Source organism: Lytechinus pictus, chromosome 18, assembly GCF_037042905.1.
Source record: "Lytechinus pictus isolate F3 Inbred chromosome 18, Lp3.0, whole genome shotgun sequence".
Taxonomy (NCBI): Eukaryota; Metazoa; Echinodermata; class Echinoidea; order Temnopleuroida; family Toxopneustidae; genus Lytechinus; species Lytechinus pictus.
The window spans coordinates 24,394,231-24,455,766 of record NC_087262.1 but is presented as its reverse complement, the minus strand read 5'-3'; the positions used below and the strand labels follow the sequence as shown (position 1 = coordinate 24,455,766).

Below are 61,536 nucleotides of genomic sequence, written 5' to 3'. Positions count from 1 at the left end.
CTTATTCAACCGTGAAATTCAGCAAAAATAGTTGTATCGTATTTTAGAAAGAACCTTTTACAAGCTTTCTGACTATTTTTCATGATGAGAATGTGGAATTCGTTCCAATAAAGTGGAATCAAAGTCATGATATCTGGCTTGTGACTTTTAAAAAGTGACAATTTTGCCTTCTGATGGTGCTCACTGAAGCATGAAGTGAAATACGTCCATAACATTCACTCAGAGGGTAGCTTATAAAATTACCTACACGCTCGTGTAAAAAATATATTCAAAACTCCCAGTGGTTCGGAAATTATGGATGTTTGTTTAAGGGGGACTTACTTTTTTTTGTTGTGTATATAGAGAGATACATGTGAATGGACCATAGGAGATCATATCGGACTGAAATATAGTGTCATACGTAAAGCTGAAGCATTAATTAACTCTCGTGTTTAGAGAGTTGTGGCCCTCTGAAAAATAAAAATATCGACTATAGAGGCAAATCACCCCCGCCCCCCCCCCCCCACACAGAGGCAAATATTAGTATGATGGGCAAACCCTTCACTCGAGTTAAGGGTCTGAATGTGCAGCCTACTCATGCCTTGTGTACTTGTATGTGCTATAGTCTTTGCGTGGAGGCACACTTGTTGATCAAAGTTCCAATCAGGGTCTGTGCCTGCAGACTAGGCAAATATACCCCCGGCGAGTCGAGGTTTTCTTAAACGAGAAATACACACGCAGTATAGCGACTAGTCTGCTGTGCAAACCCTTCACTCGAGTTAAGGGTCTGAATGTGCAGCCTACTCATGCCTTGTGTACTGAAGGCCATGCAAGTTTTTGATGTGCAAGTCCTTGCGTGAAGACACTTGTTGATCAAAGTTTCAATCAGGGTCTGTGCCTGGAGACTTATCGCGACGGCCTTCTGTGAGAAACGAATGGTAATGACATGAAAATTTTCCTTATTTTTCTATATTTTACATCGTTACCATAAAATCGCAGTGAGGCCGACACACTTGAATTTTTTTCTTGATTGCATTGTCTTTAACCCAATCCCCAAATTATAATTCTTTACTCCATACTGCTACTCATGGGTGGAAATCCAAGGGGGGACGCATCCCCTACTCAAAATAGTAGGGGGGGGGGGGACACAATATAAAATGTCCCCCTACTATTTTTGGTCGTATGATTGAAAGAAATACATCGTTCAAAATCGCAGTTAAACGTGTATTTTGGACGAGATGACCTTACTTTTGGGGTGATAACCTTTTTTTGCTTGTCAAATTTTCCAGCCCCTGGCCCCCTACCTTTGGGGAGATATTTCCGCCCTTGCTGCTACTATACAGTATTGCTACAACTGCTACTTCTACCACTTCTACACTAACACTACCACTACCGGGCCATGTTAACGATTTTTAACAGGGGGTACTGAATTAAGGGTATCAAAAACACCGATTTAAAAAAAAGGGGTAGTTTTGAAAGACTGGTCAATGGTCAAGCGCAGGGTCAAACGTATTTAGGGTATGCTTTTTTCAAAAGTTTTTTTTTAAAGACTACCCAAACATGTTTATGGTATTTTTTCCCCCAAGCTTTTTCCACGGGGTCATATTCTGGCAACAACTTGTTTAGAGGCCAAAATGTGTAAATAAAGCCCGCGAAAAACTTGTTTAGGGGGTGTTTGGAAATAATTTGGCCACGCGTGTGTACAGCCATATGACTGCCCCCCCCCCCCGGATTTCCGGGGGTGCTGCCTGTGGTGAATAACACACATAGCACTCCACTTCTCAGGCCCATGCTACAATTATTACTACTACTTCTATCAGCATCAATACTACTTATAATATTATTACTACTACTACTACTGCTGCTGCGGCTACTTCTACCAGCATCAATACTATTTATATTATTATTACTTCTACTTCTATCAGCATCAATACTACTTATAATATCATTATTATTACTACTACTACTACTTCTTCTACTACTTCTAATATAACTATTACTACTACTTCTAATATAACTATTACTACTACTACTTCTAATATAACTACTTCTTCTACTACTACTACTACTTCTAATATAACTATTACTTCTAATATAACTATTACTATACTACTACTACTTCTTCTAATACTACTAGTACTACTACTTCTAATATAACTATTACTACTACTACTACTTCTAATATAACTATTACTACTACTACTACTACTACTTCTAATATAACTATTACTACTACTACCACCACCGCCACCAACATCACTACTACTACTACTACTTCTTCTACTACTACTACTACTACTACCACCACCACCACCAACATCACTACTACTAATATTACTACCACCATCACTATATCATCATCATCACTATCATCATTATCATCATCATCATCACCACCACCATCCTTCTCATCTTCATCATCCTAGAACTTATCATTTGATGACAATGGAGGACATTGTGAATGGATAATCAACCGTCTGAGTGAACCTGCAGATAGATGGCGCTATATAAAATGCTTGTCATCCTCAACAGAGATTCTGTTATTGTATTTTGCATATTGTCAGTGTTATCAAATATGGTAGTCACCATTGTCAATGAAGTGATCATGGCCATGTGTACTCCTGGGGAACAATGCAATACAATACAGAAATAATCATACCCATGATGTACATCTTTATTTCATTGTATTAGTATACAATACTTAACACTTATAAGGAATGCTTCTGAGTTTGCAAAAACATCCATAAATTCTTTGAAATATTTGTACTACTTTATGTACATGTGCTTACATATATTGAACATACATACATATTATTTTACATTCCTTTTTCTAATAAGATTCTCTTATTTTTCTGACCTTGTAAATATTTCACCAATTATAACAAACGATTCCCTGTACACAAAATTCCACACATTTAAGCACATTACATTATCATAAGTGAGTTGTGTATACTCCTGCTAAGCTGGAAAGCATCTTATCCTGTCTGCTGGTTCCATGATGGACTAAACAAAACAAATCCATTAACTCTCTTGGTTGGTGTCGTGAGCAATCTAAGGCTGTGTTGCAAGAAAATATTTGCAATCAAATGCAAATTTCTGTTGCTAAATTACAATTGAAATATCAATTGCAAGTACATAGCAGAATTTATTTTTACTTCTTGCTTCAAGAAGCAGACAAGTAGGCAAGTATGAACATGCAATTCATTGCCAGTTATGATAGTATTGGGATATAAAATTCCAGTTGATTGCAAGTTTCTTGCAATGCCGATAAGATTAATTGTATGATCTAACACTACAATAAGCACTATCATGTTATTTGAGACAGTATATTCTGGTAAGAGATAAGAAAGCAGTAATGACACTGTTGTCTCTTACATAACATTCATAGAAATTGCTGGTAGTCAAAGTAATTCTTACAGATCTATAGCATCAATGTACCACAATTATAAAGTATGTTTTCATATTAGCATAGATCTTTTCTTTGATTGATTTATTCAATCAGTTATTAATCTTCATTATTAATTCTTCACTTGGAAGAAGCCTGTTTCATGACAATATTACATAGAACACACACAGGAGGAATTATATGAGGGAAAAAGCAGACCTTTTGTCGAGAGCATACACATGACCAGGCATTCATTTGTCTATCAAGCAGTATTGACTTTTTTTAATAGAAAAAGTAATAAATATTTATTTCAAGCATTATTAGGTTCTATGCAGTTATAATCACCCAAATCTATAACAGTTCCAGGGCACCTTCCCTGAAGAACTACTTCCACAATAACTCATGGGGTGTTGCAAGAAACTTACGATCAATTGCAAGTCAATTTTTCGGTCCCTAAATCATTCATGTCTTGCAATTAAAGCAACTCTGCGACTGATTGTTATCTGCTTCCTGTAACAAAGAGTGTAATCTGATTTGCTACAGTTGAAAATGAGCTATCAATTGTAAAATTGCAACAGAATATTTGCGATTGATTGCAAGTATTTTCTTACCATACCACCTTAGGCTCTGACTTCAAAGGACAGTCTTCTTTTTGGTAAGGCCATCCTGCAAAACAACTACTCAAGACACTGGCGGATTCAGGGCACGCCCCCCCCCCCCTTTTGAGAGGCAGAATTAATATTTGTAAAGTAAGAATGCTGTTAAAACAGAAGAGTGCCCCCCCCCCCCATTTGAAAGTGAAGACTTTTTTTTTTGCTTGTCAAATTTTTCCTCGGGAAAATATGCCCCCCCCCCCATTTGGAAAATTCTAGATCTGCCCCTGACTCAAGGGATATGTCCACCAGGTGAAATGCATTCTTTGAAAATTATTGCATGAAAAAACATTTTATTACTTGAACCAAGACTGTGCCATGAAACGGTCATGGCCTGGTGGTAGAGTCCCCATCCAGTAAGCAGTAAATGACAGGTTAAAATCCTACTGGTTCTACATATTTTTCTTAATTTTTCAGATCAATCAGGCTGTCCTATTCGCTGTCCAAACCAGAACCCTGTCTTATAAAGAGTTACAGATTGATCCAATCGACCACAACTATGGAAAGCCAGCAACGTCAACATCTAAAATACATATTTGTTCAAAATAATTTCTAGATATAATGTATATTCATACATTCACTGTTATCTTGACAATTCAGTGTGCTTCTCTCTGTTATTAAAGGACAATGTGCAAATTTCCTAAATAAAAAAATTATGATGTTCATGGATTTCGATATACTTGAGCTTGACCGGATCAATAGTTATTGCATGTAAGACAGGGCCTAGACATCTATGCTTATTACATTCATGCTCACTAGAACATTTGTCTTTACACTGTTTACATTATTCATACTACAAATATGTCTAAAATGCCCGGGGGGGGGGGGCCACTTACATTGACGAGTGGATACCATGCGCGACCAAAAAAACACGTAAAAAGGATGTCTTTTTCAAGATAGGGCACGTTACGTACGTAACGTGATAAGGGTGTCAAAAACACCAAAATATTGAAAAAAGGATATCTATTTCGCTCGGAAAAATATACGTTTTTAGGGTCAAATATGCGGGGATGATAAAACAAAATCAAAATGTTTTATAAAGGATGTCCTTTTTGCCCCAACACTATGTGTTTAGAGTCCGATTTGCGCGAGGTGTGGAAGGTGGGGCCGTACTAAACAAAAATAATGGTGTCTATTTAAAGGTAAAACCGACGACCGACGGACGCGTGACATAACAATAAAATATCTCTGTACTTGTTAAAGGGTTCATTTCAGGGAATACTTGCTAAGAGTATCGTTTTGTTTCCAATACTTGTTAAGGGTAGGGTTTCACATGCCAATACTTGTTAAGGGGTGCATTTTCAGAATATGGAAAATACGTGTTTAGGGTGCTTTTCAAGACCCCGTGGTCGCGCATGGTATCCACTCGTCAATGGAAGTGGCCCCCCCCCCCCCCGGGCTAAAATGATTAAAAAGATTACAGTATGTTGACAGACGGTTGTTTCTGAAGATCAAATTCGATGTCTTCATCATGATCCATTTCACTCTCCCAGAAAGATCAGCTTCCATGTGTCAAGGCTATCTCCTTGTCATTGTCTTTGATTCATTTCGGATCCATTCCAACTGGATACAGAAGTCAAATGTTCCATCTCTTGCCTATGGTTCAGCTCTAAATAGATTCAATGTTTATTGTAGAGAGCACATAACACGTTGATTGGTGGATTCTGTTGATCCCATAGACTTTTAGCTGGGACAATCTGGTTCTGATAATCAATGACTTAAAACATTGATCACTTTATAAAAGTGTCCATATATCTCTTTGAAGCAGATTTTCATCTCTTCTCAAGCTGCTTAAACTTGGCTTCTGAAAAAGAGACAGAGAAATGGGAGAAAGGCTAATAAATCATAACATTTTAGTTACATGACAATAAATTTGACTTTGATTTTATTTCACTCTTTCAATGGATGTAATGTCTTTTCATCAGGTGAAGGAGGCTTACAATCACATTTCCTAAATTTCTTGTCAAAAACCCATCGAAGTCTCCGATCTCTCCCCAAAGTGGAGGTCATATTTTAATGCCACCATAGCGGCCACATGAGACTTGCACATAGGAGACTGCAAAGTGCCCTCTGTGTTGACAAATAGTTCAGTCAATATTGTTCATTATTTATAGGTATTGAATTTTAGTTGTTGGGATTATGAAAATCCATGATTTTTTTTTAAAACGTCAAATTCCAACATCCATGTTTAGGCATATCAAATTCCAACTGATTAATACACTATCGGAATCAGGAGGGGGAGGGGGGAGGAGGGGATTTTTCTAACATGACTCAGCCCTACTTCCATTGCTCTATGATTATACTTTCCTGTGAAACAATTTGAAAACCTCATTCTTTTAAATTGGCAGTAAAGCACAATCTCCTATCAAAATTACAGAATCTGTAAAGTGCTAGTAACGTATACATGTAAGTAATTTTGTTTTCTTTCTTTCTTTTCTTCGTAACTGAAGATTAAGAATCTAACTTTGTTGAGTTACTATTACCATATATTCATAACAACTTGAAACTTAATTGTTATATCTTGGCAGTCTATCACTTTTATATTCTTCTCTTTCTATCCACTCTACCTTATTCTTACATTTTCATTTTGTTTTCTTGGATGCAAAACCGGTTGAAAGGTGCTTCAACCAATCAAGCTTTTAGCTTATTTTGCAACAACTTTGTATGTTCATTATTTACTTGTGATTTCTTTTATATATTTATATATCATCGTGTATTCTTTTACATTGTACATTGTGAAAATGCATGATTAAATAAATAATTGTCATGAAGTATGTTTTTACAGATATCTGTAGCAATACATTTTCTACTAGCAAAATAAACCTTACCTAGTCTCTTTGAATATGCATCCAATCTGAGAGCAGCTTGTTCTAGACTGGTAACACTTTCTTCCACTTGATCTATCTGGTCAAGATATGGTTGAAGACTCTGATCTACAGCAACGAAACATCATTTCATGTACAATTTAAGAATCAGATTTTTTTTTCTGCTAAGTAATTCACAAGCACATAAGAGAGAGAGAAAGAAGAAAACACAACTACCCCTAAACAAACAGAAACATTCAAAATAAGCAATTCTGACAGAATACAAGTTGAGTCTTTAATACTTTTTGTAATTCCAATATAGGATGCCTTAATGTGTTATCGTAATCAGTCTTAAACAATATTTTTTTCAGTTTCTTTCGCAATTCAACTAAAGCCAAACATTATTTGTGGCAGTTTTTGAAAGAAAGCCTTTAAACTTTAGGTTAATTCGTATATCACCATTCATAAATAATGTATACATGTAGCTAAGTGAGCCAAACTACCAACACAAGTAATCAGTATATATACACAGGTTCATGAACAACAGCACACTAGTGTTTTTACTAACATTTGCTCTGTAGCCCAGTCATTGAGTCACCTATCTGTAAGGCAATGTTCTTCATGTCCCCGTATTTCTTAGCAGTAACCAGATTCATCTGCTCTAGAAGTTTGTAATCCTCAGCAGTTGCTGCAGACAAAGGTGTGAAGAAAGACAAAAGAGAAGTGGAAAGAGACAAACAATTAGATGTTTTTACTGCTTGGAAGAATATTACAGAGCTGCCAACATTGGTATGATGGAATCCAGTAGATTTCGCGGAGGTATGATTTTGTGAGGGAGCGGCGGAACGTTGTCCCACGGATGGGAGTTTTGGGTAGCAAAACAAATTAAGAAACAACATTTGATAGTAACCGACAGCTGTCTAAACCATCAAAAAAATTCGGATAGATTAAATGCACATTAGAGAGAAGTCATGAATTGTCATTGACTAAATATACACTTCAGGCAATACAGTAGATTTTTTAAATAATTCATAAAAGAATGCATTCAACATGAAAATACCTTGCCAGAGGGGGAAGGGGCTGCAGTAGTGGAAAACATGGTAAATGATAACCCAGAGAGCTCCCGCCCGCGCAGCGGGCGGGAGCCCAGAAGCTTACCGTGTATTTTACCATTGTCACCGGACTAGGGTGATTTATGGTCTAAATATTTCTCCAAATGAATTGTGAAAACAGAAAGTATACAAATACCACGATTATATGGATGAAGGTCTAACGAGTGGCAGATTCCTGACATCTGGGCACAGTCTGGAACCTCAAAAAAACGAAAAGTTCTCTCCTTCTACCCCGTCTCGATCGGCCATTTTTGTTAAAAATCGTAACAAAATGGCCGATCGAGACTGGGTAGAAGGAGAGAACTTTTCGTTTTTTAGAGGTTCCAGACTGTGCCCAGATGTCAGGAATCTGCCACTCGTTAGACCTTCATCCATATAATCGTGGTAATTGTATACTTTCCGTTTTCACAATTCATTTGGAGAAATATTTAGACCATAAATCACCCTAGTCCGGTGACAATGGTAAAATACACGGTAAGCTTCTGGGCTCCCGCCCGCTGCGCGGGCGGGAGCTCTCTGGGTTAGGTAAATGAGTGAGCTTTATATGTGGACTGTTTAAAGTCTCTGAGGGATTCCTGTGAAAATTGTCACACAGTCCCATTCTGCTTGAAAAGTATCTTTATTATACTTCGACAAGTATTTTGTCGTCTTGGTCTTGGATGACTCCATCTCCATGATCTCCATGGTCACTGGCGATGCGATTGTAGTGTGGATGAATCGGGACGGGGCGTGCTTCGCACAGCTCAGCCAGTCAGCGCGCCAGGCTAGCTCACTCATGAAAATTGAAAGAGAAAATGTTCGAATCCGATCAACCCAAGTGAAAGTAGGCGAAAAAATCTCCACTTGGATTGTCAATAAAATTATTCCTGAAACTGAAAGTCGAGGTGTAAAAGTAATCCACTTGTTAATCCCATCGTTGATGCACAGTTTCAGCTCGAATAAGGCGCAAGCAAGCTTACGAAAAATGCCTCGCAGTGCTCGTGAACTTTCCTTCTCGGGGCTTCCTGGCGCAGCGCGGCCGGCTGGAGCTAGCCGCCGCGCTCCGGGGCGCATCGGGGGCCATGTGCATGGAGTACCGCTGAAGAGTTTTCATCACACACATTGCACAACCCGGAAATAAAATGGCTTGTTAGACTACTTCACCAGTCGTTCAGTTAAATTATCTTAATTTACATGGGAAATCAATGTACGATTATACAAGAACTGGTAGAAGTTACTGGGTAAAATGAAAATGTGATAAGGAGGTTCCACGTGGGTATAAAGGGAGTTGAACATGCTAGACTCGTTAAACAGTCGTTTGTATGAATTTTACAATTTAACAGCTAAAAATCCTGATTATCCGGGAGATTTTGGCATGGGGTCGGGAGAACGGGAGATTGGATCGCAATCCAGTATTCTCCCGCAGGATCCGGGAGACTTGGAAGCTCTGATATTATATACATAAATGTTCAATGGTGGGATTAGACAACAGAGACTAGGTAGGGCCTTTTACTAATGCCCCCTCCCCTCAAAAAAAAAAAAAAAAAAAAAAACGACAAAATAAAATAATGAAAAATCAAACAAATGGAAACTAGCTTTATTGTATTTTCAAAGCTTCAGCAGTAATATTTTACTCTTCACTTACTTTTCATTTCTTTAACTTTGTTGTTTCATGTGCTTAGCTATAATGTATGTTTATGCATTACAATAGAACTGAATATTATTATCATTATTTAAATGCAATGTTTTTAAGTATTTTGGTTGTGGATTATCAAATTAGAAGAAAAAAATAAATAAAAGATGAGACGGCCCCAATGACAACCAAAGTTTTTCTTGGCTTAATCGAGACCGTCTGGTAAAGGGGTGAGATTATTTCTACCTAAACTGACACCATCATCTACAATGCACTTACTATTCCAAATCAGACAAATACTTGTTTTTTGTCTTTCTGGGGGGGGGGGGGGTGATTGCTTTGTTATTATGTCTGTTTAAAAAGAACACAAATTCTGACTAGATCTCTGGCAAAAGAAATTGTCTACCTTCAATCTTTAGTGGCTTATACTTATAGGCAAATTCTATATAAATCAAACAAACTGATTCTGTGCCCCCCCCCCCTCCATACAAGTTGGAAATTCTAGATTCTCCCTGAATTGGCTTGAAGCAGTACCTGATAGATCACCCTGAAGATATGCAATCATCTTCTGAAACATATCTCGTGTCAGCTCTGCAATATCTGCATTCGCTTCTACTGTTGCCTCTTGAGCCGTCTCCACAGCAGCATCTGTACTCTCTGAAGATAAAAGAAGCTTATCATAATGAAAAAAAAAGGTTTTACAATTTCAAGTTGTTGACATTGCAGTGAGACAATGGTCTACTCTACTGACAATGAAATTGCCAGAACAAAATACAAAGGCCTAAACAAGCAAGGCTCCACAGACCACAGTAATTTTTTTTCTTGGAGGCCCGATTAGTCCATCAAAATTATTGATTTTATGCTTTTGGTGGCCCAGAAACAAATTTTGAGGCCCTTAAAGGGATGGTCCAGGCTGGAAATATTTATATCTTAATAAATTGAGTAAAATTCACAAAGCAAAATGCTGAAAATTTGATCAAAATCGGAAAACAAATAACAAGGTTATTGAATTTTAAAGATTTGCATTATTCCGGTGAAACAGTTCTAGGCATGTCTTTATGAATATTCATTAGGTGGGCTGATGATGTCACATCCCCACTTGTTCTTTTGTATTTTATTATAGGAAATTAGGTTTGATCAAAAATTTTCTACCAAGAACTTTAACAATTGGATTGACAACTTATTAAGTGCATTAGTTATTCATTGCCGCAACTTATTTCATCACAAGGGGACACATCATTTACACATGTATGAAAAAATGAAACATTTATGATTTCATGTAATAACATAAGAAAAAAGAAAGTGGAGATGTGACATCATCAGCCCACCTAATAAATATTCATGACGATGTGCATATAACCTTTTTCACAAAATAATGATAAACTTTAAAATTCAATAACTTCGTTATTTGTTATCCTATTTTGATGAAATTTTCAGCATTTTGCTCTGTGAATTTTACTCTATTTATTTAGATATTAATATTTTCAGCCTGAACCATCCCTTTAAGGCTTAAGAACTGTTAGACCAAAAGCTTTGGTCTCTGTTATGTTGGTTGTTCCGCTGAACTCCGTTAGCTTCACTCACCAAATACAGAGACCGAAGTTCTAGCTCGATCTGTACAGGGACTCAATGGTCATGTGTTTATGTATGAAGTTCAGATAAAACTGGAAAGTGAAGTTGCACGGCAGCCGAAGTAAGTCACTGTTTTTTTGCGTTTTAAGTTTATTTTTCCCCGTTTTGATGGATTTCAGGCCAAAACGGAATAATAATCTTCATTTTGGTAGTTCTTTTTACATATTTTCATGAAATAAAGACAAAAATCGATGAGCCCCGTCGCGGGGATTTTGCATTGTTAACCCCCTAATGGTGGCTGCACGATAGTGAGCCGTCTGTGTACGGTGTACGTACGAGGAGAATTACAAAAAAAAGTTTAAAAACTCCTCGAAACAGATGGCCGGCTGCCAGCTGTCTAACATAAAAGTAACAATGTCTAATGCACGCCTGCCTAAAGACTTAAAGTAAAGATTGCATAGATCTATCTTAAGTAAAATTATCTTGCGCTCAGACACTGAGAGACAGCTCGACAGTCTACACGTACGTGCAGTCGCCGCTGGCTAACGTCAGCTTAATGGACGCCGCCATATTGCCAGATTCAGGCAGATTTGGCCCGCGCCCTCTCCGGCTAACGCTCGGCTAAAGCTCGAACGCCATTCACCCATACACTAATTCCCCTTGATTACCGTTGTTAAAAACCTCTGTCAAATCTTTTCCAGCATTTTTATGAATTAGCGATTGATGTTTTTCCGTTTATCAGATATCCTTCATTATACACATATTTTTTTCATATTTATAACATTTTTATTTTAATCACAATTTTAGTCCAAACGCGGGTCAGTTTTTGTTAACCCACGTTGTTTGTGCATGCCCACGTATAGCCTTACGCGTATTGAAAGGAATGATGTTGGGTCGAAAAACAGAATTGTTATTGTTTGTTCCTTGTTTGTTGGGGATGAAACTATGATGGCGACCAGTCACGTTTGACTGTACCGCCAAATAGTTAAGATTAATTAATTAAGGTCAAGGTGAGATAAGAGAAATGAGCAAGGGGCATTGTGGTGGGGGAGAGGGAGAGAGGGGGGGGGGGGTTACGAGGGCCGAGTGGGGATACAGTTTCATCATGCAGTACAGGGCGTCGATGAACACTTTTATTTTTTTCTCCAAAATATGGAAAGTGACAGAATAATCAGAAAAAGGTTGATTGGTTCTGATTTTGAAGAAAAAAAACAGAATTTATCAAGATTGCTGTTATTCTTCATGGTTGTAGAATTTAATTTAGTTTCTCTGATAAGTATAATTCTTTCAAACAACTCAAATTTTGATTAATCGTATTTCATTTATTTCACTCTTTTCTTTCGCCTCGTTTTTTTTTCTTCCAAAAAACCAGGGAGCTGAAAAATATGAGAGCTAGAACCTAAAGATATGGGGTAGCTATGACGTTGGAGGGGGCGCAGCCTCATCCATGCACTTGCAGATCCAAATCAATTTTCACAGGGGACAATTAGAGTAGCCCCTATTTCTTTAATATTATTTTTACAAGCAAAAAGAAGTCAATGAAGACATCAGGCCACCGACAGCTGCCTCGTCAAAGGGGGGGGGGGGGGGGCGGTCGATTATTTTGAGTATTTTTTTTTCATTTTGTCCTCAATAAGGGGGGGGGTTCAATTAATTCTATATACACTTCTATTGTCTTTATATATGGGGGGGTCTGCTACTGAGCATGTTTTTAAAAGGGCTTAATAAGGGGCTTAGTACAACAGAAATTGTACGATTTAATACAATAAAATGTATCATCGAGGTTAATACTAAATTAATACATAATTAATAATTGTTTTAATTGAAAATGAAAATAATAAAGGCACCCATAGATCTTAACATCTCATAAATACAGGCCTAAACCTGTATTGGAAGTTGAACAGGCATAAAGTATAAATGTTTAGCTATATAGCTGATGCTTTGATCCCGCAACCAAATAATGTTATCATAAACTAGTAGATGTTATATCAGTCATGTCAGTGGCGTAACAAGTGAAAATAATTGAGGGTAAAAATACTACGATATGGCGTATCAGGCAAAATTTATAAAATATATAGTTGCAAGCAAGCGACATAAGCATAATTTTGACTTTTGGTTACAAAAATCCAATTGAACAATTTCGCAAGATTCTCTTACCTTTTCCTTTTTTTTCTTGTTCGTGAATTGGGGGCATGCAAGACCCCACCCCCCCCCCCATACAGCACCACTCTTTGTTGTCACTGTCTAAAATTTGATTTAAACTTTGAGAATTTGAATTTCTTATCTAAGTAATCCAAAGGGATAAGACAAAAATATTTGCAGATTACTTATTTCAAAGTATTTTTATACCTATAACTCCCCAACTCTGCTCTAGCTGCACTGCACGTTGCCTGACGGCCTTCCACCAAAGGGCCAGGCCGACTCGCCCCGTGAGCAAGTGACCGCGTTCGCGTAAGTTCACCCGAAGCCATGACTGAATTCTGACCATAAACATCACCTAACTAATCACTCTCTGACAATATTTCAAAGTATCTTTTATTACAGTCGATCCTTTGGGCCATTAAACGATAATATTTCCAATGTTATCATGACAAACAATTTTAATGAGATAGTGGCATTGTAGAAAAAACAAATTTATAAGCACGAAATGGCACCAGATAAATCATCAAACATACAGCGCAGCGTTCGGGACTGGTGAGTGGTACGGCTCTCTTGGAGTTTTCGCCCCGACGAATTCGGCGAAAACGCTACCATTGCGCCGTGCGAATGTTCAATCTGCGGCTCTCAATCAGAGACTTGAATGTCTCTTTTTGCATTATCGAAAATGTATCATAGACTTTGTTTGATTTGTTTACAAGTAAGTTGCATATTCGTCGTGATAATTAGGAAAATCCATGATGTCTTCTTCTAATTCTGTAAAAATTACCTCTTCAAAGTGCCTGTGTCAGAAAATTGCCGGAAATCGTAAAAACTTGCCTAAAATGTCTCTTTTTGAAAGTTCATCCATGGTCTGGAAAAAAATGTTATAATTTATGTAGACGTATACCGTAAACAAATACATCCTCGATCACTGAAATGAAGTGTTTGCTAAGCTTTTATATCTCAGACCGCGTTACCATGGCAACTTGGGAAAACCTTTATTTTTTACTAATAAAATTCTGGTTTTAAGGGTCATTTTAGAGACATAAAACTAACCATATTTTGAAGTATTGGGTTTAAATTTCACATAAAACTGAATTATCTATGTTTATACTTTCGTATATGAATATTCATATTTCTTGTAGAATCTTAGTTTTTGATTGGTCAATGTTTCAGTCATGGATAATAACTGAGCGTTAAAAAATCTGAAAATGCGCATTTTATCGGCAACCAACAAGCAAGATGGCGGAACACATTAAGTTGGCGCTATGCACGTACGTGTCTACGATGAAGAAGCTCCATTCTCTAGTCTACCAAAAGTACCATGTCTACTGCAGCATGCAGCGCGGCCGGAGCTAGGTGGGGACCCGGCGCGCTGACTGGCCGGCTGAGCTGAGCTCTCTCGTCGCCTCGCCTCGACTCTCGAGTTCTTGCTGCATGCTGCACATACCTCTTCGTTTTTTATCCTCTGCTTCTAATTCTAGTGTAGATCTATTGATGGATTCATTGTCAGTCTTAGGTACAGCTTCAGACGAAGAGCTACTTTCTCCCGTTCCTCTTACAGCCCCACCTTCAGGCTCAGAAGACCTTTGATCGTCCGACATTTTAGCCCAGTCAGTCAGTGTTTTATTTATGTAGTAAACTTGTATGTACTGTCAATAGCTGTGTAACTGAATTAAACGATAAATGTTCAAGGTGCACGGTGGTGTTGAAGTTATGGTAGCCCATAAAATATGGATGACGGGTTCTGAAATTCAGGGTAACTGGGCATGGTGCACGTATGTTTGGGAGTTAGGCATTAAAGGGATGGTCCAAGCTGGAGATATTTATATCTCAATGATTAGAGTAAAATTCACAGAGCAAATTGCTGAAGATGTGATCAAAATTGAATAAGAAATAAACGAAGTTATTGAATTTCAAAGATTTGCATTATTCCGGTGAAACAGTTCTATAGGCATGTCTTCATGAATATTCATTAGGTGGGCTGCTGATGTCATATCCCCACTTGTTCTTTTGTATTTTATTACATGAAATGAGATTTATTCAAAAATAAGTCTACCAAAAACTAAAACAATTGGATTGACAACTGATTTAGTGCTTTAGATATTCATTGCTGCAACGTATTTCACAATAGGCCTCATGGTGGCACATCATTTATAAATGTATGAAACAATTATAATTTCATGTAATAACATATAAGAAAAAAGAAAGTGGGGATATGACATCATCAGTTCACCTATATGAATATTCATGACGATGTGCATACGGTTTTCACAAAATATTGATAAACTTTAAAATTCAATAACTTTGTTATTTAACCGATTTTGATGAAATTTTCAGTATTTTGCTTTGTGAATTTTACTCTATTTATCTATAGATATAAATATTTTCAACCCGAACCATCCCTTTAATCATTTAATGCCAAGAATGCAGAGATTCGAAGTTCGAACCCCAGTCACGTCTTTTGGATGGTGACGTTTAAGTTTGGTCCAACGTATAAAAATACGAGGCCGCCGTCATTTTCAATATTTTAAGCTTACTGAATCGCTCACGATCATGATGGCGGTCTCCATTCTTTTATGATATTTTCTTTCAAGTGCACGCATCTTCTTAATTTTTTTATTGCTTATATTATGACTACTAGTATTGTATTATTGTTTTGTAAAATATGTATTACCTTTGTATACGGTTGCATATTCATCATGATCGCAGAAATAATGAAATGAAAATGAAATGAAAAAATAAAATAAAATCACTAATCGGTACATGTCAGTAATAATCTCAATTCTCTATTACACACAAACTGTGGACTGTCAAACATTTAAGTGAAAAAAAAGGACAAAATCTAATTCCTTGTTCTCTACTCATGAGGATCGCAATGGCCGAGATGACTCCAAATTTTTAGGGCAGGACCATGCCATGATTTCACTCACAGAAGATGATGCCCTTGAGATATGGCATCTGTTGCCCGGGGGGGGGGGGCACTTACATTGACGAGTGGATACCATGCGCGACCAAAAAACACATAAAAAGGATGTCTTTTTCAAGAAGATAGGGCACGTTACGTACGTAACGTAATAAGGGTGTCAAAAACACTAAAATAATGAAAAAAGGGTATCTATTTTTGCTAGGAAAGCTACGTGTTTAGGGTCGAATTTGCGAGGGTGTGAAAAATTAAGACTAAAATGTTCTATAAAGGATGTACTTTTTGCCCCAAGAGTCAACACTACGTGTTTAGAGTACGATTTTGCGCGAGATGTGGGAGGTGGGGCTGTACTAAACCCGATCAGGTAAAGGTAAAACCGACGACAGTGACATAACAATAAAAATATCGTTGTACTTGTTTAGGGGGTCAATTCAGGGAATACTTGCCAAGAGTAAAGTTTTGCTTCCAATACTTGTTAAGGGCAGGGTTTCACACGCCCATACTTGTTAAGAGGTGCATTTTCTGAATATGGAAAATACGTGTTTAGGGTGCTTTTTCGAGACCCCATAGTCGCGCATGGTATCCACTCGTCAATGGAAGTGGCCCCCCGGGATCTGTTGTCACCATTTTTCAGTTATTTTATTCGAGTTCAATTTGCTGCTAAGTTTTAAAACACAATTCATGAAGCAAGTTTGATTAATTATGTTTCAGAGAACTTGCGATCTAGGTCGTAAATTTGTAGTCTATTTTATCTCTCATTATTGTTTTAAAAAGTTTCAGTGAAAGTACAGAGGCCTATCGTCTGAGAACCCGCGTTAATTGCATTTTAGTCATCGATCATGCTACCGAATGATCGACTATAATGCTTATAATATTTCACTCATACAGAAGAAAATATGGTGAATAAATCCGGGTGAATAAAGTAAGGTTTCTCAATGTGTCCATTCAGTTATGAAAATATATAGGCCCGTCCAGAATTGTTATACTTTGTTATCTCATAACTGTTAACCCCCCCGGGGGGGGGGGGGGGGGACTTCCATTGACAAGTGGATACCATGCGCGACCATGGGGTCTCGAAAAGCACCCTAAACAAGTATTTTCCATATTCTGAAAATGCACCCCTTAACAAGTATTAGCGTGTAAAAACCATTCCCTTAACAAGTTTTGGAAACAAAATGATACCCTTGGCAAGTATTCCCTGAATTGAACCCCTAAACACGTACAGCGATATCTTAATTATTATGTCACAGACCTCGTTCGTCGGTTTTATCTTTACCTATATACATCAATAGGTTTAGTATGGCCCCACCGCCCACACACCTCAAGCAAATCGGACTCTGAACACGTAGTGTTGATTGTTGGGACAAAGTACAAAGTACATCAGGCCTTTAAAAAAACATTTAAGTTTTTTATACCCTCGCAAATTTGACCCTAAACACGTATCTTTCCTAGCGAAATAAATACTTTTTTAAAATTATTTTAGTGTTTTTGACACCCTTATTGCGTTACGTACGTAACGTGTCCTATCTTGAAAAAGACATCCCTTTTTCGCGCATGGTATCCACTCGTCACTGAAAGTGCCCCCCCCCCCCGGGCTGTTAACGTTTTCATGGCACCCAATTCCAATATACTTGCATTGCTCTTCATTCGTTTATTATGTTTTTCTTACATTTTGGTTGCATTATCAGTAAAATTGCATAGGCAGATCCAGGGGGTCCCGAGGGGAATCGGCCCCCCTATTGCCGGAGCAAAAGAAAAAAGGGGAATGAAAAAAAAGAAAAAGAAGGGAAAAGAGAGGAGAAAAAAGGAAGAGGAAAAATAGGAAGAGGAAGACGAGTGAAAACATGCAATAAGGGGAAGACTTTGAAAAAACAAATTCATGTCACTATAATTATTAAATTATTAGGTGATTTACGTATTTTGCTCAATATGGAGCTTAAAATATCAAGTTTTGAAGTCAATATACAAACATATATTTCAGCTCGGAAATCGAACTTTCATTATTTTGTTTGATTTACAAATTGATTTCTAAAAAGTGCTTTGTAAAAATGTCAGTTTTATGGTCTGAATATTAATATTTTCTACTCTTGCTGCGCGCTCGGAAAATTTGATTTGTCAGGTACCTATTATTTTCGTGTATTCCATTAAGTTCTCAAAATATCCATAAAAATATATGGTCTGATTGTCAAAAAGTGTCAGCTAGCGCTGCATGATCGCATTTTGAATGGTGAGTTATGTATATCCCAATATTGATTCTTTAACAAACTTAAAATCCCCATTTCATGACAGTTTATCTAAATTTCGGCACGAGATTTGCGCTCATGCATCTTATCATAATTACAAAAGTGCTTAAAATGTCCAATTTTCAGGCCATAATATTAACAGATTTCGCGCTCTCATAGGCTTGTTAAATATTAATAAGATATTAAGTAAATAATAATTTAATTGTCCTTTTTTCAGAATGGAATATCGACAAGTTTCATCTCACACTTAGGAGAATAGGAAGATAGTCCGCATTATTTTCATATGATGACAAAATATCCTTTAAATGTCTTAGTCCTATGTCAAAAACTCAGAACGCAATAATAATGAAAAATATAAGTTCTTTGTTATTAAAAAGTAAAGTGTGATTCATAATCATACAAAGTGCTTGAAATGTAAAGCTTAAATTTACCCTTTTTTCAGATCTGAATATCAAATATTTTAAGCTCGCGCTTCGCGCTCGCTTTATTCATAATTTTCATGATAAAAATGCATAATTCAGAATGCCCAGATTCTAGGTCTTAATCTTAAACACACGCAAGCATGTATATTCAGATAAGTAGCTTGTTCTCTAAATAAATCATTATCCAGTTTCAGATCAGAATATCAAAAAATTTCTGCTCGCACTTTGCGCTCGCATTATTTCAATGTAGGAAGATCCCCAATCACTTATCCTTTTCATGATTTACAAAACATGTATAGAGTGTCCCGTTTTTAGGTCTAAATCTAGAATTATTCTGCTCGTGCTTCGCGCTCGCATCCATCGTTTGGTTATGTAAAACCTATCTATCCTGTTCGCGATTACAAAAAGTGCTTGAAAGTTCCATTCTTTTGGTATAATGTCAAAAATTTTCAGCTCGCGCTTTGCGCTCGCATTATTTGATTGTTAAAATATGTAACGTTACTTTTCGATAAGAGAAAAACGGATATATTACTTATTTGCATACACATATCTGTTCAGAATCACAAATATTTCCCAGAATTTTAGGACAAAATACATGACATTTAAAAAAAAATAGCTCGCGCTTCGCACTATTTAAAACAAGACTTATGAGATTATGCAAGGCATGCAGGGCCAGCGCCAGGGGTGGGTAAGAAATTAAGCTCTTACTTCAGTTTCAGAAGCGTCTTGCTCAAAGGCAAAGCAATCTAGGCTACAAGTACAACGGATTACGAGTGAGTATTTTTAAAGTGATAATTGATTGATTTCTTGATAATTTAAGCCATTATAACGCATGGAACACATTTTTTTAGATGATGCAATAATCAGACATATCTAAACATGATTTTCATGGTTTATTTTCAGGGTACAAGCTGAATACAGAGGGAGCCGGAACACTATTTATCAATATCAGTCCCATCTACTGAAATCTGTGTTGCCTTGGAATTGAAATTTGGAAACCATGGATACAGAGGCCGGTGAAGCGAGCGGATCGGGATACGTCGGGAGAGATACGGAAAAGGATTGTGATGATGGTTTTGTTGATGAAGATGTTAGTATGTGGAATAAGTTCATCAATTTTGTGGGTTATGTGTTTTTAGAATATGATGTGCTTGGAAAGTTTAATTAGATTAGAATTAGAAAAGTCTTAATGAAAAATCAGCTGAATGGCCAGTGACCCCCACAAAACACACAAAAAAAGATAAAACGTGAAGCAGAAAGCATTGAAATTTGTACTAGAGTGGGCCAACTTTGCTGAAGTTTGAATTGTGAAAAAAATGTGGGTTCAAGTGACAGTCTTTGGGCTTTTAGTTTTAATACCTGAAGTAAATGCTCAAGAGAATATAGATCTAGGACTAGGGCCTAGGCTTAAATGAAATAAAACGAAATTTCAATTTTTTTAAAAGCTAATTTTCAATTTAAGTAATTGACTCAGTTGAGTTTGTAGTTTTCTGCCATGGCAAGAAGTGACTTAAGTTCAACATATGAGGCAATGTGTGGCTTAAAGGGGAGGTTCACCCTGACAAAAAGTTTACTGTAAAAATAGAAAAAATATTGGAGAAGGTTTGAGAAAAATCCATCAAAGAATAAAAATGTAATTAGAAATTTAATTATTTTATTTGTGACATCATATGCGAGCAGCTTTCCTACATATCATATGGTAAAAAAAATCAATGAAATATCATTTTCTCAGAAAATTATAAATGATTTTTATTGTACCTTCAGTATATCAATACACAAATAATTTAGAACCTGCTTCTAAAAAATGAAAATTTAAGTCATCACGAATCACTATAAAAAATTAAATTTATGCATTTTATATTACAAACGTATAGGGCAGCTGCTTGTTTATGATGTCACAAATAAAAAACTTGACATTCTTAAAACTTTCTTAATCTTTATTGGATTTTTCTCAAACCTTCACCAATATGTTTTTATTGTTTCTGCTATTTTACAACAAACTTTTTGTCAAGAAATATATATTTTTTTTACTTTGGTTCCCTACAAAGTATGCATACCAAAGTTATAAGAAGAGCATTTGTGTGAAGATTTTTTTTTTTGGGGGGGTTGACAAGTTTACATGATCATGTTGTTAATAGAATGAGTGGAATACACAGTGCATTATGATTATGTAATGTTCGTTTGGTACAACCTGCTTTTCACCCTAGGAGATAATGTTTCTGCATTACAAGCATGAAGCATCCCAATGATACATGTTAAATCCCCAAGCCTAACTTGTTTACTTGACAGCCAATCACAGCTCGCCATTTAGCGTCCATTGTCTAGTTTCGGTTCTATTATTGTTTTGCTCTAGCGTTTTAGTCATTCATGCGATTTTACTCTGATGAATGCATGTCGAAAAGCTTCAGTATGTCCGTTTTTAAGGCTATTTTAAGATTTTGTGGTACTAATCACTTATTTATTTACTTAAAATAATGAAAGCAGACTATGATTGCTCTTACATAAGTTCTTTTCTCATGTCTGATGGATATCAGAGGAGCATGTAAACTTGATAATATGGACAATGTCACATAGATATCCTGAGTATCATAATTACATGTGTGTCATATACTTGTACAGGAACTCTTTGACGAACTAGAAAACGAGGACATTCCAGCGAGCATCCGAGAAGCTAGGATGGATCAGATGAAGAGAGAAGCTGAAGCGGCCAGAGCCATGGAAGACAAGGGACTTGGTCTTTATACGTAAGTTAATGAACATGTATTGAAATCAGTTCTACTGCACTCCAAAAAGCCCTAAAAGTAAAACCGGAGCCTTAACCCTAACATGGCCGGGGGTTGAATCAACCCCCCCCCTCAACATTTTCTGTGATCATTCCACCTTGCAAAATTTTTTGACCGCGCCACTAGCAGAGTTTATACTTTTAAGTCTCACGCATCTTTTGAGACCAAATTTACGACGCCCGGGTACGCAGTTCCGAAATTACGCAACATTTTGTAAGTGCATGTCAGACCAAAAATTGTTCCAAACGTGATTTTGTGTACAAAGTCAATGTAAATTGAGTTTTCTCATCTTATTCATAAAGATATGATTATTTTTACTTTAAACAGCTGAAAGCAATTGATTTTAGCATAATTATGCTTCAAAAAGGTTGTGCAATAAATCTGGTGAAAAAAACAAAGAAAAACAAAAGGTTGAAAAACAACGAAATACATAAGAAATTCATAAAACAATAAAATACATAAGAAATTAATTTCCAAACCGAAGTTTTTTTCAATTGCCATTGTTGAGAATGCTACAAAGGATATTTTTATTAAAAATTAGCATTCTAGGAGCTTTATTTAGTGAATTAGAGCAAAAAGTATGATTTAAGCATACATTAGCATAATTAATTCATATAAAATAAAATCTCATTATTTTGGAAAATTTTACCTTACAGCCTTGTAGACTACATCGCACACTACCAGCGTGCAAATTTTTGCGGCGCTCGTGCAATCGGCGGCCGAGATCTCGGGGGGGGGGGGGGTTTAATCAACCCCCCCCCCCCCCCCCCCCGGCCACAGAACAGCTAAAAAAGCCCGGCCTAGTTAGGGTTAAGTTGGTGACTACACAACAGTTTAAACACCTCTATGGAGTCTTTTGGAATCCTACCAAGTATTAAGATTTTAATTTGCTTCCATAAGAACTACAGCTTGGGAAATAGTTATTAGACCACTTTCCTACTAAGCCTTCATACAGTATAGACTAATAATTATTTTCCACGATGTATTTTGAACTCCATCTTAAAATGTTTTTGTCACATTTTCTAAAATACTTCAAACAATCTACAAATTTCTATTTTCAAAAATAATCTTACTTATTATTCACTCATTGTTTTATATTTGAAATTGCTAAAATGAATTGGCTTCTCATATTTTTTCGATATTGCAATTTCAGATATTTAGGAAATAGTTGAGCATGAAAGACATTTACTTTGTCAGACAATGTATTTACATTGTCACTTTTTGTGCAACTTCCACAGCAAGCATTTAAAATTCCATGAAAGACAGAGTTTTGGAAAAATGTTCTTGGGCCTTAGCATGTAGTGAAAATTTAGAGTAAAGAGAGGTCAATTTCATGATCAAACAAAATGAATAGAATTGTTCATGAACTGCTTTCATATCAGTTTGATTTTGCATATCTCTCCTTTTAATTCCTCTCAATTTTTTGGACGCAGTGAGATTGAAAAGGAAGGTGATGTGCTGAAGTTAACGACTACTATTCCAAGAATTATCATTCACTTCTATCACACTGACTTCAGAAGATGTAGCATAATGGATAAACATTTAAAAGTAAGTATTAGTTATCTGACAGTTTAAAATTATTGCAGTATTTCATTGTTTTAATTTTAGTCTTCTGGGAGTTTACTTTTTTGTAAGGAAATTCTATTATCAGGGCTTTAATTGATCCAAGGCCATGGCCTCCGATATGCCCTCAGAAATGGCCTTGATACCTTTCCAAATATTTGTAGACTTAAGATAAAAATAAGTGCAATTTTGTTCCTGCCAACTTGGTGCCCTGCTTTAATCCAGTGCATGTGTTCCATTGAAAAACACAATTCACTATTGATACTCTTTTTAATGGTCATGGATGCCTCCGAAAGTGAGCACTGTCTTCCCTTTCCTTTAATGGTTCTTTGACAATTTGGCTTTGCCCCATTTGAGTTCGTACTTCGTGCCCTGATTTATTGTTTATGATTATGATATAGCTCTGCTTATTTTGATACCATGGTTGCAATGTTATTTATTGGTATATTTGATTAGCCTACTTATTTACAGTTTATTTTCCAAATGTAGACAGCCAGCCTGTAGTCTGCAGTTTGTTTGTTTATACTGTACCTTCTCCTGTTGTACTTTCAAAGGAAATATGAGCAACATTGTTACAGGGGCTTTTTGGCTTTCTAGTGATTACATATTTAATTTCTTCTTGTGACATACATATGCATTTTTGCATACTAGCATACTATGTAGTAGTTTACTTGTATGAAAGGTTTCTTATTACAAATTAAAGAGAAATTCCAGTATTTGCAGTAAACACTGATTTCATGAGAAAGTCTGTAAAACAAGGCTTAATTGTCAGTATATCATCGAGGATCTAGATCTGGTACAGTTACATAAACTGAACTTTGTGAAATCTTGAAATCTACGCTGAAAAATGTTCACACTGAAGATCACCAACACAGATAGGCACACGTGGGACAGTGTATTATTATTGCTAAAATAAAGACCCGACGGAAGTGACCGAATCCGCGCTTATTTTGCTTATTTCTCAGCAATCACACAATTTCTTCCAGAATCCTTTGGCACATATTTTTTATTCATACAAACAGACACTTAGGTGGTCATTATATTAGATTCTGTAAAAAGTCATTTTTAGATCGTTACCAAAACTGGAATTTATCTTTAAATACAAATAAAAATACAAATAAAATACTTTCAAACTTTAAAGTTTATTTTAGAAATTAATCTGGACCAATTCCAAAGGTCTGTCTGCTGAGAAATACTGGGGTCTTATCTTTACATGAGACATCATTACTCAATCGTGTTTTAAAAATATACTGATGACTTACATTTTAAAATATCAAGGAACATTTTCAAATTAGGCCTATATATCTATGCCACCAATGTAGTGTTTGAAGATGTGCAAAAGTGCAAAGGAAATGTTTTGTAAAATCTTATTCTTATGGCATTGTCCTTGTGCATTTTAGGACATGCTCAGTGTATATTGTCAAGGTGTTGGTGGATAAGGTCGAAGTAGGATTCTTGTATTGATATTTGACTTATCAAAGATTTCATATTAATGACCTGTATTTTTAATTACTTATCAGGTACTAGCGGAGCAATATCGAGATGTTAAGTTCAGCAAGGTTTGCGTTGATCTGGTACCATTCTTTGTAACTAAACTCCAAATTCAAGTTCTACCTGCTGTCCTCCTCTTTATTGACGGGGTTGTTGTAGATAGGTAATTCTGGGCCCCCGTCTTACAAAGTTTTACGATTAATCCGATCAATCGCAACTATGGAAAGCCAGCAACTATGGAAAGTCAATATATGAAATGCATGTTTGTTCCAAAAAAAATATAGATATGAGGTATATTCATAAATTCATTGATTTCTTCACAATTTGGTGTGTTCTGGTTTGTTTACAACTTATATTTTGCAAATTTCCTGTAGAAAAAATTATGACACTGATGGATTTCCATAGAGTTACGATTGATTGGATCAATCGTAACTCTTTGTAAGCGGGGCCCTGATGTTATTTCTCTTTTTCTGGAACATGTTTTTATAAATACTTAGGTTTTAGGTAACTATGCCATTATGGAAACCTTGATTTTGATTAGTTTGTTAGTAAGGTATGTTTATGGAAGATACCATAGTGAAAATGTGGCTGTAATTCAAAGATGCCCAAAGATGGCACATAAGTCAAAATTAATTGAATTTAAATCAATTCTCTTAAACTAGAACACCTGTGCAGAGCTGCCAAGTAGTATGGATTTTCCGTATTTAGCAATGAAAATTAGAACAATACTGATTTCTAAAGTTCCAGTCTATGTGTTGTCCTATTGGTATTTCTTTTAGAATACTGATTTCCTCACCAAAATGCTGATTTTCAGCTTTTATAGTACTGTAATTTTCCTGCTAAGGTTGGCAGCTATGCCTGTGTCACAAAATTCTGAAGCACCAGAATATTTGTTACTTCATATAATAAAATACAAAAACACATATTTCTTAATACATGCATCACAAAATAATGAAAACTTAAAATTGCCATAATTGTGTCATTTTGTCATTCTTACACTTACGCTCTACTCTATTTATTCCAATCATATTTTGTGGTAGAACATTAAGTTTGTTGTGGAAGTATCATAGTCTTGTGATGATTCTTTCAACCTTGTCTTGAATCTCTTCTGTTTTCTTCAGGATTGTTGGTTTTGAGGAAATAGGAAATACAGATTCATTCACAACAGCTACTTTAGAAAAGAGGATAGCTAAATCAGGTAAGATCACCATTTCTGATTTTTCCCCCCTTTCTTCATATGTTTATGAAATGCCAAGTGTCTGAAATAAAATAGAAGTAACTATTTTAAAGCCTGTGGCATGAACAGATCCTGTGTGTGAATCCCACTATATTCCTGTTTTTGGTTTGATTCTCAAACCACTCAACAATTACTTTGACTGGGCAGTGCCAGAGAGACTCGCAGATTAACCATTCAGCTACCTTGCACAATGAATCTTACCAAATTTTATTTAGAAAAGGGAGAGAAATTACATTTTCAAAATGGACATGACAAAAAAAATGTCAAACTTTGTGTTTGTTATGATAAAAACAGTTGCATTACGTGTACACGTATCTACAACTCCAATGAAAATCTGTTTTGTCCATACCAGGATATTAAATGTGTATGATGGACTCAACAGGAACTGTTTGAATACTGTTAGTTTTAAAGTGGGTTGCTTTAGAACTATTTGAATGTCATGTCTTTTATGCTGGAATTGGACAATGCAAATCATTATTATACAGGTGTTTTGGCTCAGTGGATAAGTCTCTGAAATATGAACCTCAAGGTCCAGGGTTCAAATCTCACTGCCTCACTCATGTCCTTTGGCAAGGTGTTTATCTACATTTGCCACTCTCCACGCAGTTGTAGTATATATATATGTGTGGTAGGAAGGTATCCCTTGAATGCTGAAATGCCTGATTAGGCTGGCCATGCTAAAGCCAGGATAATAGTATGCAATGCTTAGAAGCATTGTATTTAGTGCTTTGTATGTTGCATATTATTATTATGAGTTTGTGGTAATCCTTTTCCCTGTTCTTCTAGAAATCATCAAGCCTCAAATTGCTGCTGGGTCCACCAACAAAACAATCTTTGGGTTTGAGAGGAGAAGGGATGACAGCAGTGATGAAGACTTTTGATGACACCTCCCAGGAAACTAGATGATCTTCTTTCAATGGACAGTAACCTTTCACAAAGACAGGGATGGAGTCAAGGTCAGTAGATCCAAGTCACACAGCCACTGGAGAAGACATTCTCCCATAGACTTTGTACACACATGATTGGGGCCAAGGCTGGTGCCCTTGACCCCATCCCCGCAAAGAGCTGAATTGCTAAAGCTCTATCATAAGAATCCTGTATCATAGGCTCTTATACCCTCATTTCATTATTTTGAAGGTGCAGGATGTAGGTATAAAGGGTAAACCAAATGTGACATTCCAGCACACAAAAAAACAATCAATTGCTGATTTCAGTATCAATGTTTTAAAATATGTTTGTATATTCCAAAGAGGAAATTCTAAGCTTAAAAATCGTTATAAGTACAATGTAATTTGCTGTGATTGGAAGAATTAAATTGTTTGAAATATCACTGGAAATGTGAGAAAGTCTGACTTGTAACTTTCCAAAGAACAAGGGAGAGTCTCAGAGATGCAGACATGTTTCATGTTCAGCACAAAAAGGTTTAATCAAACTTCCTCTTTCAGTGTGAAATGAAACTTGGCAGTCTTTAGGTTCACACTCTTTCTGATCTGGACTAAAAAAGTCTGACAATAGCTTTCTATCATGTTAAGTTCACTTACTTTAAAATTATCTTGATAAGTATACCAAGATTTTGTGAGTTTGAGGCTTTGAATAAAAGTGAGCTCATCATTTTCAAACACTGAAAATGTTTATTTGTAGAGTACATGCATACATATCTGATCCAGATTTTTTTTCAGATAGCAAACTAATTTATCACACTTTATCCTCTTGTTTTGGCTTTAATTGTAACTTCCTGATTGCTTTATGTTGGAGGGTCACATTTGTACAACAATCCAGGGTAAATTTATTGTACAATCAAGTTATCAGGAAGAAATAAAAGTAATATATTTCGAATTTCCACTGAGTAGTTTGTATAAACGGACTATACATTACCAAACGACATTAATGAAAACATTTTTTTTTGTAGTTGAAGATTTAAAACACTTTTTTTTATAAGTATCTTTCATTTGATTATTGTATACACTCATTCTGTATATTATGCTAAACTATCTGTACATTTTTTTTTTCATTTTTATTGTCATTTGAAAGTGTTTACATGTGTGTTTGTAATAGTTTTTATACTTTTGTCCTTAATCAGACCTACAAGACCAGTGGGACTGATTCAATTTTTGTCTGTCAGATTCCAGATTCATACATTTATTTCACTTGACTGCTTGCTTTTACCAGATGTCTATAAATAGAAGTCTGTACTATGATCATTTGTTTAAATGTGCAATTTGTCATTGAAGAAGAATGGAAACCACAGGTAATTGGTTCGAGCCTTGTCAGATATGGTGAGACAGATCTCAGCCAGGTGTGGATCTAGCCGGATTAGGCACAATAGTTTTGAGAGGCCGATGATTGTGCAAAAACAATATGGCCCTTGCTTGTTGTGTCTAATCCAGCTGGATCTGCGCCTGAGCTCAGCAACATTTTTTGTATTGATTTCGAAACATGGTCAGACAAATTCATTACATAACGATTTCATGATGGTGGTATATCATGACCCATGCCAGGTGTAATGAGTATGTCCGCACATCCTGTGCAATTTTTTGAAAGTGTACTTTCCACAAATTTAGGGGGGAATCTGTACAATGGCTTTTTGTTGGCTTGCAAAGATGCAGACATTTTTAATTGCCTTATATGCCATTGAGGTTGTACACAAGATGCTGCAGTTTGAATGAGGCTTTAGATTTTTTCGGAGGGGAGGGGGGGGGGGGTCAGGTTGGATTGGAGGGAGCAATGGGGAAAATAGGAAGAGTGTGGTATCTGGTATGTTTGTCATTTTTGAAACATTTGTTTGTGATGTACCGTTTTTATGCTCTTGCGAATGTATTGATGTGGATTTATGTAATAAATTAACATTTCCAAATTCAAGCCACAACTTTGTACGAGTGTTCATTACCTACAATGATACATTTACCCTACATGTAGCTGGAGCTCACAGACCAGCCTTATTAAGCATGTTTATAATGCTTACAAACATTCAATTGGTTTACAGTTCTTGAGATCAGTGAGAACAGCGCATTTGTGCAATTACTGCGCAGACACTTTCTATAATGCAGAGAATCGTTTGTCAAAAGCCCTTCGTAACAAAACAGCCTTTGTCGAAAATCTGTGAATCATAACAGCAGAATCATCCTGGACTCGAAGTGGCATACATGCAATTTTTTGTCCAGTCCGAATCTTCATACGATCTGCTCTCCTGGTCCCACCGACTTTCAACAAAAACCTCTCAGCTGTCCATTGTGATTTGACTTGCATTTTCAAAAGGAATTTAATAGTGCATTGTAGAAAGCTTCTGCATATTGATTGTGAAAATACGCTACTTTTAGGGAGTGAGAGACATGGCGGTTGAGGGGAAACAAAATGGAGTTTATCTAGGATTGAGAGCAAGGAGTGAAGCTGATCGATAGAGAGATGTAGTTTCAGCCTGGTCAAACTCAAGACCACTATACAAGCTTTGTGGTGGGTGGAATTACTTGCAGCAAAATCAATTTATAGAATATAACAAACAAGTTTTAACCCATTGCCTGCTGGATCTAAGCGCTTGTACATGACCTATGCAAACAATATGGCAGTCTTTGGATATATATAGATTTTATTGTTCTAAAAATGCTCAAAATTTCATTTAATTTCTTTCATCTGTCAGTGAACCTAATGCAGCCCCCCCCCCCCACCTCTAGTCTGCAGATATATACCGACTGAAACTTATCAACCCGAGTGTCTTGAGACAATTTGTTTTAATTTCAGGCCTTCAATACACAAGGTCCAGTCAGGATCTTAAGGCTGCATATTCAAACCACTATCCTCGAGTGAAAAGGTTTGCACACAAAGTAACTCCCTACCCCCATCTCTTGTACAAACATAATCTATCATCCAACACTTAATTTCAACAAAGCAAAATTCAAACTGAATATTTGGTATGAAATGAAACAACTTTATTCGCACTTCATCATTTTTATTTTTTGGTTAATTATGTGCCATGTGCTCCCTATGATAGATGAAAATGCAAGAGAATATACGGTAAGCTGAGGACTCGCCAAATAAAACATATGCAGAAGAAAAATGCTACCTTTTTGTGCACTGCAACATACAGTACATGTATAATAAGTTCTGCGGGATAATCTATTCATACTTGCAAGGTGCAGCTTATCAAGCTTATTTAATGCTGACCTTAGAAGTTTCCATGATAATAAGATAAAAACCTCAAGAGAATTAGTAAATCAGATTTTTAAAATAGTGATACCTTGCAACGAAAAATTACTGGCTTTTGAGATAAAATGTTATACACTTTGATTCATCCAATTTTGTTGAGCTGAAGAAGCATCCAAGATTAGATGTTAAACCATTCTCACTAAATTTATAAGTCCAGTTGATTCATTTTACACTTTAACTGGCGAGAGATAAACTAAATGGGATGTAACAAACATGAAATGAAACTAAACATATATTATTCTCCCCTAACTATTTTATGCGACTATCCAACTCAAAACCCACAATAGGGCAGCCAGAACAAATTCTGTGAAAGAATGAAGATGAAGAATTCCTCTTTCAGAAGAGCTTGTCACGTTTCATTTTAGAAGCTGAAAGTACTATTATGTCTAATACTGTAAAGCTTGGCTGATGCCCTATCATGGGTTATGTACTTGATGGTCACATATCGATATGTAGTTTAACATGACAAATGCACAGCATCTTGTCATTATTGTGACACTAATAGAGAATTTACATTATTTTTTTGTATCTGGGAGCACATGAAGTACCTGTACCTGCAATATGCTTCAATCAGATGATAAAAATATATCTTTTTTCTGTTTTAAATACACACCAACAAACATAATTATTTTTACACCATTTCATTCATCATAAATGTAAATGAATTGACACAAGTAACATTTATAATTCACACAGGTTTCACACAAATCATTTATCTAATTTGGATATATCTATGGAAAGAAGATATTACATTTGATTGAAATTCATCATTAATACAGTTAATGTTATGCCCTCACTTGACAGGGATATTTGAGTACTTTTCTGAGTACGGTACACAAAATATCTTCAGAAGCCCATATTTCAACAATGCGATTTAGTCTAAAAAGTAATAAAAAAGACAAAAACCATGAGAAACTGTTGACTTTGGTAAAGCCTGCGGGATGGCCTAGAAAGGCATTGCCTTCCAAAGCAGCAAGGGTTAAGCACAATGGAAATTCATGGTTTTTATCAAAATACATCAATTCCTTTTTTAAGAAAAAAAGATGAAAATGATACAAAATAAGATAAAAACATCTAAAATTCATTGTGGCAATCCCCATTCCCCTAAAATTAAAAATTTTAGAAATAATTTTTGGTGTCAAGTGGTACAATACTTACACATTTTAAAAATTAATAAAATCAATATTTTGATACTGATCAGTCACATTTTTTCCTAGATAGAGAAAAGCTTAATTGTAGAGTTATGCACATGACATGTATTGACCTGATAAAAGGATGCATGATATTGTATGTGGGTGTTTGTTATTCTAATCAAATGATGGACCAATATTTTTCACTTAGTGGATTATAAGACAATGCTTGTAAACTAAAAAGACTTTATAGAGCTTCTGCAGATCAGAAGGGCATCAGCTCAAATAGTCTTGAAACTCTAATTATCTTTTCCCTTCCCTAATAAAATGAATCAAGAATGTTTAGCCTTCCTTCCCTGACATTCATTGAAGGTCAATTTGACATAACTTTATCTTTATTTTGTCAGGGTAAATACCATGCTAACTACCAATATGATACTCCATTTCATTAGTCAGAGAAGCAGGTGGCATGAAATAAGAAAATTTCCAGCATATTGAATATAGAACACAGACCTAAACCTACAATGTTATTTTTCTGAAGTTTTACCCATACATTATCACTGATGCCATGGATATTCTTCACAAAATGGAACATCAAATTTGGGAATATGCAGCATAAATGTGATGAAAAAAGCCAAGATAGTTCCAAGGAAGATTTAATCACAAACTATGAGAACAGAGACCCTAAACCATAATAAAAACCTTATGTCATTTAGCACGGCATTGAGGTTGAGGACCATATGACAGGACATTAAGCTGTAAATCAATCATTGACATCACAACCATCACACCAAAAATATCCCTGATTTAAATATTCGTCCAATAATGATATTATTAATTTCTACTGTGTTGCACTCAACATACATGAGAACATAACGTGAGGTGAATGGGAACCCGGATATAATCTATTACTTGAGACACAGCATGCTGTTCTGCTACAGCCTGGGTAATTATGCAACACTATAACAGACTGCTTTTAACGGTTATAAAATAAGAGGTTACATCTAAGAAGGTTACAAGAAATGAAGTCCCTCTCTGGAATATAGATAAAGTGTTGTATTCCATTCAATAATGAAGGTACATGAATTTAGCTTCCTACATGTCATATGCAGTTTTACAGCAAGTGCTAAAATTCAGTCTGCTCTTTGCCCTTTTCTCATCTTATAAATCAGATAGGCCTTGTTCATATTATCAGAAAGGCCTTGTTCATATTCTCAGAAATAGTTCCGTAGATTGAACTCCAGGTGGACAGGTTCAAAGAAAGGAAAATGCCATATAATTTGATTAATTGGAGATGATTATTCAGAATGGACTGGGCTATATAATGGACATAGAGGCAACATAAACCATCTTATCTAACCCAGAATCCTTTCAAAATTATAACTGCTCTACTGCTTCAACCACTGATTGATGCCTTTGGGGATATTTGCGAAAGGGAATCCACTGTTAGTTGGAAGGGCGAATCCACCAGTGGTTTGTTTGATGAGCCACTTTTCCTGTAAGCCATCTTGGTTGGTGTCCATCTTCGATTCTTGTGGCAAGTTTTCATTCTTTCCCTTCAGAAGCCAGGAAGTGGAATCATGCGTGGGTACCTTCAGAGCAGGGCCATCAGAGGCAGGTGACCTCGGAAGCAACCATTCGGTCTTCATAGGGGCATCCTCACAGATCTCTTTGTTGTCGACAACCATCGGCTCTGTTGGAGCTTTGGTTTTCTTGAAGAGCCACTGGCTGATAGAGGTTTGGTCTGACTTCTTTTGGGCAAAATCCCCTTTCTTCAACCAAGCTGGTTTCTCCTCTAGTTGCCACTTCAGGAAGGATGAAATTATCACTGACTCGTAGCCTTCTTCAGGGGCGGTCTTTTTGGCGAGCCATTCTTTGACGAAGTCTTCCTTCGGTAACTCTTCATCTGGTCTCGCATCCTTGGCCCCCTGAGCTCGATTCTCCTCTTCAGCTTGTCCCTTAGAGAGCCATCGGTTCTTGGAAGATTCTGGCAAGCCATCAAAGCCACCCTTTGCAGTATCAGCACAGTTCTCATCACAGAGGCACTCGTCAAACGTCTTGCACTTCTCGTTACCTTTGCAGACGTCATCAATGTTGACACCAGTGGTCGTGGCCTGGACCGGTTTGGATGAGCAGCATGTGTTCTTCTGGTTGCGCTGGGTACGTTGTCTAGGTCTTGTCTTGGGGCCACATGGACTCGGAGCACCAGATGGAGTGTCCTGTACACAGGCCATCTCTGCCAGATCCTCTATTTCAATGGGCTGTGGAAAAAAATGGAAAATACCAGAATCTGAATTAATTCACCAGTTGGAGTCAAATCTCGACACTTAAAGCTACTTCCTTCAATCAGTAGATTTAAATTCTTTACTATTTTTTATCTTCGAGAGTAAAGTGATGCAACCAAATAAAAATCATTATATTTAACAGAGGAATAATTTCATCTTAACCCCCCCCCCCAGTAATAGCATTGCACCTTAATCCTCCTTAAAAAATTGATCCAAATGAAATCAAAACTGTGATTGGTTTCTCTTTCAAATAAATGTTTGGTCTTACAATAAAGATAAATCACAACAGGGTAATTCTACATGTAATTAGTATAATCAATGAAATGATATACTTTCTGATTTTCTTCTAAAACTGAATTATTTTAGATTATTCCACAGACAACAAGTTTTTTAATAATTTCAATAATCTTTTACTTCTGGGCATATCCCCAAAATAATCAACATTTTTGTATATCCCATCCCCATTTTTTTTTCGTTTTTACTTTACTTCATGAACTAGAAAACAGAAATTACTTCAAGAAGGTTCCACAATGTACATCATTCATAGATTGGCCTTCTATAGATTCCTGGGTAGCGTTTCATGAGAGGACTTGTCAAATGTTTTATCTAAGAAGTCGTATTTTATCCAACAGTTACCACAGTAACAGTGCTTCTCAACCAATCAAAATCAAGGAAAAATGTGAGATCTAACAACTTGTTGGATGAAAATATTGATGAAACACTCCCCAAATGTTCTGGAATTAACAGAAAATTGAGTCATTTCTCTTATATTGAGAACTTGAACAATTTGAGTTTGTTTACCTTTACTGGTACTTGACTTGGGTGACATGTCTCCTTCTTCAACCAACCCTTAGTTCCTCCTGATGGGCTACTGCAATGTTTACCAAAAAAAACAAACAATCATTGGATTACTATTCAGGTAAACAAATATAATCCATTTAAACGGGTAACACTGCCTTTATAGTCAACCTTCCATTTTTTATAAGTCGAATAAACGCCACAGTCGAAGCAAGTTTTTAGACCAGATTATTAAAAATATGTGTTAGGTATCTCTTTTAAGTCAAATTTCAAAATCAAACAGATATTTCTGGTCCCAAGAGATTTGACTTAAACAAAGTTACATGTACATTGTAGGTTTAAAGTGCAGGTTGTGGTAACGATCTCAAGGTGTGTTCAAATAAAATGACAACTCAAGTTTTTGTATGTATAACTTAAAAATATGTGATTTTTCAGCATCATATCGTGCTTTCACAAAATTAGGTAAAATCATTAAATTAAAAAAAAATCATTGATGTTGATTTCCCCCAACATGATCTAAGTTCATTGACCCTAAATGACCTTTTACCTTGGTCATATGACCTGAAACTCAGGCAAGATGTTCAGTAATACTTGATTCAAATCATTGTCTGCTGTGACTACTTGGGTTAGCCTTAAACTGAGTTTTTCAATATTGTATTTCTGCATTGGTCAGTCATTAAATATTATATGCAAATTATACATAACTGAAATGGTACTGTTCAAAATAGCTGTGACACAGTGGCTTCGAGTGAGCTAATAGGATACTTACTAGTAGACAGGCTTGTTATGTTGCTGGCAGCTTGCTCCACTGCCATCAGTCTTTGGGGTTCGGCGGATCCACTGGATGTTTGGTGAGTTTAGGATACTAGCAAACTGAGACAAGATGGTACTACGTGTGCTCTGTTCATACTCCTTAGGGATCATGACGAAGGAATCTTGGTCCTCGTCACTCTTCTCACTCTGGCATGTCTCCATCACTGGAATGTCTGTATGGGACAGAGATTGAATATCTATCTTGATTAATGAAATTTAATTTAGAAGCTTTAAAAAATGCCCTCTAAATTCAGTCTGCACCACCGGAATCATAAAGACCCCTTCTCTTACTCTATTACCATAAGACCAATCAAAGTCAAGAATACCTAGTTTGCTATCTTAATGTTTCGATGCCATTTTTGAAAATCCTCAAGAAAATCTGAATTTTTGAAACTTACATTCCTGTATAGATGGAACTATTTTTATTTAAAAAATACAATAAAATGCAAAATGAACAACAGTCCATGAGGAAAAATGAAGAAAACACACATTCGTCATAGACAGCAAAAGATAGAGATTATTATCCCCAAGGGCTGCTCAGTGATTCATAGTAACCAGAAAAGAAAGAGTGCAAGGGTGAATCCTGAGAAGGACCATACAAGATGCTAAAGACCACTTTGACCATCACCATTAATTGGAGAAGGGACGTGAAAAATCTCCAATCATATATTTCCCTTTGCTTCTATTGAAAACCATTTATTGTCAGGGTGCACATTCCCTTTTACAAGAAGACGAGACAATTTACCATTATCGTTGGCCAACCAGCCTTCTGCATCCTGGTTCTCCTGGAAGATGGGAAAGACTGTGTGTCTAGTACCATTCTTGATCCCACTGCTACCGTTTGGTGTCAACCAAACCTTGTCACATGCATACTTCTCAAATGGTGCCATAATCTATCAGTGAAAGACATCAAGGTCATATCATAAAAATTTTCAAACATTTGCATCATCATATCAAGTATTGGTTTCCCCACTATTTTTATTTTGGGTTAGGCTTACTCTGGAATTTATGCATTGTATTATAATGTACAAAGAATCGATGTACCTATCATGTTTAAAGCAACTGTATGTACAGAATGGAATTTGATTAAAGAAATACCTCCAGAATTTTTAAACTTGACATAATTCCATTGAATACTAACCCATTCAATGTATTATATTTTTAAGTTGGGGTAACGAATTCAATTCTCACAATCGATCTTTCTTTGCTACTAAAATCTGATGACAATCCTGCAACACACAAATAATACACAGATGAGTGCTGTAAACTTCCTTCAAACATCACACCAAAAGGTATATTGCACCCCTCTTGTATAAACATTATAAAATCCTTGTTTCATATACTCTAGGCCAATAAAGCCATGCACATATAATCACATAACAATATATCATATGCATATTTAGAGCATATGCTATTTGTTCTTCTGCACTGTTGGTACATGTTAGTGCAAAACTAAACATTGCACATGTGACTCATTTCAGTTCATGTAACTGGCCTACATTGTTAAACCCATAATAACATCAATTAGCATTACATACCTGTCTTGGTTCGGCTTGTACATCATCTTTGGAAGGGCAAAAGCGCTTTGGATTGATGCTTCCATAGGTCAATATACATTTCTTGAGGCATTTGGGATCACTCACAAACTCTAGAATTCCATTTTCCTCCGGTTCAAGGTGAAATTCTTGGAATCTGTAAACAGATCAATAGAAAATTGAAGAATAACATACCGGGTAAATGCTGTGAAATATTTCAAAGAGAAACCACTTGGGACATCATAATTTAAAAAAGAATGACATCACAATGAAATAATCATGATGTCAAGACTTTGCCAATAAAACTTAATCTTTTTAAAATCCTTTTTCTTCTTCTAAAACTAAGGTGTATTATGCACCAGCAATGTTATGCACATTTGTTTACAATTCAAGTGTAATACATGTAAGTTGACCCATTTGTTTGAACACTTTAAAAAGAATGCAGAGTTTTATTGATATCTATTCAGGCTAAAACCTTTGTGTAGGTGGTCTCTGTACATTGCAATGGCAATTTACAAAATTCACTATTTAACAGGTGAGAAAAGGCACATGAAGAGTGGAAAAGTTCAATTCTAAACAAGATGCAAAGCGATCTGTTATCAATATGTTCCTGATGTCTACACTAGTAACAAAGTAATGACTCTTTGCTTATCAAATTGTTTATTTTTATTTTACTAAAGTAGAAAAGAATTCCAGCTTTAAAAATGATTTTAATGCTCCCTAAGGATTTTGTCATACCAAATTTTTGCCACAAAACTCTACACTGTATGTCCAACAAAATACATCTTCAAGATATATTTGATTACAGTACGTATCAACAGTTTTCCTGTAAGAAAGTAACACCTCTTGGCTTGGCAATCACTTATTCTTTTACCACAATATAACAGAATTCCTGCTCTAACAATATGATTTCAATATTCAGAAAGATCTGACAAAACCCAATATAGTTAACATCAATCTCTCTGACAATACCTCTTCATGATGTCTTCAATGTCCTGTAAGTCAACGGCTTTCTTGGCAGACCTGGTATGTTCCTGCAGGGCCTGGAGAGCTCCAAGTTCCTTCTTCAAGCTATTGGCTTGGAGATGAAGGTGTTCTTGCTTGACCTGAAGCAGTGTGTCCACTTGATTTACAAGGTAAACCTCTCTGGTCCGCAGGTTCTCTAGCTGACGACTGAAGTTGGCCTGGATGTTGTTCTTGGACTGTAGGGTAAAAATTATTCACATAGATAATGACATCAATATGACATAGATAATGTTTCTAGACTATGGGGGCAAAAGATTATGTAAGGACGATGAAATTTAACAATCTGTATTAAGAAACACATTAACAAATTTGTCAATTTTATAAAGAAAATCAATTTTATGCTGAAATTGATCTTACATGTATCCAATAAAGATGTCAGAACACAAACACACAGCCAACTTCTGAGGATACATACCAAAGAATGAACATTGAACTTTCAATACAAGTACATACACAGTTCATATGGATCCGCAACATGTACATGATTAACTCTATTTCCCAGTGTAATTTTACACCATTTTTTCCCCAAGATCAAAGGATTTCCTGAATGGAATGTTTATGATATATCATGCCGCTGATGGCGAAACAAAACATCATATGTGAGAAAAAAGACCAATATAGCTGATATAACACTGAGACAATTCACTATCAGAAGGACAGTCTCCCATTTCACGTGGCAAATTAATTTCATCCTCCAAGATATATCTACATGTAGGGGGCTATGATATCATTATCAACTGATTGGTTTATCTAGATGTCATGAAAAAAAAGGAGAAAAACTTATTTTCCCCAGAATGCGAGATAAGAGCTTTTGTCACCCTGGTAACATTGTGGTCATGTGATGTACTTTATGGAGCAAAATCTGGTTACAATTAACCCATAATTCCTAATAAGGCAGCTTCTGCAAACATGTTCTTTATGGGAGTGTTCAGGACTTTCAGGAGGACTAATCAAGGGGTGAAGTGGGGAATGCCCTATCGCAAGGTGAATATTGAAGCCATCAATGCTTATCACTGGATTACAGAGGCAATTTTATAAATCATTAGGCTACATGTACAAGTAGCAGAATTTTTCTTCTGTCTGTTTTATGTTATTAAATATAAGCAGGCCCTCATGTGCTCTTAGTGGAAGAGGTGCCTGTATAAATTGTAGTATAAACATTATTATCTCAAACACATGGCAGTACTTGAACACTTTAAATAAGCTCATTTTCTGGTGGGGTTCACTAACTTTTTGGGCACCACTGTAGTCAAGTCATCTTCAACAAACCACCTCTTATTTCATAAAAATTTCCTTTCTTTCATTGAACTTTTATTTTTCTTTCCATTCTTTGAAACTATGGAATCTGGTAAAGTTCTTGCTCATTATCCTCATTCTGGTTTATATTTTTCAAACCTAAATGATAATAAAAAATAATCTTTTTTAATACAATGTTCAATTTTCCCATTTCAATGCTAACATTTATGTACAAGTAAAATTGTGAACAGGTCACAAAATATACTTGTATGGCCTTGAGTCAAGAAAATACTTCGATTAAGTTTGTTTTTTGGCAGAGGAGGTACGTATCTTCGCTCATATCCTGTCAGGGAAGCCCAAAAGGAAGTCACATGATCAGTCACGTAAACAGAAAATATCAAGGTTTGTGTCATTTTGGGCATGACACTAAATACATGTACAGTTGTAAAAAAAAAAAAAAAAAACTGGTTCCCTAAACTCAGTCACGAGAGCAACATGGTGAAATCAAGACTGACAGTACATTTTCTTTCCAAAATGGACACTATCACGGGTAAGTACGCTATCTGGTATAATTTTCAATGTTTTGCCATGTACATGTACATGAACAAACACAGCTGCTGTACAGCATTGCAGTATGGTAATCAAAACAATGTACATGTTCTCCATGTACATGTAGGCATACATGTATTGGCATATATACGTTATTTGCTCTGGTCAAGTGCTATTCAAGGTAGCCAAGCCCCAAGCCTGGGATAATAATGAAATGTTAAGAAGGGCCTGCCAGTTATGGAAATGAAATAGCTACCCTGCAATCAATAAGAAAGTCTGGTTATAGTCCAATCTCTACATTCATGTAGTGTACATGGAGTGAATATTCATTAGTGTCTCATGTATTTTTCATCAAAAAGAGGTGTGGCTAAATTCATTTTCTGTGATTGGCTTTTATTGCTATTGAATATCCATTAGCCATCAACGCTTCTTTGTGCGTGGGCAAGAATGGTATACTGTACCAGGGTCCTGCCCTAGCGATCTGCCATCCCTGCTGGGCCAGGATATGCCAAGGCTGGCCGCCAAGCCACCTGGTTGGTTACGGATAACAACAATGCAGTATTCTTATTATTATTATTTTACCGGTATTCTACTCACCAAATAGACAAAATGTTGCTGCTGACTAGTCGACTGCCAAGCCATGCTTGGACATGGTTTCCCTTTTTGTCATTTGCACACGTGTGATTATGCCCATTTAGCAAGCAACGACGAGACACAATGACTTGAAAACAAAAATGTTCGACCCTGTTACATCCTCCCCAAACTTGGTAATGAGAACAAATATTTGTCAGATTCATAACATTTGAATATCCCAGGATTGAAAACCACACATCAGAGATCTTTAATTACTCATTTCTAAATTTTCTCGCTAAAAGTTAAACGAGCATTATCATTTTGTGAAAAAGTTTGTTTTCTTCGCGCAGTGAAAAGGGGAAATCAGTAATACAAAGATCATGTTGATGGCTAATGGACATTCAATAGTAATAAAAGCCAATCAAAGAAAGGAAATTTGGCCACGCCTCTTTTTGACGAAAAATACATGAGGCACTAATGAATATTCACGTGTACAAAAGTGACTGGGGAAAAGGGGTGTCAGAAATCAGGGTGTCAGTAAATAGAAACCACCTGCAAGAGTATACATGGCTGAATTGACACTCATCTTCCAAAATAATCAATTCAATACTAAGATGTTTCATAAATACAAAATTCTTTTTAAAAATAGGTTATCTTGTAAAAATTAACTGCAACATACACTAGTGCGTGCAGTAAAATGGATTTTCAAAATCCCTTTCTTACCTCTGTGGCATTTTTCTGCAGTTCAGTTTGAATATCAGTGAGCTCTGACAGGGCAGCACGGATGTGGGCCAACCTCAGCTCCAGGTTGTGAAGAACTGTCTTCTGATGCGAGATGTCCATACCGTGACGCTGGGATGGAGGTTGCTGGAAGCAGATTGTCTTAAACTGGAATGAAGGCTGGTGGTCAACGGTGGATTCACTTCACTGGATACAAATTTGGCAGAAAAAAGAGGCAATTATAGAATTTCTTCACAATATTTTATCTTGATTTTCATAAATCAATATAAGCCAAGAATCTGACTAACAAGATACAAATACTGTGCTAAAGAGCAAACTACAAATACAGGTACATACCTTTACATGTACATAAATCAAGATATTCAATGAATAATTGTTTTGGAAAAAGAATTGTTTTAGGAGAAAAATGTATACCATTTCCAGGCATACATATACACTGCACATACAGTTACCTATGTACAGATATAAGAGGATTATTAAAAAACATTTGAAAAAAAAAATCATGCTTACATGGGTGCTACTGCCTGAAATGATTATGTAGGGCCTATTAATAAAATTAGTGTTACAAATAAAAAAAATCAAGCAAGCAAAACACTGAAAATATCTAAATCTAAGTTTGACTTGATAGTGATCAAATATCCTCTTGTTGTTTGTACAGTACACTGTTCATGGAGCAGCAGACATGCCCCCACCTTTCCTTACATGTATGTGTTTTCACATGTAACCCTACAGAAAGGTAAAGTATAAAAACTTGTTCTTTTTTTCTTCTACATATATACATGTATCATTTCCTTTTAATGTGTAATGCTGTACACAGTATAAGAAAAAAAACCAGGACAGGGATTTTCCATTTACAGGTAAATCAAAACAGAAAATATGGTTTGGTTTAATTGGTTCTTTACTTTAATTTAAATTCATTGAATAAATATTTACCTAAGTTGCAAAAACAGATTTGGGGCCCATTTCATAAAGAGTTAAAACTGTTGTAACTTTGTCATTATGGCAACTACAATAGCAACAGGGCTCAGCAGCCAATCAAAATCAAGGTTGCCATGGTAGTTGTCATAATGGCAAAGTTACAACAGTTGCAACTCTTTATGAAACGGGCCCTTGAAGATGATGCTGTGTACATTTCCTATGATAACACATAATTTCCATTTCAGGTCAAGTTTGAAAGGGAATTAAAAAAAAAGGATATGACAATGTTTTCTAAAAATGTGCTAACCACTATCAACAAATGATGACCTTGTCACCTTTATACACGTCATGTACAGCTCCAAGCTTACCTAAGCCTGCATACATGTATGTACAAATGTAGATGGTCCAAGAGGAGGTTGTAAACATCGTCAAGAAAAATCCAGAAGAAAATTACCACATGCAGTCACACAATTACATGTAAATAGGTTAACAAGTCCAATCAGAGGAAACTGAAAAAGTTCCTTGATAATAGACTAGAAACAGAAATTTCTATCAGAATCATCTCCACTGTAGTTTAAGGTGCAATCAGCCTGACTTTTCGAAAATCTCCTGCTTTTTCTGATCCAGAGAATTTACACCATCGGAGCAATCTTCATCATCCCAAAATTTTCAAAGATAATCCAATACTGGAATACATGTACATGTAGCTTGCTGGGAAATATAGTTGTCTGAACAAGAGATAAATTCACCTACGTACCAGTAACAAAAAAGGTAAATTTGCAAACATGTTACAAGGAGGAGTATCGCTCACTGCTCAAGACTATGTACATTGTACATCACTCCTCTGCATGCAAATAACCAGATATTAGATTGACGAACCAAGAAGCAGTGACCAAGAATAATAGACTAACGGCTTCTTCCTGTATGAGGATGATGATGATGATGATGGAGGTCACAAAGTGCAGGAGTATTATTGTGCATTGTGGAAACTGTGCAATAGGTTCAATTCGTGCACTATTGAAAAACCTAAAAAATAACATCTCGGGTCAGTCGGGTGTACACGAAGAAGCAATTGTCGTGTGAATATGGATCAAATCAAAGGAATACAGCCTATTGTCTGTCTTGCGATTGCTGCCAGGTTTCCTGTCTTTGTAAATGGTCTTCATGTTGATGACCATGTGGCACAATTGATTATTGACCTGACCTTTCCTGAATTGTCCTAGAGTACTGTAGTTGAAACATCTGACTTTGATTTCATTTTAAGACAAAAATACCAACAGGTAATTTGCTGACTCTTGTCTCATAACAAATGTGTCAAGGGCTGCAAAAATCTAGTTGGTTCCAGTGCAAAGGTTTCAGATTTTTCCTCTTGAAAAAAATTATACTCATAATAATTCATATGCTAGGGCTCGACCAGGGGCGACCAAAATGAGAGTTGGGCCACCAAAATCCTGTTAAAGCCTGCAATTGGTGGCCCAGTTGGGCTACCAAAGTTTTAATAAACTGTAATGTTTTCTATTGTTTTAGGGCCACCAAATTTGCTTTTCGGGCCACCAAGAATATGAAATTGATGATTGATGTGAAGCCTTACAATGCAATTTTCTTTTACACAGAATACAATCTAATCCGGGATCTAATCTTGGCTAAGGTCAGCATACACAGCAGCAGAATTTGTTCATTCCTGAGAAACCTTGGTTGTGTAACAGGTTTGTCAGGTATCTACAGTTACTGGTAATTCTAACAAGTCCACAGGTCTAGTTTCATAAGTCAAATGATTTTCATCCAAATAAGAGCAATTTTTAGACCAGATTACTGGTATGCAAAACATTTTACCTCTTCCTCTGCATAAAATTGCTCCTACAATACATGTCCATGTGTGGTCCCAAAAGATTTTATATACAAAGTTACCTCTACAACAGGATTGGCAATCCCACTTTCTCATTTTTAAAATCAAATAGTTATTAAATTTTTAAAAATCTAGATGTCTAAGATCTAATGTTCAATGCATACATTAATTTTCAACAGCATCGTGCGGAAGAGACGATAGTCCTGTAGATCTACATGTACATCTTCCAGTCGTCTCTTGGGAAATCATTTGTTTTTGTTGGTAAGTTGGTGGATCGTGGATGGATCCTTTCATCAATCGTTATCATCGTTGTATGGAAGAATGTTGACTAGATCCAGGTCAAGATCTCAACTTGTCTCGTGTCACTGGTTGCAGATTTTTTTTTTCATGGAAAAGAACTTGGATTCAGCAATCGATGGATGATTAAAATGAAGAACTGATGTAGATCCTAGACCTAGTGCCAGTGGGAAATATGGTGCTGAAAATTTTTGTTTGCTTAAGTTTTATTTGAAAAAAAGATGAATTATTCCAACCCCCTGGCCCGGCCTAGTCTTGAGGACGCAATGATGATGACTTTTAAAATCCTGTCATATACTTCTTCATCATTGACGTCTTGAACAGGCCTTCATAGACATGTAAGAGAACGAAGTAAACAAAGACGGATTTCCCTAGGAAATCATCTTTTCATAACAGAATCGCATGAAATACGTTTATTTTATTAATTTCTTCACCTTCCTACGCCTAATGCGTAGGAAGGTTTTAAAAAATGTTAGATAAAAATGTAAAAAAATAAAGGTTTCTTACCTAACTGATGCCGCGTAGACCCTTGAACCGCTTATGTATGAAGTACTTCCGGCTAGCAATGCCGTTTTGAAGAACAATTTATAGATAAAAATTATTATATCACAAATACTAAAATTTATTACGTAATTATAAATAATTTTTAGTATTATACCAATTATTTATAATTACATAATAAATTTTAGTATTTGTAAAATAATAATTTTTATCTATAAATTGTTCTTCAAAACGGCATTGCTAGCTGGAAGTACGTCATACATAAGCGGTTCAAGGGTCGACGCTATTGTATTTCCGTTGTTTACATGTGGATCGAGGGGTCTACGCTGCATCAGTTAGGTATTAAAGAAACCTTTATTTTTTTACATTTTTATCTAACATTTTTCAAAACCTTCCTACGCATTAGGCGTAGGAAGGTGAAGAAATTAATAAAATAAACGTATTTCACATGATTCTGTTATGAAAAGATGGATTTCCTAGGGAAATCCATCTGTTTACTTCGAGTCTTCGTTCTCTTACAATGTCTATGTAGGCCTAGGCCTGTTCAAGACGTCAATGATGAAGAAGTATATGACAGGATTTTAAAAGTCATCATCATTGCGTCCTCAAGACTAGGCCCGGCCCCGATGATCGATGACGAGTCTTGAAAAGTTTAACCTACAAGTACAATTTACAAATAGGCTACAATTATGTAAAAAGTTAAGTGAAAGCCTTTGCCTTGGCTTTGCTTAATTAATGGAACACTTTTTTCACAAACAAAAGAGAGCACAACCAGTAAATAATGGCGGAAACATTCAACAACCAACGTTCACCACCCCCTTTCCATCTTCAGTCGCTGACTAGCGCCATATTCACACTCCACTCGAGCACGTACACCATGCATGCATGACCCACTTTTGTCCAAAGGTCAGAGCAAACAATTGCACAGAAATCGAGTTGACTGAGAAAACTAAGCAGACGTGCAGACACAACTCACAAAAAAAACTCCCGATAAACATCAGTATGGAACAAAAATAATGATCGAAACAGGAAAAAGGCAGTTTGAGCTACAATCTGACTCGGGTATAATTATCATTAATTCCAAATTTAGATCTACATCTCGACACAATTTTTTGCATAATTCACAATTCCCACACGGCACAAGAAAGATTCGGCTGACGTGTGTTCTGTTGGAAAAGGCCAAGCCAAGGTAATTTCAAGCCGGTAACAAAAATTGGGCCTTCAAATCAATTATCGCCACCACATTAAAGGCCATCACTGTTGAACTGTTAGTTAGAAACTATCAACTATGATTGTTTCGTTGTTGTGGGAAATGAAGAATAACATATTTGACTTACACATAAAATCCAAATTTCTAGTCCACAATCCACATCACATCCACCCAGCAACACTCTTTTCGCCCGGCGCCCATCAGCGTGTGAGCATGCGCAGTTCGCGTAATTAAGATTGATTGATTGATTGATTGATCTGATAACAACAGGCTTGCACAGGATGACCCACGAAAGCTCGAAAGCTTATTTCCAGTGGGGTCCTCGACATACAGAATGAAGATAACAAAATGGTAAGAAAAAAAAATCAGAATTTACTATTACCAATAAATAAGATATATAGATAATATATACAAGAATATAACGAAGAAGAAGAAGAATGAGAAGGAGAAGAAGGAGGAGGAATAGAAGATGAAAGGGGAGGAGGAGGAGAAGGAGACGGAAGAAAAGGATGAGGAAGAAAAATAATAAGGAGAAGAACAACAGCAAAAACGGCGACAACAATAACAACACGAAGAGGAGAATAGAAGGAATTAAGAGATAAAAGAAATAAAAGAATAGAAGAAAGGACCGTATCGAAGCTTCAATCAAACTATGTAAAATAAATAATAATATCTGGTAGAGAAGAGAAAAGAACGTGGTCAGTATTCAGGCTAAATCAACCGTATAACATATCATTTGCATCTTCTCTTTGACTCTCAAGTGAAAGATATTCTTTCAATTTCCTCTTAAAATGCAAAAAGTTTCCTATTTCCTTTATATCATTGGGAAGGGAATTCCAATGTTTTATAGCATTGGAATTGATTGAATTGAGATTGATGAATTTATACACAGAACAAAAAAAAAATTGTGATATTAACATTGTCAACATAAGGAATTTGTTTTGACTCCTTAAGATTCACGTAAAATTTACAATACACAAGTATTCGTTGTGAATAACAGTGAATAAACCGGTTTACTAACATATTCAAATTTCATTTTTAACAAAGGTTGCTCCTATGAGTCCTATATAACAACGTACCGGAAAGCTTGCCCGAGGTTTGCCCGACATAGCAACAACTAATGTTTGCAAAGTGGATTCCAAGTATTGAAATACCATTGTTAGGTACAGGTTAATGGGGTTAATGGAATAACTTGTTACTAGGCCCTAGGGAAGAAACATGATCCATAAATTTGACTACATTAAGTAAACCGGTCTATTTCCCTCTCCTTTTTTTATTTCCCTTTACTTACACTCCAATGCACGTACCCCAATGCACCTCCCATCCGAAACAAGGGACAGTTGTAGTAAGTGACATCAAAACTGCAATAAATAGGCCTATAGGTGTTAAAGGGATACTCCGGGCTGAAAATAATGTGATTTAAAGGGGGAGTGAACTGTGTGTGGACTGGTCTCTCATTGAATGTGTGCTATAAATACATAGTCTTGAAATATACGTTTTCAGATATCTAATAATACTACAGATAATAAATTGACATATAATTGTATTTGTATAGAGAAACTAAAATGTTTTGAGAGGAAAAGTAATTGTTTTGCTACTTGGTAACATAATTATTGCGGTATAAATGTATTAATTGAGTAGTAATTAGCATGTTATCACTCAAGTGGGTCTATATTACTAGACTACTCTAGCATTATAGGTCAAGAAACTGGCCATCTGTGAGTAGTTGAGGGCTCGAGATGGTGCTATTGGTTCGTATCTGCTTTAAACAGATAAAGAAAAATCAGACAAACAAAACACTGAAAATTTTATCCAAATCGTACAACGAATAAGAACGTCGTATGGCATTTTAAAGATATGCATTATTCCGGTGAAACAGTTCTAGGCATAATCTTCATGAATATTCAATGAGCAAATTGATGATGTCATATATCCCCACTTGTTCTTTTGTATTTATCATTATATTGGGTTTATTCAATTTTTTTCTACAAAAAACTGAAAAAATTGATTGACAAATGAATTAGTGCATTAGATATTCTTCGGTGCAACTTATTTTATTATAGAAAAGACACATTATTCACACATGTATGAAAAAATGACAAAATTATGATTTCATGTAATAAGAAAAAGGAAAGTGGGGATGTGACATCATCAGCCCACCTAATGAATATTCATGATGACGTGTATATAACTATTTTCACAAAATAATGCTAAACTTAAAAATTCAATAACTTCGTTATTTGTTATCCGTGAATTTTACCATGTTTACTATGTTTATTTAGATATAAATATTCATGATGGACCCGTATCGCTCATGTCGAATGAACTCGACTATATTATCATTGTTTGACTTGATTTGTATCTTGTTGAAAATGGAATAAATTAAATGAATATACATGAAATAAAATTATATTTCTTTTGTTGCTAAATCCCCCCCCCCCCGAAGGGAAGGCGATGCATGGGCGATCCGCCCCACTGGGATCTGGGATCATCATCCACTCACTATTTCTTTTGTATTTTATTAAATAAAATGTGAAATATTCTAATTTTCTCCTCACTGTCATAATTATGTAAGGAGTTTTATTCCTCCCAGAATTATGATGTGCAATTACCATTGTTTTATCATTTTGTATAGTTCAATCGAATTGGTCCTTATTGTCAAATTTGTAAAAAATTAAATTGTATATTTCAAACAATAAAAAACAAAAGAAATAGTGACATAACTGTTTTGTGAAAAATAAGCGAAGAAAATTTAACATGCCATATAACTTTCTTATTTTACATCAAATTTTCAGTGTTGTGTTTAATTTTTCTCTAATGATTCAAATCAACATTTTTTCTGGCGTGGAATTGACCCCCTTAAATAGACTAAAAGTTGTAGTAAGCCTAGTAGGCCTATATGCCTATATAGTAGTAGCAGTAGTAGTATAGTATAGTAGTAGTAGTAGCAGTAGTAAGAGTAGTAGGAGTAGTAGGAGCAGTAGTAGTAGTAGTAGTAGTAGTAGTAGTAGTAGTAGTAGTAGTAGTAGTAGTAGTAGTAGTAGTAGTAGTAGGAGATCTGCGTTTTTAAAGAACTTCACGAAAAGTTAGGGTATGTGGGCCTTTATTACATGTACATGGCCGAGTACAGGTATTGTACTGGAATAGACGGAGTAGAAATTAGGTATTGAATTCATTTATATCCAAGTCCAACTCACACTCACACCCACCTACACACACCCAAGATTCTAAGCATGATAAAATAACTTAAAAAATCATACAATATCAAACAAAAAGTAATAATTCATTAATAAGTGAACAGGTATTCCTCAAAATACAAAAAAGTAGCATTCAAAAAGAGCCCCCGAAATGCAAAAAGGAGCCCCCGAAAGGTAAAAATGGAGCCCCCGAAATTTGACCCAAAATTTAAAATGGAGCCCCCGAAAAAAAAAAATTATTTTTTTCCCTGAGTAGTAGTAGTATAGTAGTAGTAGTAGTATAGTACAACTAGTAGGTGCTGGGGGTAACAATAGCAAAGGTAAAAATGGCGGAGGTAAAAATGGCAAAGGTAAAAATGGCAGAGGTAAAAATGGCAGAGGTAAAAGTGGCAGAGGTCGATTTGACGTGAGAAGGCCGTGCATGTAAGTCCAGGAAAAAAAAAAGAAATACCAACTCAAGTGTTATTAATTTGGTGCAGAAGATCTACAGTATCATTTTAAAAATGTTACCCTTGCCATTAGTCCAACATTATAATTCCAATTTTCTTCTCAGAACTTTCTTATTTAAATCTACTGAACATAATAATAATAATATGTCCATTTGTATTACTTTGTGCATATACTCAACTGCGCTTTGATTATTACCCCGACTGTAGCTGAGCCGCCATATTAATAGGCGCTAAAGCGTTCAAGGAAAAATCCTACCGGGTACCCATTCACCTCACCTGGGTCTAGTGCAGCACAATGTGGATAAATTTCTTGCCGAAGGAAATTACGCCATGACTGGGATTCGAACCCATGCACGACCCTCTGTTTCAAAGTCCGGAGGCTAATCCACTGGGCAACTACGCTCCATGTGACATGGAGTGGCTTTAGGATTTTTGGCATGGGGGTTTAAAACTGACCATTTATACCTCTGTCATTTTTACCTCAACCATTACTACCTCTGCCATTATTACCGCTGCCATTTTTACCTCCGCCATTTTTACACCGAGCCTACTAGTAGTAGCCCGAAATAGTAGTAGTAGTAGTACTATGGGCGAAATTTTGATCTATTTTTTCTCTCTACGGTTGTTTTATTCACCTTTTATTTATATATATATATATATATATATATTACGATATTACATTTCGCGTGTTGGACATAGATGAGATAAAGGAGGCAAAGAGGTAATGCATTCTAGTTGATTTTCCATATCTTGTCACTGTGAGCTTTATTGTATCCCTGATGAAGACGTGGGATTTACGTCGAAAATTTGGACTTGTAAATTAACTCTGTTGGAACTAGTATAATGCATTACCTCTTTGCCTCCTTTATATATATATATATATATATATATATATATGTATATATAATATATATTCATATATATATATATTAAGAACATTTTGTCGTATATATATATATATATAAGCAATGTTTGTGATCCTGAACAAGATGCGTATATAACTAAACAATTGATGCGAGCGCGAAGCGCGAGCGGGAAAATGAGATTTAGACCTAAAAATGGGACACTTATTCATGTTTTTGTCAATGATGAAAAGGATGGGTAATTGGGTATTTTCCTACATTAATAATGGGAGCGCGAAAGTGGATAATTCAAGTGAGTTTTTAATTAAAGAACAGGCTGTGTATCTCAATAAACATTTAGACCTAGAATCTGGTTATTCTAGGAAGGTAGAAGATATAGTAGTCTGGATAGACAACTTCCGGTCTAGGGGGGATTAGCATAATTAATTAGATTGTTTCCGGTAGAGGGATTAACATAGTTAATTATACTTAATTATTTAATATCAATGAGGCGTTTGTTGATATCGGCGAGGTCAAAAGCGAAGAGTCGTTGTGGGGATGAATAATTTAATTAATTTTAAAATGAAGTATGGATTGATGATGGGACGATAGAATTAGGGGTGTGTGTTCACTCTTGGTTGTTTTGGATGCAGGCATGTGTTTGCCAATTAAGCAGCTAATCTGTGCGTGTGGAGAGGATGGATCGATGATGGGACAATAGAATTAGGGATGTGCGTTGGTCAAGTTTCCTCTTGGTTGTTTTGGATGCAGGCAGATGTTTGCCAAGCAGCTAATCTGTGCGTGTGGAGAGGATGGATCGATGATGGGACAATAGAATTAGGGATGTGCGTTGGTCAAGTTTCCTCTTGGTTGTTTTGGATGGCGACAGGTGTTTGCCAAGTAGTCTCATCTTTGTTAGGTTTTGGATACAGCTATTAAAAGCCAAGTAGTTTTCAAGACATCTGCAAGAAGCCATATTGTAATTTGATAATTATGAATTAACGGTGACCTCGTGAAACACTTGGTTAAGGTGACCATAGGGATGCATCATTGATTAGTGATCCTCGATGGTTATGAAGTTAGAGTGGAATAGTATTATTGGTTACACAGTGAACCTAATTTTAGGGGGTCGCTTACAATTTAACATTACTGTTTCCACGGTTTCATGCAGGATAGCTGTCACCCAATCGGTATGACTCATTCCGCCATTTTGCCACCATTTTGGCGTTGCAACGTCTACGGCGAAACATCAGCATCGTCATGATCGCGGAGTTGTGGGGGGGGGGGTAATAAGAGAGTTTAGCTGGAATCCACTTCATTCCCTCACATTATACCAGCAGTGTGGCGTTGCGGCGTCTAACGGCGTCATGGGGTTGCGGTATAGGAGGATCGCAATTTACCATTTGGCAATGAGTTCGATGAAGTTTGGTGATTAATGATGTTATATGTCGGTCCCAATTATAAATCATCATTTCTCATAGATACATGTCTGTAAAAAAACTTATCACACACACACTCTAGAACAGAAACACACACTCTCTATTTATCGGATAGTGGGGGTTAACACTTCTTCCAATTGTTGTCGCATGACCCTCCGTTTATTTTCAAAATCTTCAACCTCGAGAAAACAAATAATTATTCATATCGAGTGTCAATTCAAAGAGCAGGAATATGTATCAATGTTGTCGCTAGACTCGGGGCACTTTTTTTATTCAATTTTGTACTTCCCGAGATCGAAGTTCAGAATATCTCATTTTTATGGGAAATATATTTACAGAGGGCAATAAATCGGATCAAATCGTCAAAGTTTATGTTTGCAAGGATTTTATTAAATAAAACAACAAATAACTTTCATTCTTATGTTTAAGGAAAATTGTTTATATTATTATTATTATAAAGACAAACCTCAGTACGACACGATTTTTCAAGTGTCATGTTTGCTGCGCCCCTGCATGCATTCGTGTCCCTTTTCCGTTTATTTTCAAAATCCTTGAGGAAACATTTCATGCAATGCCAATAACAGCACGATTATCACAATGTAGACAGAGGGTATGAATGAACTATGACACTTCATGAAGTAGATGTTCAGAAAATATATTTCATTGAAAGAATTGTATTGCCAACAGATGGTTCGCAATTGATGAACTATTACATTTATTATTTGGATAATGTGGCCGATAGAGGGCGTTGCTATATCATTTCAGATTAAATTTGTTTGGAAACTGTACTTTCAGAGAACTTTAGAATATCTCTTTTACAGTAAAATATCATTGCAGATAGAATTAAGGCGCTAAGTCGCATCGGCAAATCTGTAAATTTCATACAGCGCGTCCCCAAAAAATGTCCCTCTGACATAAGGCTGAATTAATTTAAGATATGAAAATTATTCTCGATTAAAATAATGTATAATTATAGGAAGCTCATCTCAAGTCCTAACTTCTCAAACAATTTCATTGGTCTTGCTTCAGCGGTTTTGAATATACAGTATATTATGTAACAATGGTGCTTTTCAGCCTATTCCAAGTTTTCATACATGCATCAAGTTAGATTATGATCATGATGATATAAGCTTTCTACTCCTGTACATTATTTTGATTGATTGAGAGTACTACAACACTTTGGAATAACTTCAGCTTGGCTATGTCAGAGGGAATTTTTTGGGGGGACGCGCTGTATATAGGTCTTCATTCGTAGACATGCTAGAGGTGACATGATTGAAAACACTTCATTGCGGCGTACATTGCTCTGTTTTGACGGCGTTACGGCGGCGTACGGTGGCGCTACGGCACATCTAACGGCAAAGTCATGAATTCAATTTTTATTTTTGTTGATAGAAGGCGTTTAATCGCATCAATCCGTCCAACGACAAAGCACAAGAGAAGGAAAAAAACACATCTTATGCAAAAATATATTTTACATCAGCAAATTTTGTTATTTTAATTGAAGTATGAAACAAGATATTAACAAGCAATGCATATTTTAAATTTGTAGGTATCAGAAAGTACATTCATATATGGTCACTCTCTTGGAACTTATCAGCATGGAAAAAAATATCATTTCATCATGATCATAATACATGTACATCTTTCTACAATCTACAGTTTGTTCTGTATTATTATGTGCACTAGTTGTCACTTTCTCCAGTCCCTTCCATCTCTTCTTCATCCTCCTCTTCTTCCTGGTATTGAAATAGGACATCGAACTTTGTTCCGTGTCTGGCCAACACGCGTTGTATTGCTTTCCGAATATCCATTCCATTCTCTACTCTTTCTTTGATATCAGATAGAATGTCAAGATTGGTGTCATCTTCTTCAAGATGCAAACTATGTCGCAAGAAGTAAGAGTAGTGGTCGAAGAAAATTCGTTTGACTGCCCATAAAACTTTTGTGTGAGCATTCTCTCGAGCTTCTTCCTCATTCATACCCCTTGAGATATATTTTTCGTATTTTTCATTTCTCATCTCATCGGTTGCTGCTAGAGCCAGTTTGAACCATTCTTGATAAACTAGGTTGTCTTCAGGATCTCCATTGTCTTCTTCTTCACTTTCTGATTCTATCATTTTAGAATCTTCCTCTATGATATTTTCATTATCACTGGAGTCTTCATTCTCAGATTCAGTTTCATTCGGTTCCTCATCCGTTTCCATTTCTCGATGCGCAGTTTGTTCGTGCCTCTTCACGTCAAACCTGCGACTATACGTCTTATCGCATAGGGAACAAGCAAATCGGTTTGAGAGAGTATTCATGTTGACTTGAAGATGTTTAGCTTGCAAATGATAGTGCAACAATTGCATCGCCACTTTATATTGCTTTGACCATGGCGAGTATTGTCAAACTATGACGCCATGAGGCGCAATGTTCATGACTTTGCCGTTAGATGTGCCGTAGCGCCACCGTACGCCGCCGTAACGCCGTCAAAACAGAGCAATGTACGCCGCAATGAAGTGTTTTCAATCATGTCACCTCTAGCATGTCTACGAATGAAGACCTATATACAGCGCGTCCCCCCAAAAAATTCCCTCTGACATAAGGCTGAATTAATTTAAGATATGAAAATTATTCTCGATTAAAATAATGTATAATTATAGGAAGCTCATCTCAAGTCCTAACTTCTCAAACAATTTCATTGGTCTTGCTTCAGCGGTTTTGAATATACAGTATATTATGTAACAATGGTGCTTTTCAGCCTATTCCAAGTTTTCATACATGCATCCAGTTAGATTATGATCATGATGATATAAGCTTTCTACTCCTGTACATTATTTTGATTGATTGAGAGTACTACAACACTTTGGAATAACTTCAGCTTGGCTATGTCAGAGGGAATTTTTTGGGGGGACGCGCTGTATATAGGTCTTCATTCGTAGACATGCTAGAGGTGACATGATTGAAAACACTTCATTGCGGCGTACATTGCTCTGTTTTGACGGCGTTACGGCGGCGTACGGTGGCGCTACGGCACATCTAACGGCAAAGTCATGAACATTGCGCCTCATGGCGTCATAGTTTGACAATACTCGCCATGGTCAAAGCAATATAAAGTGGCGATGCAATTGTTGCACTATCATTTGCAAGCTAAACATCTTCAAGTCAACATGAATACTCTCTCAAACCGATTTGCTTGTTCCCTATGCGATAAGACGTATAGTCGCAGGTTTGACGTGAAGAGGCACGAACAAACTGCGCATCGAGAAATGGAAACGGATGAGGAACCGAATGAAACTGAATCTGAGAATGAAGACTCCAGTGATAATGAAAATATCATAGAGGAAGATTCTAAAATGATAGAATCAGAAAGTGAAGAAGAAGACAATGGAGATCCTGAAGACAACCTAGTTTATCAAGAATGGTTCAAACTGGCTCTAGCAGCAACCGATGAGATGAGAAATGAAAAATACGAAAAATATATCTCAAGGGGTATGAATGAGGAAGAAGCTCGAGAGAATGCTCACACAAAAGTTTTATGGGCAGTCAAACGAATTTTCTTCGACCACTACTCTTACTTCTTGCGACATAGTTTGCATCTTGAAGAAGATGACACCAATCTTGACATTCTATCTGATATCAAAGAAAGAGTAGAGAATGGAATGGATATTCGGAAAGCAATACAACGCGTGTTGGCCAGACACGGAACAAAGTTCGATGTCCTATTTCAATACCAGGAAGAAGAGGAGGATGAAGAAGAGATGGAAGGGACTGGAGAAAGTGACAACTAGTGCACATAATAATACAGAACAAACTGTAGATTGTAGAAAGATGTACATGTATTATGATCATGATGAAATGATATTTTTTTCCATGCTGATAAGTTCCAAGAGAGTGACCATATATGAATGTACTTTCTGATACCTACAAATTTAAAATATGCATTGCTTGTTAATATCTTGTTTCATACTTCAATTAAAATAACAAAATTTGCTGATGTAAAATATATTTTTGCATAAGATGTGTTTTTTTCCTTCTCTTGTGCTTTGTCGTTGGACGGATTGATGCGATTAAACGCCTTCTATCAACAAAAATAAAAATTGAATTCATGACTTTGCCGTTAGATGTGCCGTAGCGCCACCGTACGCCGCCGTAACGCCGTCAAAACAGAGCAATGTACGCCGCAATGAAGTGTTTTCAATCATGTCACCTCTGGCATGTCTACGAATGAAGACCTATATACAGCGCGTCCCCCCAAAAAATTCCCTCTGACATAGCCAAGCTGAAGTTATTCCAAAGTGTTGTAGTACTCTCAATCAATCAAAATAATGTACAGGAGTAGAAAGCTTATATCATCATGATCATAATCTAACTTGATGCATGTATGAAAACTTGGAATAGGCTGAAAAGCACCATTGTTACATAATATACTGTATATTCAAAACCGCTGAAGCAAGACCAATGAAATTGTTTGAGAAGTTAGGACTTGAGATGAGCTTCCTATAATTATACATTATTTTAATCGAGAATAATTTTCATATCTTAAATTAATTCAGCCTTATGTCAGAGGGACATTTTTTGGGGACGCGCTGTATGAAATTTACAGATTTGCCGATGCGACTTAGCGCCTTAATTCTATCTGCAATGATATTTTACTGTAAAAGAGATATTCTAAAGTTCTCTGAAAGTACAGTTTCCAAACAAATTTAATCTGAAATGATATAGCAACGCCCTCTATCGGCCACATTATCCAAATAATAAATGTAATAGTTCATCAATTGCGAACCATCTGTTGGCAATACAATTCTTTCAATGAAATATATTTTCTGAACATCTACTTCATGAAGTGTCATAGTTCATTCATACCCTCTGTCTACATTGTGATAATCGTGCTGTTATTGGCATTGCATGAAATGTTTCCTCAAGGATTTTGAAAATAAACGGAAAAGGGACACGAATGCATGCAGGGGCGCAGCAAACATGACACTTGAAAAATCGTGTCGTACTGAGGTTTGTCTTTATAATAATAATAATATAAACAATTTTCCTTAAACATAAGAATGAAAGTTATTTGTTGTTTTATTTAATAAAATCCTTGCAAACATAAACTTTGACGATTTGATCCGATTTATTGCCCTCTGTAAATATATTTCCCATAAAAATGAGATATTCTGAACTTCGATCTCGGGAAGTACAAAATTGAATAAAAAAAGTGCCCCGAGTCTAGCGACAACATTGATACATATTCCTGCTCTTTGAATTGACACTCGATATGAATAATTATTTGTTTTCTCGAGGTTGAAGATTTTGAAAATAAACGGAGGGTCATGCGACAACAATTGGAAGAAGTGTTAACCCCCACTATCCGATAAATAGAGAGTGTGTGTTTCTGTTCTAGAGTGTGTGTGTGATAAGTTTTTTTACAGACATGTATCTATGAGAAATGATGATTTATAATTGGGACCGACATATAACATCATTAATCACCAAACTTCATCGAACTCATTGCCAAATGGTAAATTGCGATCCTCCTATACCGCAACCCCATGACGCCGTTAGACGCCGCAACGCCACACTGCTGGTATAATGTGAGGGAATGAAGTGGATTCCAGCTAAACTCTCTTATTACCCCCCCCCCCCCACAACTCCGCGATCATGACGATGCTGATGTTTCGCCGTAGACGTTGCAACGCCAAAATGGTGGCAAAATGGCGGAATGAGTCATACCGATTGGGTGACAGCTATCCTGCATGAAACCGTGGAAACAGTAATGTTAAATTGTAAGCGACCCCCTAAACTTAGGTTCACTGTGTAACCAATAATACTATTCCACTCTAACTTCATAACCATCGAGGATCACTAATCAATGATGCATCCCTATGGTCACCTTAACCAAGTGTTTCACGAGGTCACCGTTAATTCATAATTATCAAATTACAATATGGCTTCTTGCAGATGTCTTGAAAACTACTTGGCTTTTAATAGCTGTATCCAAAACCTAACAAAGATGAGACTACTTGGCAAACACCTGTCGCCATCCAAAACAACCAAGAGGAAACTTGACCAACGCACATCCCTAATTCTATTGTCCCATCATCGATCCATCCTCTCCACACGCACAGATTAGCTGCTTGGCAAACATCTGCCTGCATCCAAAACAACCAAGAGGAAACTTGACCAACGCACATCCCTAATTCTATTGTCCCATCATCGATCCATCCTCTCCACACGCACAGATTAGCTGCTTAATTGGCAAACACATGCCTGCATCCAAAACAACCAAGAGTGAACACACACCCCTAATTCTATCGTCCCATCATCAATCCATACTTCATTTTAAAATTAATTAAATTATTCATCCCCACAACGACTCTTCGCTTTTGACCTCGCCGATATCAACAAACGCCTCATTGATATTAAATAATTAAGTATAATTAACTATGTTAATCCCTCTACCGGAAACAATCTAATTAATTATGCTAATCCCCCCTAGACCGGAAGTTGTCTATCCAGACTACTATATCTTCTGAAGGTACATTTCTTTTATTATGAAAATCAGTAATGCGAGTGCGAAGCGCAAGCTAAAAAAAAATGATATTCCGATCTAAAGAAGGGTCAATTTATTCCAAGCACTGTGTATAGGTGAATTGTGAAGTGGTTATGGTTAGCATTTAATAAACGGTTTAAACGGTTTAATCATTGGCAAAAAAGAATGCCTATAATGTTGAAAGTCCTGCATAAATGTTCCTTAACAAAAGTTCCAATAATAGATTGAAACCTTTCCCGCACGGAGCGCGCGGAAAATCATAATTTTTTATTGTACTATAGATGTAAAAACAGAATTTTATACTGTATTTGATTAATTTTCCACTTTTCTGTGTAACTATATAGTTTTACTTTCTTTTTGCACTTACGGAATTATTGGGGGCTGAGGGAAAAACGCTATGCTTGCCCCCAATATTTTCGTTGGTGGGGCGATCGCCCCCCCCCTGCCCCCAGGATCGAATCCTGTTACAAATTTACATACTTCTGCAAACGGATGCCTACGGCATTTCATAACTTCTTAACTACGTGGCATTCCATAGACTTCTTCGCGCGCGCCGCATAGCCATTTAAATACTGTATACTGTGTAGCTGTTTATTATGCTGACATAGCTCTCGACTCGGGCATGCACTCCATCGGTAACCCAGGGAGCTTCGGCCCGCGCTGCGCGGGCGGGAGTTCCCTGGGTTATCCATCAGGAAGCGTTAAGCTAACTTAACGTTAGTTCTTTAGTTCCTCAGATTTTCCAAAGATCAAACTTTCTTCAAAGGTACCAGTGACTGTTTTGAAGATGAAGAGAAGAGTCGACAGTATCCTTATTTAATTTAAGAACACTCGCGACAACGAGACTTATTCTTAATTAAGTTTAAGTTAGGCCTAACTTTAATTAGGCCTAAGTTTAAATTTAATTTTGAAGACACATCTCAAGACTCAAGTCAAGTCTAAGTAAAAGAGTCATTGGCACATCATTCACATTGTTGTGCTTGGGCTCGCCCACTCACACGTATTGCGAGGTATAGTGAGTCTTGTTACAACCGATAATGTCGCACCAACGCATGATGTCACACCAACATATAATGTCGCAGATTGCGACATGCCAAGAGAGTCCAACGCATAATGTCACAGTCATAATGTCACAGTCAACGCCGCATAATGATAATGTCGTAGCTTTTCTACTAACGCATAACGTCGCAAGTCTTAAGTTAACGCATAATGTCGCAGCTGTATTTGCTTCAGGACTTGAGTTAAATATAAGACATAAAATATGTTTTCACTGATTAATTTGTTTAACATGTGCAAGCTCTGTCATATGAAAGGTTTTAAATTTAAGAGCGTGTTTGGTGGGGCAGGGGAGGGGGTCAGTATCGAATTCATTGTTAGGGGGGGGGGACTTTGAACAATAATTGTAATGTGTGGACTAGTGAAACGCAAGTATACGCATATCACCATCTGTACATATTGTTTTACATGCTCTTCAAATTTTTTTTGCAGAAGAGTAAAGTCATCTAGCTTAAAATTAAATACAAATTTAGTTACATTTCATTGTTGTTCATGATATTTTAATAAAGAAATCATATTTCGTATTGTTACTCGAAATGTGCCATCAATATATTAAAAATTTAGCACTCGCATATCTTATACTGCCAAAAACTGCTCAGAATGTTCATTGCTTTGGTCTAAATGCATCAAATATCCAAAAAGTTGAGCTCGCACTTCGCACTCTCATCTATTTAGGCAATGTGAGATGGTCTATCTTCAAGAATAAAGCTAATTAAATGCACTTGAAACTTGAGCCTTTAGTTGGGACTGCTCCCTCTATAAAGCAACAGCAAAAATTGGCTTTTAGCGGCCAATCGGGGAAACATGAATGAAAACATTCTGCGCCCCACCCCTTTTGGCAAAATCCCGCTTTATACACTATTAGAAACAAGTACATGCGTGCTCTGACCCTGGACTCCAGCAGGGACCCACAAGTTTGATCCAGCGCCCTAGTCGCACTTCACACTCCATTTTGTGAAACATTCAAAACTAAATTTTAGTCCCCCTCTATCCCTTTTCCTTTGCCACCTACCAGTTTTAAAATCCTGGTGCCGCCACTGCTCGGGAGCTCTCGTTATTTAGAAGAGAAACAAAAACAGGTTGTCAATGCATGTATAAAACATTGTAATGCCCGGTAATTTTTTTTAAAAAAGAAATACATACACAGATTTTGTTTCTGTGAGGAGGGGATGTGATCATGTGAAAAACTAATCTAAAGTGATATTAATGATTTCGTGCACAGTTCAGTGAAGTTTGTGAAACTCTTCAGTAAGAAAGGAAGGTTTTCACTTTTTTTTCCGTGAGGGGGGGGGGGGGGGGCATTAATTCTGCCCCCTCCCGCTACGTACCAACATGTTATTAATTTATCACGTGCTCCCCTCTCCCCTACGGGAGATTTGTATAGGACCTATCGCTTAAAATGATTGTTTATACAATAAGAAATATAATTTCTTTCAATTTTAACTTATATAAAGGAAGGATAATAGCAAGAGAAAAGTTATGATATCTAACCCTTAAAATTCTTTTTCCTTCTAGACAATATGTGGACAGAAAGAGGAAGAGGAGATGAGAAGGTTGGAGGAGGAGGAAGAAGAAAAGGTGATGGTACTGGAAGCACTGGAGGTGGTGCTGCAGGGAGGCTGATGGAGAAGGTGGTTGCCATGGTAGTTAGCTGTGATGGTGATGGAGGGGATCGTTATGTCAGGTAAATTTGTCCATTGCCCGTGTGAGCAACGCAATTTTCTGGAAAATTATTTAATTACTTATTTTTGCCACTCTATCATATAAGCATGTCACCATTTTTGTCATTGTCAAAGTATGGGCTAGAATTATGCCTATTACAGATGCTATTTATTATTTCTACCCTTGTAAAAGATTTCGGAAATTTTTCTCTGTTCTTTTCCACATTATACCAAGAAAGTCACCATTGTTTAAGTTTTTGTCTCACCTGCATAGCAGAGTGAGACTATAGGCGCCGCTTTTCCGACGGCGACGGCGACGGCGACGGCGGCGGCGGCGTCAACACCAAATCTTAACCTGAGGTTAAGTTTTTGAAATGACAGCATAACTTAGAAAGTATATGGACCTAGTTCATGAAACTTGGCCATAAGGTTAATCAAGTATTACTGAACATCCTGCCTGAGTTTCATGTCACATGACCAAGGTCAAAGGTCATTTAGGGTCAATGAACTTAGACCATGTTGGGGGAATCAACATCAAAATCTTAACCTAAGGTTAAGTTTTTGAAATGTCATCATAAATTAGAAAATATATGGACCTAGTTCATGAAACTTATACATAAGGTTAATCAAGTATCACTGAACATCCTGCATGAGTTTCACGACACATGACCAAGGTCAAAGGTCATTTAGGGTCAATGAACTTTGGCCGAATTGGGGGTATCTGTTGAATTACCATCATAACTTTGAAAGTTTATGGATCTGATTCATGAAACTTGGACAT

At 36.4% G+C, this 61,536-nt stretch overlaps 3 protein-coding genes across 19 annotated transcripts; 1 reads left to right on the top strand and 2 right to left on the bottom strand.

Annotated features, from left to right (window-relative positions):
- Positions 1–2,635: 2,635 nt before the first annotated feature.
- LOC129281196 (biogenesis of lysosome-related organelles complex 1 subunit 2-like) lies at positions 2,636–14,924 on the bottom strand. The gene is made up of 5 exons (XM_054917138.2): positions 14,707–14,924; positions 10,080–10,202; positions 7,390–7,509; positions 6,846–6,950; positions 2,636–5,821 (listed from the first exon to the last, which is right to left on the bottom strand). The coding sequence occupies exons 1-5, from the start codon at positions 14,858–14,860 to the stop codon at positions 5,790–5,792; spliced, it is 534 nt and encodes a 177-aa protein (XP_054773113.2). The 5' UTR covers positions 14,861–14,924; the 3' UTR covers positions 2,636–5,789.
- Positions 14,925–19,537: 4,613 nt separating this feature from the next.
- Positions 19,538–28,780, top strand: LOC129282055 (uncharacterized). The gene is made up of 7 exons (XM_064112914.1): positions 19,538–19,620; positions 19,751–19,937; positions 21,467–21,591; positions 23,064–23,178; positions 24,714–24,847; positions 25,806–25,882; positions 26,708–28,780. Exons 2-7 carry the CDS (start codon positions 19,848–19,850, stop codon positions 26,800–26,802), a joined length of 636 nt encoding a protein of 211 aa, XP_063968984.1. The 5' UTR covers positions 19,538–19,620; positions 19,751–19,847; the 3' UTR covers positions 26,803–28,780.
- A 1,042-nt stretch (positions 28,781–29,822) lies between these two features.
- LOC129282056 (nuclear receptor coactivator 4-like) lies at positions 29,823–45,877 on the bottom strand. Of its 17 annotated transcripts, none has more exons than XM_064112912.1 (9): positions 45,495–45,706; positions 42,033–42,099; positions 40,790–40,993; positions 37,655–37,884; positions 36,686–36,839; positions 35,893–36,040; positions 35,104–35,320; positions 34,338–34,407; positions 29,823–33,512 (listed from the first exon to the last, which is right to left on the bottom strand). In XM_064112912.1, the coding sequence occupies exons 3-9, from the start codon at positions 40,907–40,909 to the stop codon at positions 32,640–32,642; spliced, it is 1,812 nt and encodes a 603-aa protein (XP_063968982.1). In that variant the 5' UTR covers positions 40,910–40,993; positions 42,033–42,099; positions 45,495–45,706; the 3' UTR covers positions 29,823–32,639. The 17 variants fall into 17 exon arrangements, with proteins under 17 accessions (XP_063968982.1, XP_063968968.1, XP_063968977.1 ...); XM_064112898.1 differs by having other exon boundaries at positions 42,094–42,474; positions 45,495–45,690; XM_064112907.1 differs by having other exon boundaries at positions 42,033–42,474; positions 45,529–45,690.
- Positions 45,878–61,536: the final 15,659 nt, after the last annotated feature.

Excerpts from the sequence above, each read along its gene's own strand:
- LOC129281196 (XM_054917138.2), bottom strand. The coding sequence starts at position 14,860 with ATGTCGGACGATCAAAGGTCTTCTGAGCCTGAAGGTGGGGCTGTAAGA. Across the intron at positions 7,510-10,079 it reads TCTTCAGGGTGATCTATCAG|CAACTGCTGAGGATTACAAA; the intron begins GTACTGCTTCAA and ends CTTTGTCTGCAG. Across the intron at positions 6,951-7,389 it reads GACTGGGCTACAGAGCAAAT|ATCAGAGTCTTCAACCATAT; the intron begins GTTAGTAAAAAC and ends TCGTTGCTGTAG.
- LOC129282055 (XM_064112914.1), top strand. The coding sequence starts at position 19,848 with ATGGATACAGAGGCCGGTGAAGCGAGCGGATCGGGATACGTCGGGAGA. Across the intron at positions 21,592-23,063 it reads AAGGGACTTGGTCTTTATAC|TGAGATTGAAAAGGAAGGTG; the intron begins GTAAGTTAATGA and ends TTTTGGACGCAG. Across the intron at positions 25,883-26,707 it reads AAAGAGGATAGCTAAATCAG|AAATCATCAAGCCTCAAATT; the intron begins GTAAGATCACCA and ends CTGTTCTTCTAG.
- LOC129282056 (XM_064112896.1), bottom strand. The coding sequence starts at position 40,909 with ATGGACATCTCGCATCAGAAGACAGTTCTTCACAACCTGGAGCTGAGG. Across the intron at positions 36,840-37,654 it reads ATTGAAGACATCATGAAGAG|ATTCCAAGAATTTCACCTTG; the intron begins GTATTGTCAGAG and ends ATCTGTTTACAG. Across the intron at positions 33,513-34,337 it reads CAAGTCAAGTACCAGTAAAG|CCCATTGAAATAGAGGATCT; the intron begins GTAAACAAACTC and ends TTTTTTCCACAG.